We start from the raw sequence: 72,089 nt of genomic DNA, 5'->3' as shown, positions 1-72,089 counted from the left end.
TCACGTAGGTTGGAGGAGACCTCCAAGATCACATAGTCCAACCTCTGATATAACACTAACAGGTCCTCCACTAAGCCGTATCCCTAAGCTCTACACCTAAACATCTTTTAAAGACCTCCAGGGATGGTGACTTGACCACTCCCCTGGGCAGCCCGTTCCAATGCCTAACAACCCTTTTGGTGAAGAAGTTCTTCCTAATACCCAACCTAAACTTCCCCTGGTGCAACTTTATCCCATTCCCCCTCATCCTATCACCAGGCACATGTGAGAATAGACCAATCCCCACCTCGCTACAGCCTCCTTTAAGGTATCTGTAGAGTGCGATAAGGTCACCCCTGAGCTTCCTCTTCTCCAGACCGAACAATCCCATCTCCCTCAGCTGCTCCTTGTAAGACTTGTTCTCCAGATCCCTCACCAGCTTTGTTGCCCTTCCCTGGATTCACTGGAGCCCCTCAATATCCTTCTTGTAGCGAGGGGCCCAGAACTGAACACAGCACTTGGGGTGCAGCCTCACCAGAGCCAAGTACAGGGGGACAATCGCTTCCTTAGTCCTGCTGGCCACGCTGTTTCTTGTACGAGCCAGGATGCTGTTGGCCTTCTTGGCCACCTGAGCACACTGCTGGCTCATAGTCAGTCGACTAGCCACCAGTACTCCCAGGTCATTCTCTGCCAGGCAGCTTTCCAACCACTCAGATGGCTTTTCCAACCATCTTCAAACTTCCAGATCTAGAGGAACACTTTGGCTGCAGCCTAAAAGCCACGTGTATGTAAGCTGCTGCAAGCCAGCCAATCTTCTTCCCATGACCTGCCAGGAAACAGCAATGTAGGCAGGTAACCAAATTAAAGCCAAAACTTGCAGCCCAGTCCTTGACCTGAATAGTGAGTGAGGATCTGGATCCTGGCATTTATGCATGATAGCTTCTATGCAGCTGAAGCAAATACACCCTGGGTGCCCTGAGCTGGAGGACCACGACAGTGGGAATGATAAACTCCCAACCGACCCTGAACATGCATGGGATTTGCTGCTCCACCTGGATCTATACAAGTCCATGGGTCCAGATGGGATTCATCCCAGGGTGCTTAAGGAGCTGGCTGACGCCATCACGGGCCCTCTCTCAATTATTTTTCAATGATCTTGTGAATCTGGAGAGGTCCCAGTGGACTGGAAGCTGACAAATGTCATACCAATTTTCAAGAAGGGCAAGAAAATAGACCGTGGCAACTACAGGCCTGTCAGTCTCACATCAGCGCCTGGTAAAATTATGGAAAAGATGATCCTTGAAGTTCTTGAAACGCACCTGGGGGACAATGCAGTCATTGGTCCCAGCCAACATGGGTTCATGAGGGGTAGGTCCTGCCTAACAAATCTGAATTCCATTTATGATAAGATCACCCATCTAGTTGATCAAGGGAAACCAGCTGCCGTGATCTTTTTGGACTTGAGCAAAGCTTTTGACATGGTTTCCCGTGGGATCCTACTGGACAAAATGTCCAGCATACAACTTAACAAACACATCATACGGTGGGTGAGCAATTGGCTGACAGGCAGGGCTCAATGGCTTGTGGTAAATGGAGCCACATCAGGCTGGCGCATGGTCACTAGTGGGGTCCCTCAAGGCTCCATTTTAGGGCAAAGTCCCCTTCAATGTTTTTATAAATGATTTAGATGTAGGACTAGAAGGTGTTTTGAGCAAATTTGCTGATGGCACCAAACTTGGAGGAGTTGTAGACTCAGATGAGGGTGGAAAGGCCTTGCAGAGAGATCTGGGCAGATTGGAGAGCTGGGCGATCACCAACCGCATGAAGATTAACAAGAGCAAGTGCCGGGTCCTGCACCTGGGACGGGGCAACCCTGGCTATACGTACCGACTGGGTGACGAGATGCTGGAGAGCAGCCCCGCAGAGAGGGATCCGGGGGTGGTGGTTGACAGCAAGTTGAACATGAGCCAGCAGTGTGCCCTGGCAGCCAGGAGGGCCAACCATATCCTGGGGTGCATCAAGCACAGCATTGCTGGTCAATCGAGGGAAGTGATTGTCCCGCTCTACTCTGCGCTGGTGCGGCCTCACTTCGAGTACTGCATGAAGTTCTGGGCACCACAGTACAAGAAGGACATTAAACTGCTGGAGAGTGTCCAGAGGAGGGCGATGACGATGGTGAGGGGCCTAGAGGGGAAGCCGTATGAGGAGCGGCTGAGGTCACTGGGCCTCTTCAGCCTGGGGAAGGAGAGGCTGAGGGGGGACCTCATTGCAGCGTACAACTTCCTTGTGTGGGGGAGTGCAGAGGCAGGTGCTGACCTATTCTCCGTAATCACCAGTGATAGGACCCACGGGAACGGTGTTAAGCTGAGGCAGGGAAGGTTTAGACTGGATGTCAGCAAGAGGTTCTTCACCGAGAGGAGGGTGGTCGCACACTGGAACAGGCTCCCCAGGGAACTAGTCACTGCACCAAGCCTGTCTGAATTTAAGAAGCGATTGGACTGTGCACTTAGTCACGTGGTCTAAGCTTTTGGGTAGACCTGTGCGGTGCCAGGAGTTGGACTTGATGATCCTTATGGGTCTCGTCCAGCTCAGGATATTCTATGATTCTACAAATAGTGTAGTCAGACGTCATGGGGCTAGATTTAGAAAAGTTCTGCATAAAGAAGGGATCTCAGAGAAGAAAATGTAAATAACATTAATATCAAGAAAAGGAATTCTGATTGCTAAATTCTTTATCTGTCATGACTAGACAGATGAAAGTCTATGATGGCAAGTTTGCCTTTAAGGTCATTTTCTTTTTTATTAATTTCTTTTATTTATTTGTATTTATTTTTTTAACAGGCTCTGTACTAATTTTGCTCACAGAATGACTAACAGAAATATGACCCTTGTGCACCTTTTGTAGTTAATTCATCAGGTCAACTGTAACCACTAAGCCCCTTATCAGGTTATTTCTACTAGTGATAAGGAGCAATAGACCTTAAAACTTTGAAGCCAGGTAGACGAGCTTATTCCACAAGGTCTCTTGGCTCCACCCTTGTTAAGTGAAACCTGCCAGGTGTGGGTCATTTGACCTTTGCTATATAGGAAGCCTGAGGACTTGTGGGGAAATTGCCCTCCCAGGAGAGACTGAGGCTTGGGTAGCCTAGGGTGTTTTTCTTCTTGTGGCGAATCGGGCTCAGTGTTCCCTACTAGGCTGCACTAGGCTGCTTTTCCTTCGTGTTTTCTGCCCTCTCTGTGAAGTAGTTTTAGAGGCTCTATGAGCTAGTTACATTGGTGGTGCCTTCTTCAGAAAAACCCTGGTGATACTATTTCACTGTGAAGCACTTTGGAAGTGACTCGAGTTCAGAAGACAGCAGGTAAGTGTTCCTGGGTTCTGTGGTTGTTACTGTTGAGGAGTTTGAGTACTTCCTTCACCTTATCTGTTTTCTGTGAAATTACTTAGGTGGATTCTAAGCTCCCTTCCATAACTGGAGGAAAAAAAAGGCCTCAGAAGCCCAAGTGCACACAGGTCAGCCTGATGTTGAAGAAGGTTCTAAAGTATTTGGAAGACTGAAAAACAGGCTGTGTGAAAAAGGTGCCTTAATGTGAATGCAGATTTTGCCTTGTGGTAAGAAGAAAAAGGTTAGGATGGATACTGGTGGAAAGATTGCTACCTTGATGTCCTGGTTTCAGTTAGAACAGAATTTTCTTCCTAGTAGCTGGTAGAATGCTGTGTTTTGGCTTGAGATGAGAAGAGTGCTGATAACACCCTGATGTTTTAATTGTTGCAGAGCAGTGCTTATACCAAGCCAAGGACAACTCAGCCTTTTGCTCTGAACTGCCAACAGGCAGCCTGGGGGTGCAGTAAGAGCTGGGAGGGGACAGACCCAGGGAAGGTGACCCAAACTAACCAAAGGGGTATTCCATACCATCTGACGTCATGCTAAACGATATATAGGGGTGGCTAGCTGGGTGAGGGGGCCGGACTGCTCGGGGTTAGGCTGGGCATTGGTCAGCGGGTGGTGAGCAATTTCATTGTGCATCACTTGTTTGTACATACTATTATTAGTAGTACTATTATCACCATTGTATTATTATTGCTATTATTATTTTCCTGTCTTAAACTGTCTTTATCTCAACTCACGGGCTTCACTTTCCATTTCTCTCCCCCGGTCCCAGAGAGGGAGGGGGAGCGTGAATGAACGGCTGCGTGGTGTTTAGCTGCCGGCCGGGTTAAACCAAGGCATTTGACTAAGTGGAAATCATGAGAATGTGCTGTTGTTGATTTAAAAATAAATAAATACAGTTTTCAGAATATGCAGGTCAAAAGCAGTATGAAGAAAGTCTACCATCTTCCCTTCAGGCCTGGGTCTCAGCTGGGGACTGCTTCCTGAAGAGGTCCAGCAACTTGAGGAGAATTGATCTTCTTCCCAAGATCTACGAACCAGAGTCTCAGCTATTGGGGTAAGCGTCTTTGTGAGCAAGAGAGTTGTCGGGGCGCAGAGTCGTCGGGGCAGTAATCTTCCCTTTAGGACTGGGTCTCAGCTGCAGAGTACTTTCTGAACAGGTCCACCAACTTGAAGAGACTTGATCTTCCTCCCAAGCTCTATGAAACAGTGTCTCAGCTATCAGGGGTAACATCCTTCTGTGCAAGGAAGATGACAGAGTGTGTACACTTGCCGTGCAAAACCGGGACATAAGATGCAAGGAAAAAAAAGGGAGGGGGCACAATTCTTCTGCCGGGCACATTTTTATCTTGAAGTGGAGATTGTGCCCCTCGTGTGTTTTTAAAAGAATGGAATTTTTTGTTATGAGAAATCACTCAGGTAATCTGTATTGCCATGTTCGTTATGATCAACAAGTTTTCCATAGCATCCTCAAATTAATGCTAATTTGTTAGGGCAAGTTTTGCTAAGAAGTGCTGTAGCACAGTAAATGGTAAATAGATCAGTGCCAGAGCAGTTTGCTTTGTGAAGAGCCATTCTTTCTGGGGAGCAATGCAACCAATCAAAGAGCATTAGACATATCAGGATGGGGTAGGGGGAGGTCTTCCTTCCATGGTGGGGTTGGTTTGTACAACCACAGTGCCAGGCAGGCTGCAAAAAAGACTGCTGCAAGGCAGCTGCAGTCCCAGTGGTGATTGAACTCATTAGCTTAGCCTCCTCTTTACCGTGGTAGGCTTGAAGTACTGAATTGTCTTTCCTGTTTTCTCTCTTAAACATTGCTGCTGCTCTGTGTAGGTACCTTTTCACAGACAATTAAAAGACCAAAGAGAGGAGCAGGAGTGAGAGGGAAGACACCGGGTGTTAATTAGATTTTTTTTTTTTTTTTACAAGTAAATGAACCTGTCATGCAAAGGGAGTGTCTGAGCTTCAGAGTGAGCTGAGAAATATTCACAGTATCTGAAGCAATTGCAGAAGGAAGTTTAGACCATACTGAAATGTGTCTAAATGGAAAAAGTGTTTTGCTTCTTTTTGATAATTTAGTTTCCCAAGTGGGACTTTGGTGGCTAAGTCTTGTTCCCCAACCAATCACTCAAGATTTGAGGCACTGCATGTTTAAATAAACTAGAAATCTAGATTTGGGTGCATATGGCCTTTCATGTATGTATTGAATTTATTCCAACAACAGGACACCTATCCCTCGCCCTGGCACCATACTGAGGCAGTTGTTCCCTGCCACATCACTAAATCCCACCTCCAACACTCTTGGGGGCTCCTAATTCCCACTGTTTCTGGAGACTTGTGGCTTCTGCCTTGGCAGTAAGGCTTTTGTGCCAGTAAAAGGACAGCTCTGTGTTAGCAGCGACTGTGAACAGAGAGGCTGGAGCATTAGCAAGCAGAATTAGTGGGTTTGCCAGCAGCTATTTAGATTAGATTAAAGAAGGTGTTAGGAGAAATTAGCTGGGGATGGGCTTGGAGATAGTGATAGGGGTCAGTGGGGACATTAGGGAGCACACAGGGACAAGACTTTCTGTACTGTGGCATCCCCAGGCTCAGGGTAAGGTTTGCGTCAGGTGTCAGAGGGAGATGGGTGGGCATAGGGTAGACACACTCTGTCAGGTCTCCTATCCACTCCTGTCCTGACCCACAAATCCATCCCTAGAAATTGCCCGGTGTGATGCCTTCAGAGTGCTGTAGAAATTCACAGCTGTGTTGGGAAAACATGACAAAACTGAGCACTTCCCAGGTGGAACTGCCCTCCCCAGGTCAGACCATGAGCTGATTTCACAAAGTTGATATAGGTTTCTGAGGACATTGCAGTTTCTGATGGGACCTATGTGACCAGGAGAGCCTTACCTCCTGCAGCATCACTGCCTTCATCAGCCAACAGCAGCCCTTCACTATTAATAATGCCTGACACGTCATCTTCTCCCTCTTCATCCCTTGCACCATGCTGCTGGAGCCCATGGCCCAAACTGCCATGTCATGATTGCAATCCTGCTCCACCTCACACTTCAGCTGGAAAGGAGTGTCTTTGTGCTTCCATCTCTTGTCTGTAGGTGATGGAAATGAGCCTTGAGGGGATACAGCTGGCTTGTTTATCTCAATCCTTGTAGACAAATGACTGCTGAAAGTGCCCTCTGCTTTTTCTTTTTTTCCACGTGGTAATAAATACTTGCCTCTGCATCCTCCCTCCCCTTTCAAGCACTTTGCATCACCCCCAATAATTACAATAACCAGATCCACCACAGGGTGAAGCAGAAACACTGAGTTTGCAGTTTTCCCTTTCTCCCTGATGGCACCCATAGTGGTTTGGGAAGACTTTTTCAGACTTCATAAAGGTGGATGAGATATTTGGGCTCATACTTGCTCTGCATAATACACCCCTGTCTCACAATCCACCATTCCTAGAGGAACGGTGTAGCGTGGAGGATGTGAACATCATTAAAGGCGACTATGTAGACAGAGTTCGCCTCAAATCCAGAGGCTGGTGCCAGCAACAGTTGCTCCCCTGAGCCATTTCAGGCAGGAGAAGGATGGCAGGTGAATAAAGGTCTGTATGGAAGGGAAAGTCCCTGGAGAAGTAGTTTATATGGTCTGAAAAAAAATGACCAACAATAAGCTTTTGGGAAACGAGACTCAGATTGGAAGGTAAAATGATTTAAAAAAAAAAAAAAGTTTTTTAGGTTTTAGCTCTGATTAGTGTATATAACAAGTACAAATCCTAAAAGAACAAAGGTTACAACAAGGAATGTCAAGGATATGCTGTAAATCACAATTTTTTTCATTTTTTTATTTTTTTTCAAAAATACAGACGCTATCATGAATGTCAACAAGGCCGATGGGTCCCTTTATTCAAATACCTTCCCAAAACAGAGGGGGCACAGAGGTCAACAGCTTTGGACCATCATCAGCTCTGTATATCATACTATGATGGCACAGTATTCCCCACTACCATACATCTGACCTACGCATAAATTAATTTCATAGTGCTAAAAAGAAAAATCTCAACAACTCCAACTAAAAATGTAGGTATACAAAATAAACAAATTTCTACCTCTGGGTGGATAGTCTGCTTACACTGAAACAGTAGCAGTACTAATGAGAATAGCAGTTTGGAAGCAGGAGAAATGAGTATTTGGGAACACGAAGGTTAAATCTTCACAGAATCACAGGAGGGTTGAGGTTGGCAGGGACCTCTGGAGGCCACCTGGCTCCCCCAGAGCAGGATGCCCAGGACCATGTCCAGGTGGCTCTTGAATATCTCCAAGGAGGAGACTCCACAACTTCTCTGGGCAGCCTGTGCCACGGCTTAGTCACCCTCACGTTGTTTTGTGATGTTCAGAGGGAGCCTACTGGGCTCCAGTTGGAGCCCATTGCCTCCTGTCCTGGCGCTGGGAACCACCCTCATTGCACCCTTCCTTCAGGTGTTTATAGAGATTGATAAGATTCCCCCCTTTCAATCTTCAAAGAAACAGAATATATCAAAGTTTGAAGCCAAAGTATAATCTGTTGATTTCATATATTTTTAAAATTTCATTTTTATAAGGAAAATGCTTATTCTTATAATTTTATAATTTCTGTTACAATTTCTGCTTTATGGTTTGGTTTAGTTCCCTTCCTTCTTTGCCGTCGATTTTCTTGTTTATTTGTTGGTTAGCTGTTCGTGTGCCTGTTCTTACTGGGTTTTGCAGCCCCCTGCTGGAGAACCAAGCCCCCCCAGGCCCTCCCCAGGTCCCGGCATCCCGCGGTGGCAGCGCGGGGTCGCCAGGTGGCGGCATTGCACCGCCCGGGGAGCCCCACCGGGCCTCACAGTCCTTGCGGCCAAAAAAAACCCCGATGCATTAAATCTGGGTACATCGCCCGGCTTTATTAACCTGACGAGCACTTTACGAGGCTGTTTACCCGGTCCTTCTCTTCCCCTGTGCCTGGTTCCCGTGTGTTTATCACCGGAGGGATTCAGTGCATCTTCCCTGCAAAGAAATCATTAACCAGGTGTGGGTAAGTTTTTGTGAGAAGTTGGATTTTTCCTTTTCCAGAAGTAGAGGTGGTGTGTGCAGCACAAAAATACTCACAACTGAAAGTTAAAAGGCAGTTTGTTACCTTAATTGTGGGAATGTATTACTCTGTGGTGCATTATATGACTTTTCTCTCAGTAAGTCCACATAAATAAATGTGCAAAATAACTACTTTCTCCCTGCACAAGTGTTTCTTGCTTTTCTATTATGAACTCTGAAGTGGCTATAAAAGCTCCATTTCTGAATGGAAAAAAATATGCAAAAATCCACTATTTCTGGGAAATGGTTGGGATACTTCTGTTTCATCAGACCAGTCAGCAGTGTCCATAGAAACTGCTGCATGAAGCTAGATGAGAGATAAAGCATCAGTAGATAAAGCTGCACAGAATTCAGTGGGCTTCAGCCCTCTGCATTTCACCTGGTCTTTCTACACCCTGTCTTTAGAGGTATTTCAAGAAAAAAAGAAAAAAGAAAAAAAAAAAAAAAAAAAAGGAAAAAAGTGAAGCAAGCATTAAAATGTATCAAACTTGGCATATTTTGACAGATTCTGTCACTTTTTTTTTTTTTTTTTTTTTTTTTTTTCCAGTGCAAATTAGGTACATTTTTTTCAAAATAAATAAATAAATAAATAATGAAATACAATTAGTTAAAACCACTTGGCCCCAGCCCTTCCCGTTTGGAAAATGTTTCTAAAATTTTTCTCAGGGTCACTGTGGAACATCACTCTTCAACAGAGGCTTGTGAGGATTTCCATGCTAGAGCAACCCTAGCTGGGACATCGTTCTACAACCTCTTGTTCATGCAAATAGTAGATGATTTCCAGAGGACCCTTTTCAACTTCAGCTACTCTGTGATTTGGTGAGACAGCTTCTCCTCTCCTAACTGGCTGCCCCCTCATCATTGCTTTATTCTTCTCCTTCTGTATGGTGTTGCTTGTTCTCAGTGCCTACTAAAGCTGTGGGACTTGAATCGTTCAGCACTGTCATTTCTGGGACTGAGTCCAAAAATCTTCAAGTAAGCGAGTCCCAGACAGTTATTTCCCAGAAATGGTTCTGAAAACATCAGTCATTTGAACATGTCTCAAACTGCCATAGCAATGAGCCTGCTCAGTTGGACTGCCCCAAAATGCCCATAGGGCACAGCCAGTGTGTCTGTCCCCCACACAGAGGCTCACTTCCCCTCTAATTTAGGAACTAAAGACGTTATCTGTGAAACAATTAATAGTCTCAGCCTTCTCTGTCCATCTGTGCCTGATTTGAAGCTCATGGCCTGGGGACCCATCAGAGAGACCTGAAGGGCTGATGTCCAGCCATGGTGGCCACAACGTGACACCTCTCTGGGGAAGGGCAAAGCAGAGCAGGAAGGTGCAAACAACGAAACTGAGATTCAACATAAAGTGAGCTGCCCCAGCATTATGCTTAATAAACAGTAAATAGCCAGTGGAAGCCTTGTTTATGCAGTATTCCTCTCCTTAATGAAAGTTGTATGTGCTTGCTAGCTTGATACAGAGACATCAGAAAAGATTTATGCTTTCTTTTAAGAATGCTGTAGAATGCCCTTGGTATTCATATAATCAGTAGCCCACAAAACCTTACAGGGAATTTTTATCCCAGAGACCCATTTCCATCCCCACTGAGGGACCCAAGGGAACGAACGGCATGGAGCTGGAACAGGGAGGGTCAGGCTGGGGGTTAGGTAAAGGTTCTACACTCAGAGGGTGGTCGGGCACTGGGACAGGCTCCCCAGGGCAGTGGTCATAGCACTGAGCCTGCTGCAGTTCAAGGAACGTGTGGACAATGCTCTCAGACACAGGGTCTGATTTTTGGGTGGTCCTGTGTGGAGCCAGGAGTTGGACTTGGCGGTCCTATTGGGTTCCTTTCAAATCAGAGTATTCTAATATTCTATGGTTTAGTAGTATAACTGTGCTCAGTTTTGGGACACATGAAGAAAGACACATTCCAACCAAAAACAGTCTCTTAAAGTAGTTGGGAAAAAAAAAAAAAAAAAAAAAAGGAACCCCTTGAAGTGACTTTCAATTAAGCTTTTAAGAGAATTAGGATGCTCTTTGTGTGTAACAGCTAGACCATAAATTTGATTTCTAATTAAATGCTGGGGAGAGACTTCACATCACATGTCATTCTACCTGTAAATTTATTGATTTTGAGATTTGACCAAAGTTACTTGGAGATATGCTCTTTTCTCCTTCTGCATAGACGCAGCAACTGTGCAACTTCTGAGAAAACAAAGGAAAGCTGAAGGACTTGCCATTGCATTGCTATGCTACTGTAATCACAGAAAGTCACAGACTTCTTTTGTAGTTCTGGTCAGTTAATGGAAAGGTCAATATTCTACTGGAATTTCTCTCACACAGTGCTCTAAAGCCTGCTTATGGTCTCTGGATGAAGCCAAGTGCTTGTGCCACATTAGTCCTTAGAGGGTTAATTACATTCTTTTTTACCGGACCATTTTCAGCCACATCATACTTTAAGACAAACATGAGCAGATTTCATTATCTTGTTACAAAAGTTAAGGAGCAGATAATGCTTATTTCCTACTGGCAGTGTTATGGGGCAAAGCATTTTTAATAATTACACAGTTTTGCAGGTATGACTATTTCTCTGAACATTAGGCCTGAATAGCTGTTTTGTCTCTGTACTCTGTTACCCTTTATTACTTCCAGCTCTACAAAGATATATTCCATTTCTTCATCTAATTTAAATGAAAACTCTATTTCTGACTGCAAAAATAACCCTACCTTTCTTTTTTTTCTTCTGTTCTCTCCTCTATGACATTGGTTCAAGTGAAATGGTGTGGTACAGTTAAACATTTTTTCCACGACAACCCTTATGGTTTCCCAGATGTTAATACTCTATTGGGACAAAAACAACACAAATTACTTTCAGTCTATATAATTTGGTGACAGTAGTCACTGGGGAATTACCTGATGCTGTTTCTTGTGCTGCTCAGTTAAAGAAATGTGTCTCTTTGCTGTCACCCAAACCTTTGTAAGTTTTTTTCTGTGGGTCAAAGTGTTAAAGGCTTGGGACTGTCTGGTCAAACAAATGAGTACAGTGTGAAAAGGAGCACTGTGTGCAAGCATAGTACAGTCCCTGACCCCATCTCTCACAGCTCTTTAATTGCAAGGAAGTCATCACCTTACAACAGCATTGCAGAATGACTTGACCTGAAAACCCAGCCTGCAGTCTTCACCAAAGATAACTTGAAGATATCTTGCTAACAAATAAAACAAAGCATGGCTAGCACAAATTACTTCTCCTGTGCTGAGCAATACCCAAATGCACTGTGAACCCTACCCAATGTTTCTACCTAGAGAATTTATGCCATCCCATGCCTGCAGGGTCTAGGACACCAAGTATACAGTCAACATTTTATGCATCTGAATACTACACAGTCTACTACTCTGATTTGACCTTTCAGAAGGGTTCCGCTTACCATTTCACAATTTTTAAGCCAAATCTTTTCAAGCATCTATGGGTTATGATTCCCCAACTAAAGCACGGATAAAGTTTCAGGAGTCACTGTTCTTCCTTCTTGAAGCCAAGGAATTAAACTAGGCTATTCTTGTTTTCTTGTCTTCTGCAAGCATTAGAGCACAGATGGTTGTTAATGTTTAATTGTACAATTGTACCTTAATCTTTTGTTCATGGATAGTATTTACCCATCCTATATGAGGGTAAGAGATGCTTGAGGCAATTAAGATTTGGAAACTGTCATCTATTTTTGTGTTTAAACAATTCAGTTGGAACCAGAAGCACCTAGAAACAGACCTGTTTCTCAGAGATGATGCAAGCTTTGTGCAATTCCAGAGAAGCTGTAGGCAATCATTACCTTCAGGAAAACCTCAGCTGGCACTTGGACATACTTTGTCCAAAGTACAGCTCAAAAAAAAGTCTATGTGTTGGTTATACTTGAGAGAGGTACTGCAGGCTAAAACCTGCTACTCTTGCAGGTATTTTTCCTACCTAACAGTCTTTGTCAGTTTTTTTTTTTTTTTTTTTTTTTTTTCCTTTTATATTTTAATATGAATATAAACCAAGATTTCCAAAATTATAACTGATTCTGAGTGGTTAATTTGCTATCTCTCCAAGATTATCAGAGGGTGGCTGGTCAAGCTTTTGCAACTCTCAGACCACATTAAAATGTCACAAGTTAGACAAAATAAATGCTCTTAAAATGTCCACTGATAAATGACATTACTGGCAGTGCCATAAATGAGATGAAGAAATTCTATTATCAGGCACATTAGGAGGTGGCATCAAAAGAAATGTTCAAATTAAGACTTTCTTAAATGCATGGTTAGAGAGCTTTCTTGTCAAAAGAAATGTGAATATGAAGTTTCTTAACAGAAAAATATATATGGGCAAAACTGTGCAAGCTTGAGTGGTGGTTTTACCCTTCTAGGCAGCTGAACTCCACCACAGCCACTATCTCACTCCCCATCCTCAAAGGAAAAGGGAGAGAAAATGCAATGGAAAGGGCTCAAGGGTTCAGCTGAGGACAGGAAGATCACTCAACAATTATTGTCATGGACAAAACAGACTCAGCATAGGGAGATTAATATAATATATTGCCTATCACTGGCAGACCAGAACAGTGTGAAACTAAAGGCAAAGTAAAAACACCTTCCCCTCATCCAACCCCTTCTATCTCATCCCCCCCGAGCTGTGCAGGGGTACAGGGAATTGGGGCTGTGGTCAGTCCCTAATGCCCTAGGTCTCCGACACTCCTTCATGGTCATGCTGCCCCTGCTCCACGTGGGGTCCCTCCCAGTGGATGCCGTCCTTCCCAAACTGAGTCTGCGGGGGCTGCCCACAGGCAGCAGCTCTCCAAGCGCTGCTTCCACACAGCTCCATACCACAGGGTCCACCCCCCAGGAGCAAACTGCTCCAGCACGGGTCTCCCATGGGTGGCAACTCCCCCCAGACCTCCTGCTCCTCTCCACGGGCTGCAGCTCCGGCCCGGGGCCTGCTCCTGCGGGGGCTCTCCATGGGCCGCAGCCTCCTCCAGGCCACATCCACCTGCTCCACCGGGGGCTCCTCCACCCATGGGGGGACTGCAGCGTGGAGATCTGCTCCATGTGGGACCCATGGGCTGCAGGGGGACAGCCTGCTCCACCAGGGACCTCTCCACAAGCTGCAGGGGAACTGCTGCTGCCTGCCTGGGGTACCTCCTACTGCAATGACCTGGGGTTCTGCAGGGCTGGTTCTCACTCCTCTCTCCCAGCTCCTGTTGCACAGTTTTTTCCCTTTCTTCCGTCTGCTCTCCCAGAGGCCTTACCAGCTTTGCTCACTGGCTCGGCTCTGGCCGGCAGTGTGTCCATTTTGGAGCTGGCTGAAACTCGTCCTTATCTAACATGGGGTAGCAGCTGGGTTCTTCTAATAAAGGCCACCTCTGCAGCTTCCTACTGCCAAAGCCTTGTCATGTAAACACAATACAGCTTGTAATACCCCAAAATACACAACTGGAAGGAAGAGAGACCTTTGAATCATCTCTGTCCAAATGTGTTGGGGTTTGGGTCTCATTTCAAGGGAAGACAGAGCATATTTAATTTCATTATTATTATTACTATTATTATTATTATTATTATTATTAATGTTAAGTCCCATAGCTGTTGAATCTCTTGTCTATTTTCATACAGCTTTGGCAAACATCTAGTGATTATAGAGAAATTAAGCTCTTGTAGAATCTGTGAAATGGATTGTTGCATAGACCATTCACGTGCCCCAGCTCAGGGAAAAATGGCAATCAGAGCTTATGCATTAATAGACACTGGGAGATTCGCTTAGGAGAGATACTTCTCCAGAAACCATTATTCAGGGAAAATGCTTAGTTTTTCAATATATCAACCATAAGGCTCCAATTCTGAAGAAAATTAGCATTAGTCTTGTGCTTTCAGAATTAATTTTTGTTTCTGGTTTTAAAGTACCTCTATTGTTTCAGATTTTTTTCCTCCAACAATAAGTCCCTAGTCAACTTCTGGAAAGTTCCTCTGCTGGCCTGTTTCTAGGGGATGATATTTTTTTTTTTAGGCGTAAAGCAGCAACTTCAGTGGCCCTTTATGAAAGTCACAAAAATGCAGGTTCCGGGTCTTTAAAATACACTGGGTAGATGAAACAGACTGTTAAAATGTCTCTTGTTGTTTCTGGAGGGACTCAGCTTCTACTAGAAATAGTATTATTGACTTCATTACTATGAACTTCAACTCTTTCCTATCCTGATATTTACCACTGACTTGGGAACATAATTCTCATTAACTGCAGAGCAGTCTCATTTTTCCTTATCACTGAAGGCTCTATTTTCCTACTTGCTTTTACCTATCCTGTTTCTAGGGTTTCCAAGCGGAAAAAAAATAAAAAATCTTTCACTTGTCCTCAGTATGAGTCATAGATCAGGATTAGAAAAGAGGAATATTCACAAGGGATAGCCCAATGGTGTTAAAAACATATGAATATTTTAAAGTTTTTTGGGGGAAACATTTTCAGCTGCAAGATTTATATTTTTTTTATCTCCAGAACACATTAAAAATGGATATTCAGAATTGTGATAAATATGCGAAAGGAAAATAATGATTTGAAATATCCTATGATATTTCAATATGTAATGCCAAAGAGCAGAAAAGGTGTGTTGATGTGGAAAATTCTTAATTAATATTTGAGTAAGTATTCACTGTCTGCTTCCCTTCCCCCTTCACTTACTGTACAAGACTTTAATACAATCTCATATTCTCTGTGCTAAAAATCCACATAGGGAAGTGGCCTGTGATAGGGATAGAGTGACACCTGTGATAAGGATAGGGTGATAGGGTGTGGCCTGTCTGATCAACATTTTCTCATTATAAATTGTGATGGACGCTATTGGTCTATCTACCAACAGAATACTTTCCTGTGACTTGAAATGAATATTAATTAATCTATTATTCCTCTGTAAGGAATAGAAAAATAGAAAAAGGAAGCAGCTTCTCAGTCTCTCTAATTGAGCATTGTAATTGTCATCAGTACCCCTAAATATCAAATGCATTATTTCAACTGTGGAACAATTCCCCTAAAAAGCAATAGAACATAATTCCCAAATAACAAAATTAATTAATTTTATAATAAGAGAACATGCAAGCATCTTCTCTGTGTGTCAAGTAATGCAGAAGTCCTATTTTAACAGTGGTGAAATGGTGCACCGAACACCACTGAAACTGGATTTCTCCCTTTGGCTTTCTATGCTAAAAAGGATCTAATTTCTAATTTAAAATGACAACAGTAGATGAAGCACAAAAGTGGGGGATTCGTGGTAGGCTGAAGGACACATACGATGTCATTCCGTTGCTTTGTTTCTTTTTTTTTCCTTTCTTTTTCCTTTGTAAAATAAATAAAACCCTGGCCAGTGATCACTATTGTTACCTGCTGCTGGTAACAGCCTTTTGCTACCTCTCTTCCAGCTTCACAGCCCACACTAAGGTTTCCATGACAGACAATTGCGGGTCACAAAAACAAAACCAAGGGCATGAGCAACACCCTGGGGCTGTTGGAGCAGGCTGGCGGAGACGGGATGTGTGGGAGGCAGCTGTTGGAGGCAGGAGGTAGCTATGCCTCTTCTCTCACTTCTGGGCCACTTGAGCACTCGGCAGGAATCATAGGCAGTTGCAATTGCAAATACCTTCATCTGTGAGGATAGCTCAAGTGCTCTTTAAAAAAAAAAAAAAAAAGACACTCAAGAATTACAGGAGAGCTTCTTCTCTTTGCAAGACAGTCAAATTTTGAACTGACTTCCCCTGTAAACTGAGGAGAACCTAAAGAGAATGATTATTTAGTGGAAGCCTGTAGTCACATGCTGTTTGTTTGTAAACCTATTGGTATGGTCTCCTAAAACCATATCATTTCATCCTTGAGGAGTCCATACTTGTATTTTCCTTCCCTTTTTGAAGAGAGGGAAATAGTGGGATTTATATTGGCATTTAGCTGGTACTTCAAGAAATTGGTGCTTATTAGTACCATTACAAAGGTGGAAAACTATGGGAAAACTATGTTTAACCACAGACTCTGAGCAGCATAGCTTTGCTTTCTCAGACAACCTGCTCAGTGAGTAGTGAAGCTGAAGAGTTCACATCTGATCGCACACATCTTTTTTCCCAAAGGATATCCCATTCTTTATCATGCTTCTGTTGGGAGTTCCTCAGATTTATGCAAGGCCATGGGAGTAGGTCTGACTGTGGTACCGTGCTTTGCCATCTGTTTCATAAGCCTTCCTTTTTCTGATGAGCTAAGTGAAAGATTTTCAGATGAAAGCCACCTGGGGGAGGGATAGCTACAGGGACCACAAGAAACGCAGGCTCAAGCCATGGGTAGCTGTTAGAAATATTACTACATCTACACCTTACTCACTTCCACAAATGGATAGGAGTAAGTTTTTCAGTTTGGAGGCCAGACATAGGCTGCTGGGCAAGCCCTGCTCTGTTCAATGTGTTGGCAGAAGGATGCTGTTCCTCAGAAGGGTCAGGATATCAGCATATACTGAAGCAATGCCTGCAGCAGGTGGTAGGAAATGCCTGAGCATCTGAAATACTTTCTTTCTCCTAGACCCAACACACTTTCCTGATCATCATGCACAATGCAAATCTCCTCCTCATCTTGGGCACCAGAATCATTCTCCTGAGAGTAGAAGGCAAGCTCACATTCTCTTTGAGAGTACCCTCAGTGACCACAGGTTATATAAAAATTGTGGGCTAGAAATCTTGCTCCACAAAAATGAAACCTGGGTTTAGGCTCTTCTCTCTTGAAATTCAGATATCCCCATCCCACACACAGCCCTACACCCACCATGGCCTAAAAGAAGCTAGACCTGCTCCTTATGAGCTGGACACCATCCAGATAGCAGCCTGAGAACCACAACATAGCATGATGTGGGAGTGCACAGCTGGTTTGGGCATTCACCTGTGCAAGGTGAAGCCCTGCAGTTTTCAGGTTGGGTCTTCACCAGGCTAGGCTTTCAGCCTGCTCCTATACTTTGTATTGAGCAGTCTTTGGGATCAGCAAGATGAGGAGCAGGGCCAGGGAATGGCCCTGCACAAGCACCTCAACATCAGCTTATAGATTTATGTGCCTTCAGAGTTTTTCTGCTTAGAAAAACTCTGCTCATGGGAGAGGCAATTTCTCTGCTTTTCTCTTTTTTCTCTCCTACCTATAGTATTTCCATCTGTTTCTCTTTTTGGAGGAAACTATACTATCATTTGAATTAGCTGAAGTGCAATAGAGGAACAAAGAACTCAGCTGAGCGCATTTTTCTTTGCTGTGTCCAGAATAATCTGTTCATTCAAGGAGAAGAATAGACAAAGATCATCTGCATTGCTGATTTGGAGAAGCAGCCTGCTCACATCTCACAGGCTGAAGAGATTCTTGGGGTGCATTTCTTCAGACAGAGGCTGCCTTATCCTGCTGTCAAAGCACTGGCAGCTCTAGATTATCTGCAAATTTTGAAGATATCCAGGCAGTGTTACTGATATAAAGTATTGACAGCTTGCATGACCCCTATAAAAACACCATAAAAACATGCACAGCAAAAGTGAGAAGAGGGAAATTAAAATTTCACGTGTGAAGAGTTCAGGGGATGGTGTTTATTCACAGTTTAACTGTAGGGGTCTAATTAAGGACCAGTTGATGTGAGCGCTGTGCTTAGAGAAGCTGTACCACTTGAAAACTTCAACTATCACCATATGCAGCCTCAAAATAATTTAAATGTTGAGTTAATAGTAATTTTTTAATTATTATTATTCATTATTTGGGCTGAACAAAACTGAAGGGAGGACTGCAGTAGACAATCCATGAGCCAGCTATGACAACCAGATTGTCAGACTATGAAAGTTCTTGGAATATCAGCAGTGTCTTTACTGCCTTGTTTACAGTGTTATTTTCATCTTAGAAAATGGTTCAGAAAATGCCAAGTCTGTAAGGGCAGCCTGGTTTCAGAGACCTTTAGGGACCGTTGAAGACCGCAACTTTGGTTAAAGTTGTTTTAAGCAGACATGCCAACCAAACCAGACCCTGCTGCTGCTTCCCACTCCATAAGAGCATCCATCCTGCATACCTGGCTCCTCCTGGGGCAGAGCAGGTTGAATCAGGCTCTGCAGGAGCCAGCAGCAGTTTTTCTCTATGCATTTCATTGGTGCAGCAATTAGCTCATTTTACACAGCTCTCAAATAAACCAGACTGCAGTCATGTTGAAAAAAATAATATGTCTGTGTCTGAAACCTGACTGCAATCCAATTTCTTTAAAGGTTGCATGACACAGATATCCCAGAAACAGCTCTGCAGCAGCAACAGAGATTGATTCCACTTCCCCTCTTTTGCCAGGGAATAGCCTTAGCAAAACTTTCAAATTGATGGTAATTCACTAGTTTCAAAGGGCAGACAAAATAAATCTTTAATAAAGAGATTTGCCCCAAGAAGGAACTGCCAGTTTAAGAAGCTTAGAGCTCCAAATCATCGGACTGTGTTCTCTGTGTAATTTAATACTGGAGGATCTTGGCTAACTTCATTAAGAGGATGACAGTGAAATTGAGATAAATCATCCCATGGTTAGGAGAGAGACCAGTATAGAAAAAAAAATATATATACAGCAGGTCAAGTAGGTTATATTATTGCACAGATAACTTTCTTCCACACTAGTGTTCAAGTGAGTTTCATTGACACAGACTATACATTTGGCACCAGACCCCATGCTGTTGTAAAGTCAGGTATGTTGCATAATTCACGTAAACACATCTGTAGTTGCTGGACCTTTAATAGGTTTAGTTTTTTATTGTTTTCAGTCCACTGAGTGAATTTTGTTCTTCTTTATTTTTTTTTTTTTGTAGTCATTTTTACTTCTTAACCAAGTAATATATAAGAAATGTCTTTACAAATCATGTAACTGTAATAATCTTAGATTTTTAACTTCAAACACCTGATTCTGATAATTTAAAATACTTATTTCTTACTGTATGGAAAGATTCCCACTCTCTACAATCTTTTGATACAGTCATGCTAAGCAAATACTAAAACTTAAAAATGTCTCAAAATGACTAGAAAAAAAAAGCACTGCTAAGAAAGATATCCCCACTGTCCATACAGAGCTGTAATTCTATCTTATAACTGCTGTTGTGGTTTTGTTTTGTTTTTCTTTTTCTTTTTTTTTTCCCCTGCATAGAATATCAACCATTTATATAAAGACTTTTCTCCAGAAAGCTGAGTCACTGGTTTTATTAAACACATTCAGCATAAAACGTGCATTTAAATCATTTAAATAATGCTTTTTCTTACATTTTGACAAAATTTGTCCTGCATAACATTCAGTTCTTCCAACTGAGCAAGATTTTAAATTCAGAATCCTTATTTCAGGCTTTGTCTTCACAGCTTTTCAATGCCAGCCCTCTGTAGCGCCTCTCTTGCTTGTGCCTGCTGCTTTTCAGAGGCAGGATGCTGGACACTGCAGGAATAGCTGCTCTGCTTTAACCATTCTCTTATCTCCACTTTTGTCCATCATTAGTTGTGCACATACAGATCATTTTCACTCCATTTTGGAGGTAGCAGCCCAGGATGGATAAGTATGGGCTGTGACACCTGTTTTGGCTGAGCTCTGGATGTATTAATTTCCTGAAACAAAGAGCATGAACAGTCCATACTTTGGCATAAAATATTATAATGTAAGATTGAATGAAACCCAAGAGCCTTGGCTGGAACAGGTAATTTCTTTTTAATGATTTTATTCCATTTGCATTGAGTTATAATACATTTCCTTAGTACACAGCACAGGAAAATATTCTTCTTATAACTGATTGATTTAAAAAGGTTCTGCTCTACATCAGCCAAGAGGGACGACACAGGCCTGAAGTGACAGACAACCTAGTCTTGAAATAAGAGCATTAGGAAGCATTAACTCTTGCAAAAACTGACCTGTCGCATCATCTGCTTGAAGAGACTTAAACAGGGACTTATAACCTAAATTACAGAGTGGATGATCACTGTTTATGTCTGATTCCTTGCTACATCATTTTGAGAGATGAAGGATGCTCCCTATAAAGTTAGGGCAGTTATAGGAGCTGTGCAATGCTTACTCGCTGCCACCAGCCGTGATGTGTCACCCAACTCTACACTGTGGGCATGTGTCATGGCAGCTGAAGTCCTCCCTGGGCTGAGAGCTGGGCTTTGCATCCTCTGGGCAGATTGAGGAGGTGGCTGGTGTGTGTTGGGGGGGAGATACTGCTCCTTCAGACTGAGTTCCTGTCTTCATGTAAATACCAAGGGAAAAGGAAAAAGCAAGCAAGCAAAGCTGATCTTCTCAGCATCCTCCTCATGGTCTCTAACCATTTTCAGCTCAAATTTCCATATATCTCATTGTATTTATGTATTTAGTAACCCTCAACAGAATTCTTCCCAATGCCTGTTCTCCACCTTAAATCTACTAAATTTTTTATCCTACAGCCTAAGGAAACTTCTAGTGTTCAGTAGGAGCTGAACTCGGATCTCTCACAGAGTCCCTTTTACCACTCTTGTGCTTATTGTAAAGTATCCTTTATTCAAATGACAGACCCTTAAATTCCATGTTCACATTTCATATGAAAGAGGAGTGACTAAATCAGTCAAATTTCACAGAATTACAGAATGGCTGAGGTTGGAAGGGCCCTCTGGATGTCACCTGTTCCAATTCCCTGCTCCAGCATGGCTTCCCAGAGCAGGGTGCCCAGCACCACTTCCAGGTGGCTTTTGAAAATGTCTGGGGAGGGAGACTCCACAATCTCTCTGGGCAACCTGTGCCAGTGCTCCATCACCTGCACAGTGCAATGTGTACAGCAACACTAAGCAATCACAGAATTATAAACAAACAAACAAACAAATAAATAAATAACCACGAATGTTGTTGAGAAGGTTGCTGAGAAGGTTTCTAGCCCTTTTACAATCATAGGGCAGGAGCAGTTATAATTATTTTAGTCTTGATAGTTATTTCTCTTATCTGTTCTCCAGGAATGTAGACTTATGCCTCCCAGCAGCCTTTTCCATTCTGGCACAGAAAATTTGCTCATTTTCTATTTTTTAATCTCTTGCTCATTTTTTTTTCCCAGTTTATATCTACTACTTCTCTTCAGAAGCAAATGTTCTTCTCTTTTCTTTTGCAAAAAACCTTTATTGTATTTGAGTTAACTGTTGGTTAAACTTCACATTCAGAATAGAAAGCAAGCCTGACAATCTCAAATCCTTTAAGAAAACCTATGATAAATTTCAAAAGTTCTCATTTTGTACTGATCGAATTAAAAGTATTCAAATAGAAATGATTAACACAATTCCGTATTTAAGAGTTGCCTTTTGCATTATATTTTCCCAAACTGCCTCTGTTTTAGCACTTATTCCTTGAAAATAACTACACAAGGAAGAAAATTTCTGGAAACTTGGCCTTGCAAACAGGCTTTGCCACATACTGATTCCAATTGTTTTATTAAAAATGTTCAACAAACAAGGCCCTCTGGAGAAGTCTAGATGTTTTCAAGAGGACACCACCACCAGGGCTACCCAAAGTTCCCATGCAGAGCTACCATGCTATGCAAATATCCATGCACAGCTCAGGGGGGTTCTGCAGTGTGGCACAGCAAGTTGCAAAGCTGCCTCCACAGACAGGGAAACAGCAGTGCTCTGTGATGGAGAGGGAAACTTGCCAGTTCTGAGATTAGAACAATGTTAGAAATAAATGGAAAGTTTTCCCCCTAAAAAGAGAGATATTGACCTCTTCTGAACTGTTTGACTGCAGCCACTAATGAAACAGCCTTGCTTTCTAACATCTGCAGTTGTTAGCTGCATATTCTTAGATAAAACTTCTTGTATTGCCAGCATCTGTCTGTGTAGGAAGAAATTGAAGACTTTAGGAAAGACATGTTTTTCCCCTGATGCCTCAGTTAATGGAAATATCAAATACTGCAAAGTTGTTGTTGTTGTTGTTGTTGTTTTTGCTGTTTTTGTTTGTTTGTTTGTTTGTTTAATTTCCTTAAGATTTACTGCTCATTAGCAGGGATAGGAGCATTCTCCATTAGCAGGGAAGGGGAATTAGGAATATTTACAAATACAGAGATCAACTACTATGATAGGACTTAAACTTTGGCAAAAAGCCACGGTGATAGCTAATTATACAGGAAAGCATTACAATTGGGAAAATATGTTGTATATAGTACATCACTTGAATTTTCAATCATGTTTCAAGTGTTTTGGACTGAAAGGGATATTTCATCTGAATATGCAGAAGAGCTGAAATGTGTCTTCACCAAGCAGTTAATTTTGTATTTGCAGTTGAAAGGATCTTAAAGTATTTTCTGTGTTCTGGAGCTTTCTATCTGTGCATCAGGTGAAGACTGCATAGCTACAACTTGCTTTTTACAAATGAAAAGGACTGATAGAAAACTGGAGGGAACAAATATTTCATACCAACATTTCTTTTACAGTTACATTACCTTGCGTTTGGCCTTGTTGAACCTCATGAGGTTCACACAGGCTCACCTCTCAAGCCTGTCCAGCTCCCTCTGGATGGCATCCCTGTCCTCCAGTGTGTCAACTGCATCACACAGTTTGGCGTCATTGGCAAACTTGCCAAGGGTTCATTCAATTTCACTGTGTGTCACAAACAGAGATGTTAAACAGCACCGGTCCCAACACTAACCCCAGAGGAACACCACTCATTACTGATCTCCACCTGGACACTGAGCTATTGACCACAACTATTCAAGAGTGACCATCCAACTAATTCCTCACCCATCAAGTGGTCTGTCCATCAAATCTGTGTCTCCCAAATTTAGAGACAATGATATCATGAGAGAGACAAGGGTATCATGTGGGATATAAATAATATTGTATAATATGATGTAATGTAATGTAATATAATATGATACAATGTAATACATTGTAATGTAATATAATATTATATAATGTAATATAATATAATGTAATGTAATATAATTAATGTAATTAATATAATGTAATGTAATTAAAATAGTATAAAGCATTCTTTGAAGACAAAGGGCATCAAAGAGTGAGTGACAGTTTCTCTGGTCATAAATACTACTTTCATCTAAAAAACATAGTGGCAAATGAGAAGGAAAGGAATGAAATTTCATTTGTTTGTGTACCTTAGTACTCAAGCACCTGTATTCAGCATTTGATTTCAGATACCTTTGCTGAATATTCTTTGTCTTACAATATAATAAGCATTACAAAAGGTATAAAACTTCACAAAATTTGGGTATAGCATGTTCATATAAAGAATATTGTGTAGCAAGAGTCAGTGAAGAGATGCCCATATTTTATGCCCTATTAGTAACTGGACACAAATACTATCACCAAATCTTTGTTTTCTAATTTTCCTAAAAATGGTGAAATTTATTATTTCCATTCATTCACCAAATGCACTAAAAGAAGAATATTTTCTTCTTGTAAAATGGAATAGATAGCACAAATCTGTCAAATATTGCTGTCTAAGTCTGAAATAGAAAGTATTCCTGTAATTTCTGTAAAGAATTTAAAATCTTAAACAAACAAACAAAAAAACAAACTCCAAAATCCCAGCTGTACTGAAATGTATTAAAATGGAGACAGACACATTACAAATTATAACATAGACCTTGTAATAATTGAGATATACATCAGAGAATAAAGGAGTATGTAGTTCAGATATGCTGAGGGAAGTAATTTTTTCTTAAAATGCTCCTCAAAAGAAAGCATTCCCCAAGATTTTTCCCATGATGGAAGGGGGAAGGGGTGTCCCATCCTGAGACCCTACTGTCAGGTTTCATTGCATGGGCCAGCAGATACAGAAGCTGTTGAGAGGCACAAACACAGGCAGATAATGTGAGCATGAAAACCTTTCTTTCTTGGGAAGTCAGGCAAAAAACTTCCATCGCTGACCTCAGATGTCCCAATAAATGGGTAACTCAAGTTCAGCCGAGCTCATTCTACATAGCTGCGTATGGTGTGTTGCCAAGATATAGACTCTCATTTATATAATGTGTAAGCAGGAGCAGCAGCAGCTTTGAAGCCAATGTTAGAAGTGTAATTGGGTGAAATCCAGGCTTCTTTTAAGATGATGAGAATTCTGGCAGGAGATTTTAGGAGTGAGGGCTCCACTCATTAACTGCAAGCCAGTTCAGCAGTAGGGGAAACATGACTAAGATTTCTCAGGTCCTAGAAAAAAATAATTTCTACACATTATTCAAAGTATTGATTCATATACATAGCTTTTCCAAAATAACAATAACAATAGTAATAATTGTAAATAATAGAGGACACACTACAGGTTTCATAACGGGAATGAGCTAGAACCAGCTCCACCAGATGCCATTCTCAGAGAAACATTGTGTGCCTTTGACATAATTAAAACATAAGCATGCACAATTTCTAAACTTCAGACTGTGGCATTTTTTCTTGATTTCCAGTGATTGGTATAGAGTGATGCATAATGGCTCACTTGGCAGACTGCCTTTTTGCAAAGGGACAGGTAGATCTTGTCTGTAAAAAGAGATAACATAAAAATCCTTTATCCCACATGCTAGAAAGTAATGACTCCTTATCATTGATTTATCAATAGAAGGTGGATTTGACAATACATGTGAAAATAGAAGTGGCTCACATGAGGATTTAGGACCACTGTGGATGAGAGAGTAGGATCATAAGAAGTTCATTTATAAGTACACAAGCAAGGCGCTTGTTGAGAGTAAAGTCTGAATATTTATTAACTACTCCTGCTTTAATATGCTCCAGATTTCCTTGGAAATCTTAATTTTCTGAAGTTACTAATGGTTTCTGAACCTATGAATGTACCAAATACACACACAAAGTGAGATGCTCCTTCATCCCTCCATCTTCTGTAGCTGCAGCCAGAACAATTCTTGTTTCCAGATAAATTAATGGTTTCTCCTTAACAGCAAATTAAAGACTTTTATTTATTTATTTTTTAAAGACAAAACATGGTATCAATTTGTTTGCCACCCTCACACATAGACATGAAATTCTAATCAGCAAAACAGAATCAGGAACAGTTTGTAAGGCTTTTGGTATAGTCTTGCAAACACTCTGAAAACAATGCTGATTGTCTTACACTTCTGTTGAACTGGGCTTTGTGTCGTGTAACACCACATGGCTTTTGCTACTGTGCACAGGCACTATATTTAATCTATGACAGGGTGTGCACTCCCATTTTTTTTTTCTTTTTACTTTTTTTTTTTTTTTTGTGGATAAAGAAACTAGCAGGCAAGAACCAAGTAAGGAAGATTTGTCTGGTTTAGGCCAAGTTTCCTTTGGTAAGTAATTTTTTTCATCAAATGAGAATGCTGCTTCATTTCACCCAGAATGATGTGCTTTGCAAAAGTACCTTAAGTGGTCTATGTTACAGAGGATAAAGTGATCTAGGAAAAATCTGTAGGAAAAATTTGCAGGAAACTTGCTTCCTCAGACCAGTCCTGTAGCTCTAGCACCATCCCAGAGTTTGGACTGATGTTTTCAGGGGCTTTAGTGCCCACTTGTGGCCTTTTCCTTGTCCCTTTCTGTCTTGGTGGTCTTCTGAGATCATCCTGTACTTTGGTCAGGAAGGTCATGTACCAGAAGAGACTGAATGCCAGGACTGGAAGCTGGCAGACTTTTTAGCTATGTTCTTGCACTGCTAGTGAAAAAATGTTGCTTGTCAATGGCCCTTGATACTAGATATTGTTCTCCTCTTGTCTGTGCTTTTGGAATTTCAGTCCAAGATGGAATAAAAATGACAGTACAAGAGACACGGTATGGTCCAATGCTCAAATGACAGTCACAAAACAAAAAGGAGTTGGCTGCAAATTCTCGTAAGTGTCTACAAACATACACAAAATCCTTAGGATGATGCATTGTTCCTCCAGAGACACATACATACTGAAAGAAGTAGAGTTTGCCCATCTGCAGAGCGTTTGGCATCTCCGTGAATGATGACGTATTCATTTTCACCAACAATCTGAAAATTCACGTGTGGAAACATTTTTTGCTTCTGTACAGATGGGTACTTGGGTGAAATGAACAGATCACAAAATAATAAGGAACAGGTCGATTATGAGCAGAACTCATTTTTTATCTGCTGTCAAGCCTCAGCAGTGGAGGGAACACAGTCATATGTGTGCCCTAATGAAATGTGACAGGCATTTAGAGACCAAAGGCTGACATTTACTGACAGCATCGCCATCTGCACACTGAAAGCTGCTAGCATCCGGACATCATAATCTGTTAAGGACTGTTTATTATTGTACCTCCAAATTGCAGGTCACACAGATCCTGGGGTTTTATGGCATTAGCTCTGTATGCAGCCCTGTTACCTCAGCAAGGATCATAATTCTCAATCTCTCAATGTGCTCCCTAGCTGCATGTTTAACTTTCCAAATAATCAAGATACTTGCATCCTAATAGGCTAAGATACAGATATTTGAAAAGGGACAGAAAGAAAGAAAGAAAAAAATAAAATCAACAAAATAAGCTCACAAGCCTCCTAGCCTGCCAGCAGGCAAAATAGATGTTAACCTAATTCTTACCAAGGCAGATGGAGTTATATAATCTGATTTCTAAGAGTAAGGGTTTTCTCAAGGAAAGATTTAGCATATGTAGTATATAGATGTTTTGACAGCTTCAGAGTTGTAACATGGCAGTAGTTTCTACAAATCTATCTCTACACACAATGCAGGTACAGACGAAACTGTTTAAAGAATTAAACAAGTGGTAAAGATAGGGTTTGGGCTTGTTTTTTGTTGTTGTTGTTTTTCTCCTTCTTTTTTTTTTTTTTTTTTTTTTTTTTTTGCCTATACCAAGGAACAATGTCACCTGAGATGTGTTGGACAACAGAGATTTAAACAGGGACTAGGGGACTGACCCAATGTTTAATTCTTAGGCCTTTTTTTTTTTTTTTTTTTTTTTTTTTTTCAGAGCAAAGAAGAAGATGACCTTGGGAGACAATAGTACAGGTTAGCTGGAATAAAATAGAGCAGGGGAAAATCAATGGAGGTTAACTTAATCTTCAACGTTTCCTTCCATTGCAAGGAAGAGGAGAAAAGGCTGAAGCCACATATCAAGTTCTAGAAGCAGGTGTGCCGATTTTTGCCTGGAATAAAATGTTTTTTCATCATATGAGGTACCCTGAGGAATGGTCCTGAATTCCAAACTGGCTTGCTAGAGTACTGTGTTTGCTCTCCTGCCTGGCAGTGAACAAGGAGCACCCAGGGACTTCTCTTTTTTTCATTGAAAAGCAAACAAACAAACAAACAAAACACCACCACAACACAACACAACAAGAGACTTGTTTAACTGCTCCGGGTGGTGGAGGAACATTTCTGGCCAGGTAGAGGTCCAGTGCTTTCTGCAGAGTTTTACTCCTTGGAGATTGGCTACAGCCTTGTTTGTTCTCATCCAGCCAGCTCCTCTGAGCACAGTGATGAGCAAGCTGACACCTGACCCGGGCACTGAACTTTGAAGCCAGCTGTAGCAAACAGTGAAGAATTTGGTACCTTCTAAGCTGAAACAGAGTTCTCAACTAGGTGGCATCCTAGTGTCTCAAGTGATGAGGAAATATGGGAATTTGGAGCATCTTGTTCTTTCACACAATTATGAGAGGGGAAAATGGTGTGGGACTTATTTATTTAAATTAGAGAGTGATTCAGGGATGTGCTGGGTCCCCTCAGGTACCCCTCTTTATTTCTTTTTTTTTTTTTTTTTTTTTTTTTTTGGATCTGCTCACGTGACTTTTGTCTGGAGGTGAATACATGAAAATAAAGAAATGTATGAGGTCAAGAGAAGAGCTGCAAAAGTACCTCAGCACTGAGAAGGCCAATTTGTTCCCTGCATTCAGTTATCTAAACCAAAAAGTACAATGAGACTCCCTGTTCCTGCCTATAGATCCAGAAAGCCTAATGCTCACTTATGTGGTCCATGGGAAATCTGAAGTCGGATAGACGTAGTCAACTGTCACAAGTCAGGGCAAACTGTGCCCCAGGAACAGTTTTTGCCTTGAAAGTAAGTATTAAAGATCACTGTTTTATGGGTAATTCATCAGCAAGAGAATGTAAGGAAGCACTGGCTAACAGAGTTGTCCTCTTTGGAAATAAACACATACAGTGAGCTGTAGGAAAGGGTCAATATGTTATCAATGAGACAAGTAAGATTTATTATATTCACTTTCCTTGTTCTGGAAGCAGATGGCTAACACAGTTCATCATGATGAACTGATAGCTTTTCAGAATGAGCTGTCCCATGCGTAAAAAAAAAAAAAAAAAAAAAAAAAAGAGAGAGAGAGAGAGAGAGAAAACAGTATTAGAGAGAGAGAGAAAACAGCATTAGTAGAAGATATGTTTACTAAGCAAATACATGGCAAAGGCATATGGCAACTGGAGACTAGGGCTTAATGTTCTGGGATGCAATTGTACACGTAAATGCACGTGTGCAAAGCATGGCAGCTATTCAATCCCAAGGGCTGTAGCAAATATATCATTCTACCAAAGGATGCAATTCAAAATCTTCAGTAGATGTAAGGAAGTAGCATTAAAGTTTTCACAGCAATGCAGCAATGCTCATTCTACCTCAGATCACAAAGCATGCGATTAGTCTTCACTAACAGTTGTTTCTGAATGAGTTTCAGCTCTGAAAGCACACAGAGATCATTTTCCTTAAAGCCAACAGGAACATCTTACTTAGGTGTTTTATAATCAAATTAAACGGGTTCCTCCTCTAGTCCATGAAGGATGAAAACAAAATGAAACAAAATAAAACAAAAACAAAACAAAACAAACAAAACAAAAAAACAAAAACCACAAAACCAACTTCCCTCTAGGACATCATTTATTGCTACACCATGATGGAACACCAAATTCCACAAAGTTCAAACTAATCAAACCCAAACTACTTAAAGTGAGCTATTGTTGTTTTAATGGTAAAATTAGGAAGCTCATACACAAAATCCAAGTAGTAGGCCACTAGAGGAAAGGCTATTGAAAAGACAAGCTGCTTATGTTAATTAAACAAAGAAAATCTGCCTGGCAGACAAGAATAAATTTGAAGCAAATGCATTTAAAACACTCATCTATTTCTTGGTGTTTGCCAGAGAACTCAGGCATAGCTAAAACGTGTACTCATCCATCCCTTCTTAAGGATTAAGGAAGTTGCTGTCAAATTGACTAACTCTGGTGGAGATGCATTTGTCTTTAAAAGCAGAAGCCAATACACATTGATGTCCAGCAGGTTTTGTGGAAGTATCTACAGAAATAGATAAGAGACCTTGCTTCTGTTTCTTTTGAAAGGCAGGATACAGTGCAACCTACTAGGCCTCAGAGCCTTTAGCCTTTAGCCTTTAGGCCTCAGAACCTTTGTTCTATAAAACCTAAAACAAGGCAAAAGTTTTTGTCAGTGCTTATCTTATGGGGCCCTGAGGAGCCAGCCATGAAAAATCAATCTATGGAAACCAGGCTACGTCACTACTGCTGCTCACTCTTTAGTGAGTGTCTGGTGATTGTGAGGAGATCATTATCAACAGCTCAGTTATCTCCTTCACTGCCACATACTCTTTTAACAAATTGATCCAACAATTTGTTGCAGGAACCAATGGAGAGAAGTTAGGCTATATCAATATCCAGGTCTTCGTGGATTTTTTTTTATTTTTTTTTGTTTCAGACCCAAGAAGGCAATCAAGAGAATGGAGTGAATCCCATATACTTTCAAAAAATGTATTCTACTTCCCCTTTTCTTTTTCCCAAAAACATTTAAAACTTTTTCGTATAAGCCTTTTGTAATGACACATCAACACCTGCATTTGACATTTGCACACATGTAAAGGGTAACTGCAGCATATTTCGATGTAGCCACATCAAGAATAGCTACATTTATATTTTTATAATCTTATTGTAGACACACTACATTCTGTGATGTTAAAAGCATTGCCAAAAAATCAGACATGACACCAGTGGGGACTTTAATTAAGATTTTTAGATGCATCATTTGCTATTGAATAGATATTCAAGAACTTCCAGCTTTTAAGTATAATGTTATTACACAATGCTATTATTTCTCTGAAAAGACAAAATGAAGATGTCATTTTCTAAGTTACACTGTTTTGTGGGGTGTTTTTTTTTTTTTTTTTTTTTTTTTTTTTTTTTTTAGTTTAGTTTAGTTTTGTTTTCTTCACCTTTTAGAGCAGGGATTTCCAATGTAAGTGCCCAGAGCTGACAAATTTATTAACAGAGGCAGTTAGTAATCTCTTACAACATCCTGATGTGTCCATATGAATTTCCATTGAGGTGTTGCTGCTTTGTGGACAGTGTATGATTACATTACAAAGAACAGCCCAAGTACAGTGATAAAACTATAATAACCAACCTAAATGAAAATATGGCAAGCACAGTGCAGGATAGCCACAGACACCTGATTCTACTTCATTAAAAGAGATGCAATAGTTGTACTTTCACATTTGTATATCTTTCTACTTGACATGTGCTAAAATGTGAATTTATTTTAAATATGTTTAGATGCCATTTTGATTGTCTTGCACTTTTAAGATATGAATTATTGTAGTGAATAATGTTTTCAGTACTACAAACTTCATGAGCACACTGGTTGCTTCATAAAATATTTTATAGTGAATCTGAAAAGGAATTCTTCCTTTCTTTTGATAAGAGAAACAAGAGACATGTAAGATGTTAAAGTTTCTTTATTTGTAATCAGACCTGCGTCACATCTGTAATAATTTTTAGTCTGTATTTTTTCCAGAAAATATAATCTATCAGTGAAGATACCAAAAATACCCGCTTTTACCATTTAGTGAGCATGTAAGAAGTCAAGGGTTAAGTATTCTTTTGTGCAGTTCTCTCACATGCAGTACAGATCTCAACTACATATACTGGATGCAAGTGGTGTGCAGAACATCCTTTGCCAATAGGTGATACTAAATGCATGCCTTAATTTAGGGATATATATAATAGATAGGAGATGCATTATTTGGGTCTCAGGGAAAACTACACTATTTATGTAAGGGTATTTGTTTTTCCTTGATAGGAGAACATAGTAAACCTCCTCAAGGCTCTGCAAGGCTTTATACCATTCTTCTCTCCCCAAGATATTAGACTTCTGACAGCACTGAAATGATGTACTGGTTGAGTAACAATGTGTCTAAAAGGACTAAAACAGTAAAGAGATATTGAAGAATAGCATAGGAAGGGAGGAATAGGCTTATAAGAAGCAGTGGCAAAAGCCAGGATTCACTGGCTTTTGAAGTTCCTCTTCTAACATGATGATTTAAAGAAAATATACTGACACAAAAAATAATTTCCAGATTACTGTATTATTACTAAAAATATAATTACCAGGAAGAAATAAAAAGACTTGCCTTTCAAATTTCTGAGGAAAAAAAAAAAAAGACTAATTTCAAATAAATGCTGATTTTGCTGTCCTTCCTTCCCATATCATTCTAGGTGAGTCTTTGGAAAAAGTCATTTTACACCAGTCTCTCCAACAGTCTTCTTTCACTGGGCTTGCCTACTTATCAGCCTGAGTTGAAACTTGGCTCATGATCATGATCAGTTTTCTTAGGATCTCAGCAAGCAAAGATGCAGTGAGTGGTTAGAAAAGAGCTATCTCTCAAGTAAAGGCCAGTAAATGAAAAATCTATTGGCAAAAAATTATTATTATGACAAACATACACATGTCCCAAGACCCAAATATTTCCGCATGTCAAAGCTTGCTTGGCTGGGAAAATTCACCCAGCATCTATAGAAGTGAACTGTGTATTTGCAATCCAATTCAGTTTTCAGGATTAGAGGATTTAGAACAACTTTAATCATGTTGAATTTTTCTTTGCATTTTTAAGTGAAAGAAGATTGAGCTAGATCATTATCTGGTATGAGTCAGTGCTGGAAAAAAAAAAAAAAAAAAAAAAAAAAAAAAAAAGGAACCAAGCAGAGCTCAGAGGCTTAATACTACAGTATGTGGCTATTCATGACTATGCCCTTGGCCATCAGAAAGAATCCTGAAACTGTTTAACAGAAGCAGTAGGACACACTAAGTAATAGCCAATTACTTAAACCAAAAAGTCTCTTTGAGAATCATCTTGCTGAGTAGAAAAGCAATTATGAAAGTTTATATCATTCTTTGCAGATCCTGTGCATCTGCTTCTCTGTATTTCTAGGTATATTACCACAAGAATTTGGATGCAGCAAAGCTACAAACCATTTCTAGAATGAAATATATTGTTACTCATTTCAGATGTGTAATAGTGCAATCATCATTACAGTAAGGGAGCATAAAGTGAAAGCTACATTTATTTAATGTGTATTTTCAGAAATATCATGGATTTCTTCAGCTATATAGAGTAGTTAAAGGATATGTTCTGTATTACCAGCTTAAAGCAGTGCTACTTAAGGTCAATCTATGCGACAATTGCAAATATCTGAAGTCACTTTATGCCCAGCAGGTGAGAAATATCTATCATGACAAAATTCAGACACAGTATATTTCCATCCTTCAAGATACTAATAAATTCAAAAACCTTTTTTAAAGCCACTCCAGTATTCATTGTCTGTAAATCAAGCCACAGCAAACTTTCAAAACTGAAGAAGGAGCTAGCAAACTCCATATCAGTACATCAGTTTCTCTTCTTTCATTATCAAGAAAATTAAAAGCTGTAGTTGAGGCACAAGTGATTTTTATGTAGAAGTTCAGAAGTATTTCAAATAAGTAGACCAAAACTTCAGTACTTACTTTAACTTCTCAAAAAAAAAAAAAAAAAAAAAAAAAAAGGCATAAATCGCAGATCTATGATCACAGTCATAGATCATAGTCACTGCAAAGTTGCACTGGATTTCTTTTTTTTTCCAGTATGAAAAAAAAAAAAAAAAAAAAAAAAGTTGGTTCATGGAACTTACCAAATCAACTTTATACTGCCATTTCTCATAGTCCATGGTTAATCAAAACAAATAACAGTCATGTTTCAAGGCAGCCTGAAAGCATTCTACTACACTCAACAATAAACTACTTCTTCAGCGGCGACAGCTTCAGTGAACCCAGTAACTCCGAGAAGAGTCTGGCCAGCTGACCTGGCAGCAACACTGCGTGCAGAACTTATATGAAAGTGCACTGACAACAAGCTTTCAAAAATAAGTCCATACCATAAGAGCTTGTGCTTGAAACTACTTTTATAGCTAAGATTATTGTTTCTGTTAAGAGGCACTGCATAAATATGGAATTAGTCATCTAATGCACTTAATATTTCTCAGCCGAGGACTATTGCAGTTTTACTCTATGTTTAGGTGTTGATTATACTTTGGTTTGTTTTACAACAGTAACATTGCACTAGCAATACAGCTGATACTAAAGAGAAGGCTGAAAACATTGAAGGATCAAAATAAACAAGCTGCTCCTTTACTTCTTTTCATGCTTCTTGGTTAATTTCCCTCTTTCTAGCTGGAGGCTCATACTGCTGTTTGTTCGCTTCTCCTTTTGTTGGCTTTCCTGGGAAACTTGCTGTACTGCTTGGAGGATAGCGGTCTGCACAATTTGCTTGCTGGCATTCTGCAGCTTAACTTCGTCTTGCTCTGGACCCGGTTTCTCACCTGCAGGAACCAAACAACAAACAGACAAACTGAATCAAGCATTTATGACCACTCTGTGAACACCTGAGGGATAAAAAAAGAGAAGGAAAAAACAAAACAAAACAAAAAACAAACAAACAAACAACAACAACAACAACAAAAAAAAAACAAACAGGGTGCTTGGGAACAGCTTATGACATAGGGAACCTGCTAATGCAGAAAATGACATAGTAGGTTGGAAAGTTTCTACTGCATGTTCAGCACTACTGGACTGAATGAAGAGGCAGAATTTGAGTCATAAAGTGCAGCTACACAGTTCCCCACCCTAAGAACAGCTGTGGTTTCACAGTGGAAACTAGTACAGCTCCATTTTGCATCATCAGAGGGAGTTTTTTGTTGTTGTTGTTTTCACATCCAGCTCTGAATCACATCCTTTTTGACTTCAGCTGCATTTCTGCATAGGGAATTTGACTTCATTTTACAGATCTGATGTAAAATGAAAAGCCATGAAAAGCTAAATTTTTCTGTTAATGTTTCTATTTACTTTTACTTAAAATTAAAAGCCCTCACCCAACAAATTCCACTTGGTGAGGGAACAACAACAACAAAAATCAATAGAAACCTAACAAATATACTTTTCTTATGTGATTTTTTTTTCCACAATGCTAAAATCTGGAGAAAAACAAAGTAATGCAGCATGACAGATGACATATGGTAATGAAGAGAAGTATATTATGATAAGAGGTTTCTCTTTTGGAATTATTTTGACTCCTAGCAGCAATGATAATTCTGAGGGACGATAAAGAATTTTGTAAAATGGTCAAAGTTTATCTTGATGTACAAAAATAATAATTCCGAATTAAAGTGAGGTACACCCACTAAAAAGCTGTATTTAGGAAAAGGTACGCTTGATAATTGAAATGCTTAGAGTAGGTGTTTATTTGCATCACTCACTTGATTTGATTTAATTTTTTTTTTCAGATATTCATCTCAATTCTTTCTTAATCAACTGTACTGTAGTCAAGTATTTCATTAAGTGGGAACTGTATTTTACTGTCTGTTTTGAAACCATATATTAAAAACTCTATCCTGAGAGAAGTAAAACAGAGTGAATTGAAGGTCAGATGCTTTTATGAGAGGGCCACATTTGGAGCTGTGACATATTCCTGATGTTCCTTAAGAAATGCTTGGAAGAAAATTTAAGATAGAATCAAAAAGTAGAGTAAAATCACTTGATTATCTTACAGAAGACACTATAAAGACATATGAGCCTAAACCAACCACTACCAAACTTTATTATGTAAGAAAGAAATAATTCAGTATCTCCAATACCTCTTCTAAGTGGTTTTAAAAATATATTTATTTCTATCAATTATGTACATATTATAAAAGTTCTGGCTAAAAGGAAAATGCAAATGTGTTTTAATTCTGTTGAAATGAAATACATGAAGAATAACTCACAGCTGTACCGAGATGACTAACTCTGACTACAGTTCAGAGGTTAAGACCATAAAAATTTAGAAAACACATTTTAATCTGGAAATGCTAACTGAATGGAATCACTTGAATTCTTGGCTCAGTCAGCTTCCCTGATTCACTTTGTTCCACCCATAAGCACTTGAAACAGTGTTTTTTGGATGCAGTTCATTTATTTAACAGTAATGTATAGATATTCCTTTTTTTTTTAATCGAATATTAACTCACATTTTTATTACAGAATGAATCAGTCTTCTTGCTGGCTGAAAAATATCCAACTCAGCTGGTGTTCAGAAGATAATATATTAGCAGAAGTATGAATAAACATGAATTTCTAAACACATGTGGTATTGTAAATACAAGTGAGTATGTTGCAATTGGCTATGAGGTAATATGGAATGTGAAAAATTTGCCAACACACATAACCATAAAAAATCAGAATTTGTGGTTAAAATCATACTGTTGTTAAGCATGTAGCTGTTGAAAATTACCTGATTTTATTTCTTTGGGGGTGCTTCATGATTTATTTTGTTCTTGCCACATAATCTACAAATTCTAACTTTTATATATATATGTGTGTATATATTAACCGAGTTTTTCAGTTGTTTGTCATAGAGTAAATCCTGCCTTTAGGTACTACTCAGCTAAGTGAGACCTCTATTACATCTACTTGTTACAATATTCTGGTCTGTGCTGGGAAAACAAAACAAGCAGAGAGAACCCAGAACCTCTGATCTATTTCTACCTTAATTCTGACATCTTAGGTATACACAAATGAAACAAAGCAGCATAAGCACTTAACAATTTTTCATGCATACAACATATTTGAGATTACAGTAACCCAAGTAACAACAGCTAATTGGCTTTGGTTATGAAGAAAGCTAAAGATGTTGGCCTGGGGTGATGTAAACAATGGGGCCATTGGCAGCTTATGCTGACCAACTAAACTAGAAAGCAACAATCAATGAAAATAAGGTTATAAGAAAAGAACCCAGGAAACTATAGACCTGTTAGTCTAGCCTCAGTAGTTAGAAAAACTATGGTGAAAAGCATTTAAAGAACAAAGCTACTATCAGGCATAGTCAACATGTTCACATAGGGAAAGTCCTACCTTAGTAATTTGATCTAGCAGGTCTAGGGAAGTGATTGTCCCCCTGTACTCCGCTCTGGTGAGGCCGCACCTCAAGTACTGTGTTCAGTCTTGGGCCTCTCACTACAAGAAGGACATCAAGGTGCTCAAGAGAGTCCAGAGAAGGGCGACACAGCTGGTGAGGGGTCTGGAGAACAAGTCTTACGAAGAGCGGCTGAGAGAGCTGGGCTTGTTCAGCCTGGAGAAAAGGAGGCTCAGGGGCGACCTTATTGTTCTCTATAGGTACATTAAAGGAGGCTGCAGCGAGGTGGGAGTTGGTCTATTCTCCCATGTGCCTGGCAACAGGATGAGAGGGAATGGGCTAAAGTTGTGCCGGGGGAGATTTAGGTTGGATATTAGGAAGAACTTCTTTACTGAAAGGGTTGTTAGGCATTGGAATGGGCTGCCCAGGGAAGTGGTTGAGTCACCATTCCTGGAGGTCTTTAAAAGGCATTTACATCTAGAGCTTAGTGATATGGTTTATTGGGGGACTGGTTAGTGTTAGGTCAGAGGTTGGATTAGGTAATCTTGGAGGTCTCTTCCAACCTAGATGATTCTGTGATTCTGTGTGATCTATAAGGTCATCCACCTAGTGCATGAAGGGAAGGTTGTGGATGTAGCCTTTCTGGACTTCAATAAGTCCTTTGACCCTGTTCCTCACAACATCTTTCTGGAAAAACTGTCCAGCTCTGACATGAACAGGTATATGCTATGCTGGGTGATGAACTGGCTGAATAACAGAGCTCAAAGGGTTGTAGTAAATGGGGTTACATCTGTCTGGTGGCCAGTCACTGGTGATGTTTCCCAGGGCTCAAGTCTAGGACCAGTCCTGTTCAACATTTTTATCAATGATCTGGATGCAGGAGTGGAGTGCATCCTCAACAAGTTTGCTGATGACACTAAACTGGGAGGTACTGTTGACTCACTGGAGGGATGAGAGGCAATGCAGAGGGATCTAGAGAGACTGGAGCATTGGGCAATCATAAATGGCATGAAATTCAACAAAGGAAAACGCCAAGTTCTGTACCTGAGATGGATTAATGCTATATACAGGTACAGACTGGAAGACAAGCATCTGGGGAACATGTCAGCAGAAAGGGACCTGGCCGTGCTGGTGGCAGCAGGCTCAAGCTTTCAGTCAGAGTGTCATCTTCAGGCTGAAGAGAGTCAAAATTTACTATACTTTAATGTTTATTTTCAAAGTGTCACAGCCATGAGAGCACCTTCCACTCCATTTATGATACTGAGTTATTTTGTTATTTTGCCCTAACTGTTGGCTAAAAAATCTTTTGCATTCCATTATGTCCTAAAAATATGAGGTTTTGAAATTGCTAAAAAGAACTTGATTCAAGAAGGGAATCTCCCTCACTTTTTCCTTTTTTTTTTTTTTTGTTTTTTTGTTTTTTTTTTTTCTCTCTCTCTTTAGATAACACTTGGTATCATAAAGTCTGAAAACAGGAAAATCTAGCAATCATTCACCTGAGAAGTGTGGATTTGGTTGCCTTCTCGTTTCCAGCAGGTGAAGGGAGGTGATCCTTTCCCTCTACCCAGTTCTGGTGAGGCCATCTCTGGAGTACTGTATCCAGTTCTGGGCTCCCCAGCATAGGAAAGACATGGAGCTTCTGGAGAGAAGGTCACAACAAAAGGTCACAGAGATGATGATGTTCCTGGAACATCTCTCCTATGAGGAGAGGCTGAGAGAGCTGGGACTCTTCAACCTGGAGAAGAGAAGGCTCTGAGGGGACCTCTGGGGGGATCTGGGGGGATATACAAATACCTGAAGGGAGGGTGCAACAGAGACAAAACCAGGCTCTTGCCAGTGATGCCCAGTGTCAGGACAAGAGGCAATGGGCACAAAGTGAAGCACCAGATATTCTCTCTGAACATCAAGCAACAATTCTGTGCTGTGCAGGTGACCAAGCACTGGCACAGGTTGCCCAGAGAGGCTGTGGAGTTTCATCCTTGGAGATCTTCAAAAGTTGCCTGGACGTGGTCCTGAGCAACCTGCTCTGGGTGGTCCTGTCTGAGGCAGGGGATTGGACCAGATGAATTCCAGAGGTCCCTTCCAACCTCAATCATTCTGTGATTTTGTGACTCCAGCTGGCAAGGCTGACATAAAACACAACTTTTCCATTTCCTGAAGGAGTACACAGCAGTGTCTAGAAGGGTATAATGATCAACTCTTCTTCCAACTATTAATTTCACGGAAAGCAGTCAGCACAAAGCTGTTTTCTGAGAAGCTCATTTATTTGTTGATATTCTGCATCTACTCTGAACGAGAAGAGAAGGATTGGCTAAGAAAAGCAGAGATGACTAATGCAAGGATCCCAAAGGGACTGAGCTGGAAGATATCTATCAAACCGCTCTAACTTACTGAGATACAGACTGTTGTGGACATGAACAAAGGTGGAATTCTGAGTGCCTATAGAATTAATCAGGCATTTTAAGGACCAAATACTTTAAATTAGGTAAAACACGGGCATCTCCACTGTTATTTAAGCATTTGGTGTTTAGCTAATCAAACCAAGAATGACTAGGGTGATAAGACACAACTAATTTTTATTTATGGTTTTTGTTTGATTGTTTGTTTTGAAGAATAACTTTACATTTAATAAAAACTCCATGACAAAAGTTCTGTTGAAGTACTTGCTGGTAAAAACTTGCAGGACAGCATGAACAACATTCTCCCTGAAAGTTATCCTTGTCTTACAGCTACTTTTTCCTCTTGATGTCAGAAAATCTTTTCTACCTATTCTCTGCCTTTAAATGCTCACTTCAGTTATACAGGAACCTGGTACACCAATTCTGTAAACAGAGAACTGAAAACTCCAGGTTCAGTGATGCTTAGTACTTGAAGACAAGGTAGCAATTTTATCATTAAGAAGTGACAAAGTCTCTTTAGTGTGTTTACATCTCTTTGCCTTTCACTTTGTGAATTTTATCCCAACTGACTTAGCAAATTAAAAGTAATTTGCAAACTCTAGCCTGGTTCTGCAACCTAAAATATGGTTTGAGAGATTCACAAAACCTCAAAGTCCTGTACTGCCTTCAGAAATCAGTCACATATTCCTCTTTCTGTATATTAGTGCTGTATATTAGTACCTTGAAATTCCCTTGGCCAACTTCAAACTTCATGAAGGCCAAAATAAAAATAAAAATTGGAAAAAAGAATAATAACATTTGAAGTAGGTTCCAAATTTTCCTTTAAATTCCTAGAAGTAATATTAGTTTTAGCTCAAGAACATATTGTGTGGGAGATCTTATATTACCTGTTAAATCTCTGGACTATTGAATATGCCTAAGAAAAGTATACATGAGAATTAGTAACTACAGAGAAAAAAACATTTAGCACAGATTAAGTCCTGGACGAGAACTTCAGTCTGGTTGCACATAGACCCCCTTCTCATTTACACACTTCACTTTCCTGAAAGCAAGATGAGTCACTTCCATTCCAGTCTGCAGTCAAATCAGTCTCCTGTGCTTTCTTTTATTCCGTGTGTCTTTTCCCTTTCAGCTTGCTCCTTGTTAATTTTAATAAGGCTTATAAACACTCCTACCTAATAATAGTCAGCAGCAGGTCATTTGTTTGAATCAGCAGTTCATTAAGTTTTCTACCATACCTTTTCAGAGTATTGTTGGGGAAACTATCATGAAGGTAAGTTACCACAGGCATGACCTTGCTCTCACAAATATGCAAGCCAATCTCAAATCCAATGACACTAGCAACGAACTATGGGGAACAAGACAGCTTTCAGTTGGTGAATAGTCAGTAATTTAGAAGGAAACAGAAGCAGTGTTTCTCACATGGAAAGAGGGCAGGAGCAAAATGATGAATGAGCTTTGATAGGAAAGAACTTCAGACTTTTGGAGAACATGGACTACAAATAATTCATCCCATACTTTTTTATAAGACATTAGTCGCACACAGGCATGCATGACCCTAAATGAACATCCAACCTCTGTTATCTCAGCAAATTTCTACTGTCCCTCAATTATCCTTTTTACTTCTTCAGCAAGCTTACTGCATTTCCCAGGAGAAAAATAATGTCTTTAATTTCAATTCTGCTTTCCTCAAAGCATGTGGTCTTTATGCAATTCATTATGTCTTCCTGCAGGTTAGGTCTCATTGGATTTTCAGACACAGTACAAACACTGTATCTGAAAAGAACTGCTTAACTCATATATCAGGTTCCACAAATCCCAAGGGCCATGCATCATAGGTTAAAAGTTTACATTCTGCTCCACAGGAATAACAAATGCAGTTTAATTCCAGCAAGTGAATTCCTCTAAAGCTGTTCTTCTGGGGGAGGGGATTTTTTTTTTTTTTTTAACAGAAAAACCCATATTCCTTTAAGCAAACATTTGAGCAATTTAGAACTCACAATTACCCAAAATATATTTCCACTAACTACAATTTTAATTTATCCAAAATTTCTGAAGGTGGAAGAGTCACCAAGCAAATATGCTTTCTCAATTTTTACATGAGATTATGCAGGTACATCCTTTAACCAGAAACTTTATTGCTTGTTTTATGAATGCATTGCTTGCTATTCCTATTGGAATATTTTACCATTATGCTATTTTCTGCAGCACTACAACATTAGAATTAACTTATTTTCCATGATTAATAAAAATAAATAACAATACAACAAAATATTACTATCTGATAAGCCTGTTTTAATTCTATTTAAAATTATTACTCTAAATTTTATAAGTAAACTGACAGTACTGGTGACATTTTAAATGGGAATGAAAGTATAGATAAGCAAGACTGTGATGATAAGGCTTCATCACAAAGCCCAGCATATATTTGTAGGAAAACTCGCAGTATATTAATTAATTTGCATTTATAAACTATAGTACTTTCAAACAATTTGAGAACCTGGAAAGTTTGCAATGACATAATTGAATGTATATGTGGTAGTAATTAACAGTAACATTCTTTGCATCAATATTGATAATCTTCTGCTGCAAGAAACAAATCCAGTTCTTCAACATCCTTAATCTCCCATTGGGATTAGGCATTGACATACATATCTCTCCATCTTTCCAGTCACAGCATGGAAATTCCAAATGAACATCTTCTGGAGAACGTTCTGTAACCTATGAATCAAAATGGTTAAAAATCTCCTTATTTTTAGTTGCTTTATAGGTTGATGCTAGGATCTCAGCACTGCAAGCTTAATTTGAAGATGATATATAAAAGATCAGGCTGCAAATTATCCATCGTCAGAAAATGTTGATGAGTCATGTTAATTACATCCATGATGAATGAACATGGCAGTCAGCCGGGGCTGTACACTTTCAAACGTGTACAAAACTAACTTTATACATGAGTGTCACTAAGCTATTTACAGGATTAGAGACTTAATTTTAAATGACATCAATAACAATGCCAGATCAGAGATCTCATGAAAAGGTTCTAGAATGAAGCTTTAAACTGAGGAGAGGGAGAGGAAGAGGGAGAGAATCCTGAATCCTTCACTGTATTATCATTCTGTCCAGTATAGTTCCTCGTGTCCAAAACTGGAAGCTTGTGAGGTCCTGAATCACAGCTATTATGTTGCTCTGATTCCTTGAGGAAGGAGGAAGTAAACTAAAGGTATCAGAAACACTAAAAGTACTTTCAGGTAGGACTGCCATGTTTTCCCTTTTACCTAACCTTCACTAGAAAAGTCACAGTTAAGTTATATTTTCTACCTTAACCTCATTCCTTAGCTACTGCTGTGCAGCCATCATGGAAGAGGAACTCTGCATCAGGAAGAGGCCTGGCACAGGCCTAAACATCTAAGCATCTATTCTCAATGCGTTTTATCAGATTTATTGTCATACTTCAATGTATATATTTTCTAGGTATTTTCATGAATAGTAATGATTTAATTGTTTAAGGACTAAGTCTTCTCAGCTTTAAAGACTGGATGTAGTTTAAAGTAGTAGTTACTGAATATTCTGCCATACATGAACTTATGAGTGTGATATTCTGATTTTGGTCCCAGAATTAAAAAAAAAAAAAAAAAAAAAAAAAAAAAAAAAAAAAGATATATATTTATATATTTATTTTTTTTATATTTTATATAAAATCCAGATCTAATACTATAGGATAACACTAACCAGTGTAGATTTTTTTGTTATTGTTTACTCCTAAGGTGGAGTTTAATTTATTAAAATAACTTACTTCCTAGAGAACATCAGGGACCAGCTGCTTCAAACTTAATGAAAAACTTAAATTCTCTTCATCTGCACAATTTTGCTATTTATTTAGGGAACATACTTCAAATATGTAAGTAAGAAATATCTGCGCATCAAATGCTGTGCTTGTCCTAGTGCAGAAGTCCAATGGCACAGATACAGTTGGCTTACATGCCGTTAAACTTCCTCTGCCTTTTATTTTCTACTGCTTAGGTGCTCAGAAGTTCCTATCCAAGAAAAAAAACATCTGGCACAGAAAGCGAGATAACATTTAGGTCTTCTGAATCTAAACTAAAAACATTAGTGGTAGGCTCACACTAATTGCCACTGAAATACATAGCTTTTCTAGGTGTTAGAAGGCTTTTGCTATTCACCACTGTGTAGAATAGGGGAAAGGAGAGCTTTCAAATGCCCCATGCTCCTCTACAGTTCATTTTGCTAGCTGTTCATATTTCTGCAGTGCCTTGCATGCTTTGGTCGTCAGCTATGTAGAACTTAATTAAAATTCGTAATGTCTAAATGGGATTAAAATATATATATAAATATATATGTATAAAGGAAAAGGTTATGTAACTTGTCATAAGCCAGCAAGTCATTGATAACATTCTGTTAGGCTTTGAAAAAGTTTCAATTTACATCAGAATATTCAGAGCCTAATTTCAGGAATTGGCTAGTTAAACCTCAGCTGAAGAAGAGCCCTTCTTTATCTTTTTAAATAAATAAATAAATAAATAAATAAGAAAAACAAACAAACAAACCACTAAATCTGCACAAACACAAGAATATAGGAAAAGAGCCCTGTTTATTTTAGAATGTGAGCAGAGTTTGAAAGCTGTACATTAAGGCTATTAATAATTGATGCTGGGTTTATAAGTATGTGTGTGTGTGTATGTATGCGTATATGCAAAGTCACAAGAGAAAACGAATCAGATTATGTATATTTAGAATGCACCTTCAAAAAGTAAAAAACAGGTTTTTCATGGCTGTAATCTTGACAAAGTCCTTCTTTACAAGTGTTTAAAGAAACAGGATGCCATGGAATGCTGTATTCCCTTCTTGGATCTAATTCTAACTTCCCAGAGAAATATTTTCCACTCTATTAAGCAGACTTACTTCCATACAGAAGGTAATGTTAATCTGTGATTATTTATCAGAATTAGTAATGGATATGCACCCTCTCCATACTTACAAATAGTGAGTGGATTCACTAATCAAAGTAAGAAATTGCAATGCCATTATATCAAATATGTGTATTGCAAAGTGAAGCAAATGTAAGCTATCCACAAGAGATTACATTTGTCTTACCATTAGAGAAAAATCTGCACAGAATGTGGCTCAACTTACTTCTTCAGGCAGCAAATTTCTGACTCTCTTGAAGAAGGAATACAGCATCTTCTGACAACATGACTACAGGCATTTGTAGGGTTGGATGACAGCAGCACAAAGCTCACCTGCCTTGACTTCCCTGGTGAGGCATTCTAAATGATCCTGAAGCATTTTACAGCTACATGTATTCAGGTCAGCTTTTCATTTCTGTTAACATCAGTAAAGATTCTGCTCCAATTGCAATCCCTTAAATAATAATACATCTTTTTCTATAGGATCTTGCAAACTATTACTGAAAGAACATAACAGCAAATGGGTAACCAGTACTCAGATAATTTCAGAAAGCCTATAAAGGAATTATTAATACATTGCAAGAAAGTAAATTTTGCTTAACTTTGTATTTGCAAACATAATGCAATAGAGTGTGCCCTTAATAAAATCCTTAACAGACAAGATTGAAAGTATAGGAATAAATCTGTCTTTCACTGTATTTTACTTTGTCTATCTAATTTCTATTATCATGTTAAGGCTTACAAGGTTAGAATCATATTATTTATGTCTATAACTACAACAGAACAATTCATATAGAAGAATAACTATTTGGAGGGAATACACTTAGCAGGTCAATGTAACTCATTCCCTTTGTGCACTCATTATTTGACTTTCCTGATCAATATATGGAGAATATATATAGTCGTAGTAAGGATGTTAATAATGATTGTACAACTTATTAACACCAACCCCCAACAATGAACTATTTCTTTGATATAAGTCACTACACAAACACTGTGAAGACTGAATTCTTTTCACAGCAAATCTGAATAGGATTCAACCCAGTGATCTGGAAGTGAAGGGTGCCATCCCCAATTGCTTAAGCCTTCATTTCTGTTACAAATGATTTGAAAAAGTAAATACTGTGCCAGTTTTTAACACTGTGTTCATCACTTTAAAGTAATATTAGTTCTAGTACTGTTGACTACTTTATAAGCTTAGTAGTTTCATCACATCTGTGAATATCTACAAACTAACATTTTTTCATCTCGCTAATGAGACCTGCTGGTGGAATTTCACATCAGGGGAAAGATCAATGCAACACTAGGGAGAGGCAAACGCACTGAATATTTTTTTCCTCAGTGAAAAAGAACAAGAAAGTTCCTCCTATATGATTTCTCCCTACCAGGTGACAAACATTTTGAAGTATGGTTGAGAGGTCTTAGCTACAAATACATTCAGATTGTTTTATTATATATGTATATATATATATATATTTTTTTTTTTTTTTGGTTGAACTGGCCTGCATACTTACTATCAACTTTACTACCAGCCATCACAAATTCTGGACAAGAAAACAGTTATATCAAACTGCATGAGCTATGAAAAATAGTCTTAACTGTAGCCTCCACTTTATGTCTGTAACATGGACTTTGCCAACACTAAGCTAATGAGAAAGAATCCTATGTATATACACTTTAATCTTATATCAAAGTGGGTTTCATTTGTTTTTCTACACAGAACTTAGACCATTAGCAGAATGCAGCACAACAGGGACAAGGACCGTGCCCTGCTGTCCTACAGTTGTTCTCATCAATGAAAGAAACTTCATAAGTGACCGTACTAGAGTACCACACTTGGCACAAGCACTGGAGATATTCCACAACAGTTTATCTTCAGAAAAGTAAAGTTATTGGTAGGAATTTTTCCATTCATTATGTCCCTCATTAGTATCTGTGCATTATGGATGGAGGTCTCCACAGTATCTGTAATGTTATATCAAAAAAAAATATCAAGAAATTTCATGTCTTCACATCCCGCAACACAACAGGTTGTAGCTTTCCCAGATTTTCCACTTGAGAAGATCAGGACTATTCGGACAAGTAAGCACATCTGTTTCAGTGTGCAGCTGCTACATCTTCAATTGCAGTTTAATGAGATTCTTAAAATGTTTGGTACAGGATGCGCTTCTGATCTCCAGTGTCATTATGCAAGTCTGTTATACTGTCCCTAGCTTAAAAATACTACAAACAGCTGTGCAGCTGAAAAACTATTTGAAAAGCTGTTGGAGTTGCTGTTGTAAGAGAAAGGTGCTGAACAGTGAATATTCTGACTTCTCTAATGTCTAACTACCTTTAAACTCTAAGCATTTTAACAGATCTTTTTTACACAATAATATTAGTAAAAAATATATATATATATATTATATATATATATATTTCTATTGCCTCCTTTTGAGATTGGAGGGTCATGGGTAAAGCCAGTGAGTTTCTAGTTAGGGAAAAAATATCCAATAAGAAAAAAATCTTCAAATTACACTGAAAAATAACACAAATCATCTGAAAGGTTGAATCACACAATTCAAAATAGATATAAGCTTTAAGCTTTAAAGGATGAGAGTGTTCAGACAATGAAACAAACTACCAGTGTAAATGTTGCAACCTTTCTTTACATATTCAGATCAAAACCAACTCTTCTAAAAAAAATAAACACATATATATTATTTACTAAAGAATAAAACTTAATTCAACATATACTAAAATAATAACTTAAATGATATCCTAATGAGAGAGTTGCTTACGAAACCCATTAGGATACATACATCCTTAAAAAATTTCTAACTTTATTTCCCAGCTAGTTTTGAAAATGCAGGCCATCTTTGTGCTACATCAATGCAGATACACAGAGGACCGAGGTTTAAGGCGTAAGTGTTTGAATGATTCATGTGCAAAATTGTGTTAGGGAAAAAAAAAAAAGAAAAAAAAAAAAGTTTATTTTATTTTACACATGAAAAGTTTTGGGGGCTGCAAATTAGCACAGAATATGCCAAAAACTATTTTGGAGAAAAGGAACCAAAAGAATTGCCAAAGAAAGTAGTACGATATTAATTAGGAACAACTTCAAATTATTGTTGAATCATGAAGATTAAGTTAAAAACAAAAATATGATTATTATTGATAGATTATTGATATTGAAAGCAATCACTATTTTCTAAACTAATGATAGGGCTTGCTTGCTGCATTCTAAAATAATCTTTTCATAATTTTTGCTGATACTTTAGAACAAATAAATATTTTAATAATTCTTCATTGATTACCTTATAATGATAGATATTTAAGCTGTGGAATCATTTACAAATATCAATCTTTTATAAGATAATTTGACAGTTTTTGTTGTTGTTTGGGTTTGTTGTCATTGTTTTAAGTCTGGAATCCATTGTTTTCTGAAGTCTCCTAATAAAACCTGTCACTTCAGCCATGAATTCTCTTTTCTTTATAGCCTAATCCAAAAACTTGAAATTGCGTGTTTCTCTACTGCAGTCCCATGCATTCCTCCTTCCTTACATTTGACGAACAGAAACATTTTCTTGTCTGCTTCTCAGGCAGCCTAAAGAAGTTCAATTCAGGAAAGGTAAACAAGCTAAATTTTGCAATGTAGTAGTTGGTCCACATTTCCATTAAGTAGATCATCCCTTATTGTTAGGGTAGTATTATAAACAGTGTCATCATGCGAGAATCCTCTAGATAGAATGAATTCCCAGACATCTCATAGAGTTGGCACTGTGTTTCATAGACACCAGTCTGTCATTAGTCAACCTTCACAACAAAGTACAATGAAGCCCCAGTCAGGTTAAACCATATAAGCAAAAAATGTGCTTTTCTCAGTTCCTTTTTTCTTTTTTTTATTTTTATTTTTTTTTTGTTTTTGGCAGCTTGTACAGACATTTATGTCAAGACACAAATTAAAATTTGGTGTGAAGAAAGACCACATATGGAGACTAGCTTTTTGCATAGCTGTAAACAGCAGCACACTGTTGAGAATAAGCCATAATAAGCCAGAATGTCCACTTCACTTTTATTTTGTAAAACAAATATCGGCCTTTGTATAACAATTTTGACATATCTGGCTTGATAATATCCAAGCGTGTTTTTTTTAAAAAAAGTTGCTTTTTAATAGTAATCCATAGACAGTTGTTTTCAGTTTAAAATAAATAAATAATAAAAAGTATATTTAAACTTGGTAGGTTTCTTCTAATTAACATTTCTTCTAATTAACATTTTTTAAACATAACGTTAAATCAGTGCTCTGAAATAATTCATAACTTTATGTCTTCATGTTATTGATATTAAAAGTCTTACCTTTGTCTTCAGCTAAACAAGTTATATTATTTTTTTCCTGGAAGAATATTTTTAGTTGGTTTTATTTGTTTGTGTGTGAGTGCATGCACATGCCTTTGTTTTTTCCCCTTCTGGAAGCATGTTTATCATTCTAAGCCTGAAAGTTGTAAAGTATAACCCTTTATATGTAGACAAATATTCTTCTCCCTCCCTCCCTCCCTTCTTCCCTCCCTCCCTCTACCGCCAAAAACATATAAATGAAACTGAAAATCAGGTGGTCATTTATCATGAGATTAAATCAGAAAGTTGAGCCAAGAAAATGAAGTTCAGCTTCTTAGTAAGTGTATAGAATTCCTATGTCATGTAGCCTTAATTATGGCTACTATGAAGATACTAAAGATGTACAAACCCTTGATTTAAATAAACATATACATCTTATACATCCACAGAAGAGATAATGCCAGGGCAGGAGGGCTGATTTGCAGTGAAGAAAAGCAAACAAAAACAAAAACAAAACAAAAAAAAAAGCAGGCCTTACTGAATACAGAAAAAAGTGTCAAAGCATTCTGTTTTATCGTCTTTTTTACAAATTTAGTTACCCTATGCATATTATGACATTTGCAAGGAAACCAAGGGCTTTTTTTTTTTTTTTTTTTTTTTTTTTAATATATAAAAGTAGACTGAAAAAGAATCATTATACACAACAGGTTTCTTTTTATTTTTTTTTCTTTTCTTTATGGATTAGAGTCCTGAACAGAACAATGTATGTAGTTATTAATGAGATTTGTGTTTTGTTCATTGTCAGTCTTTTGGGAAAAATAAAGCATGTGTTTTCATTATTTTAGAGGTAATCTCATCCTGCAGTACTCTGGTCCCATGGAACATTTCAAAAATGAGTACTGTTAATGGTGACACACTGACAGATAAAAGGAGTTCAGAAAAGAACCCCCTAAGAAAGTGTACTACAAAAGAACAGTGGCTGGTTCTATTGAGATAAACAATTTGATCCCAATTTCAGGACAGACTGTGTTGGAAAGTATAAAATTAGCATGCAACCAGGCAGTCTGAGAGACGAAATGAACTTCTGATTGTTCAAAACGGATATTAATCTCTTGAAAGGTTAGAGTTTCAGTTGTTGAGTTAGAAAAGTGAAACCCCAGGACTGCTCTTGTAATGAGGGTGTAAAGATTTTGAATTTTTATCCCTTCTCAGACTGGACATAGAATTCCAAAGACAAACAAAACTTCTGTAAGCTTTGCAAAACAAAGGTTTTAACAGCTCTTTGTTGTCAAGTTGCTGCCTTCACTTTACCTTTTCTATTGACCCATTATTTTTACTGACAGTTATATAATTTTAAAGAAGTCAATTACAAGTTACTTCACTACAGAAAATGTTATGCATGACTTTAATATCTTGGAGCTCCTGGGCCTTTCTGAACAACAAATTGCCCATTTCCAAGCAGAATATACTAAGTCCAATGCAGCTTCTGTGCAGCTTCTCAATGGTCTACTATATCTATACTACACACCAGAGATCCTGCACCATTATAGAGTGAGGACTCAAATGAAATCCTGCTGAAGTAGGAACACAGTAAAAAACAAACAAACAAACAAAAAGCCTGAACAAACTTTCTGTTCTCTTGCATTCAAATACTTTGAGGAGAGGGTGGGGGGTGGGAGACCGGAATTTTGTAAAATAGCTCCATCAGCTTTGAAGCTTGTCTTATTCACAGCTGCCAGCGTGGGTGTTAGGTGGACCCACTGCTCAGGCACTGCGAGGCAACATTTCCCTTCCTGCCCTTTCCTTTGTGCAGTCTGGTGTGCACAGCACCGTGTGCACTTGCACAGGTAACGCTCCTGTCCCTGACGGGAACCACAGGGGTGACCCTCACAACCTCTGTCTGCACAGCTGAGTGCCTCCCTTTGAGATTGCCTGCCTCTGCCCGGCAGCAGAACTAGTTCGCCCGCTGCCCCTTCCCCTGCACCCCCCAGCTAGTCTCTCCGGCACGGTCGGGGCCTTCCCACTGTTTTCCGCGGCATGGGCACGGGAAACGGCTGCCCTTACCTGGAGCAAACACCATGGTGCTGCCACCCCGCACCGTCAGCACCTCGGACAGCGGCCGCGCCGCTCAGCACCGCGGACAGCGGCCGCGCCGTTTCAGCACCGCGGACAGCTCCCGGCCCCGCACGGTTCAGCACCACGGACAGCTCCCCGGCCCCGCACCGCTCAGCACCGCGGACAGCTCCCGGCCCCGCACGCCGGCGGAGGCGGCTGCGGGCCGCGGTCCCTCCCTCCACAATGCGGCGGGGCGGGGAGGGGGCCAGGGCGCCTCCGCCGCCCGCACGGACGGACACACGCACACACACACACGCACACACACACACACGGACGCACACTCAGAGCAACACCGCTGCCACAACTCGCTGCCCCGCAGCGACAGAAGCGGGGAGGGCGAGGAAGGTAATAGAGGTCTGCCCAGCAGGGAGATCGGCTAATTGCTCCTAATTACCTCTCGGCACCAGCCCCGCTGCCTGACATTTCGGGGCACGCTGCTTTCACCACAAGCTAGCAGCCTTGCTAATACGCTCCAGCGACACTGGACTTTGTCACAGCACTGTAGCTCTCAAAGATTTAAATGCTGAGGAATTTATACCCTGATTTCGCAGGCCTGATAACACAGCTGTAGTGACAGAAGCACTTCGAATTAAGAGGGAACATTAATGTTCCAAAATATAAAACACAATTTATTATTTAATTTACTTAATTAATTATTATTTAATAAACACAATTTATTAAGGTAAATAAATAAATGAATGAATAAATGAACTAAGTAAACAGGAGGGCAAACAGTGTGAAATGATAAAACTTAAAAAAAAAAGAACAACTTTTGTGTTTCACACTTAACTTGCTTTTATTTGTAAAACCAATGCTCAGGTTTCATGGGGTCCCAGAACTTCCACAACTGAAGCAGGAAGCACTGACAACAGTCAGATGGGACACAATTTACAGTAAATAACTGTTCTGTTTAACCCTACACCTGCAAGAGGTAGTTTGAAAAACATTGATTAACCAGTGCAGATTAGCAAAAAATAGATTAAAAACACATTTTTAGTTGGAAAATTGGCATGTAAATTTTTGCGATATGCAATGCATTTTCCAGACACACGTTTATAATCTACAGATTTCTACAAACCTATTTCATTATTTTCATAATCAAGCATTTTATACACACACAGCTTTCCATATAAATCTCAAATAATTTAGGTATCCAAATAAGTACTTCTTCTTAAAATATAGATACAGAAAAGCCCTGAGTCACTTAAATAATTCTGCCTATATACCCCAGCAAGAACTCAAGAATGGCATCACTTGCAAAGTCAAACTAATCACATGGTGACAGTTTTATATATTTATTTATTTATGGAACACCATATATGATCATGTCTGAGAAGGCCTTCAAGACTTATCTTTACATACTATTTCTGGATATTCACAAGATCTTCCCCCTATCAGCCTCAGCTTCTTTATTGCCATTTCTTCCTCTCTTCTGCCTTATATTTCAAAGATTTAATTTCACTTCTCTCAGACAGCAACTAACTCAAACATTATAACTCTGACTGTTTAGAAATATTGTTGTTTAAGAATGCTACCTGTAAATATCTTTTTTGCATCTATTGTTGGTTTGTATCTACCTAAAATCTGAGAAATAATAGCATAACTATGAACATGAACTTAGAATAATTTCTAGTACACATAGCCCAAATACAGGAGGAAAATATCAGCTCTCTTATGAGAAAGATAAAAGGTATCCTACAATCTTTAAAAAACCAGGACTTTGAAAGACTGTAGGAAAATTCATACTGGTATTTTCTATGATGTATCTGTTACATGGCCTCTGTATACTTCATTCGTGTCTTCAGTGGAGGGTCAGCCTTCATAGAAAAAAATGTTAACCGCTTTTCTCAAAAAACAAACAAACAAAAACACATCAAATCTGTAAGTTCTATTACACACATCCCCAAAGGAAATTAGGTTTATGTTTCTCAGAGAGTAAGCTTTGAAATGGTGGTGCAGTTTCCAAAAAGATATTAAAAACAGTAAGTTATGTTTCAGTGATCAAAAAGTTTGTAACCTACCTGTAAAATTCTATGAGGGTATCGTTGACTTTGTAATAGAACCTACAACATTTTGGTGAAAGAATAAAGATCATTAGCCATAATATTCTGCACACATCTTACTTTAACTGATATCTGCATTTAATCTAATGAATTACGGAGAACAGGCATGCTTTATTTTAGAATCTTCAATTTTTCTTGCTCAATTTAAAAGCTAGCAGCAATTAATGTTTTCTGACTGAAGCAAAAATGCTATACTGGGCTTCTGAAGAACATGTTTTCAAATTCCAGATTTGGTCACAGGTTCATCAGCACAAAAATCATTGAAATAATTGTGCAGGATATAGTTCTGTTGTAAATTATCACCTCAGATGCAATACTGATGGAGGCAAAATTTTCCTCCAATTTATAAAATCTTTGAAGGGATAGCAGTAAGCAAAATGTACAGCTAATACAACATAATAATGAAAACAAGTAGTGCACTAATAATTATGCTCATTCAACTTCAGATCAGTGGAAAACATCAGTTAAGCCCAGTAACTCAAAAAAGCCCATGAGAGTAAAGCATAGTGCTAAAAATGAGGTATATTCTTAAAATACAATACATGACCTTGTTCTTTTAACGACTTTAGAAAACAGAAAATATGAAAACACAGAGAAAAACATCTGTATGTATTTTTACCATTAATTATATAGTCCCCCTTCCTTGTGTATCGTTTATCTTACTGGTTGAGTGAGGAACTAGTAGTCTCTGTATAACATCAGAAGACTTAAAAATTTTCAAGTATATGTCTTCAAATATTTTTAAAGAAGCTTCAACTTACTTAAAGTGTACTGCATTAAGAATGTTAACGTTTTAAAATCGATAGTTACAAAAATCAGTTGACTGATGTCCCTTTAAAATTACCCACATATCTGATGTAAACCTATTATTCTAATGGGGCTGAACACAATTATGTTGGCACAGATTCATCAGCTTAGTAAACATTTTTTAAGGATTTTTTTTTTACCTTAAGATGTTCAAAGTTTCAACATTTTGTTAACAAAAATGTACAGCTAACATTTTACAGGTAGGTATCTGAGTGTTTCTGGAGGAATCAGTTGGAAGTAATCACCTAAATATAAATGCAAACATTTTATAAGAAATTATTATAAAAATAAAGAGATAATCAGGAAGATTTCATATGTATGTATCAAATGCTAGTAAGTTTTATATTTTATAAAAAGCTGTCTCCCCAGCTTTGAGAACAAGCTAACCCTTAGCCACTTTATATTTCCTCTTACACTTCAAAATTTATAATCAAACCTTGCTCTTTCAGAGGGAAGATTAATCTGATCAGTAAACCACCTGTACTACCTTGATGTCTTTTGCTAGACTGAGTAGTATCATAAATGTCTTCAAAAAAGTAGTTACAGACACTATCTTATGGTTAAACTTAAGAAAGATCTCTACAAGCCAAGGTGCAATACATTACAACTGAAACTGCAAGGAGGTTGTTCAGAGGAAATAATTATGAGTGAGTGTCAGCAAGAAGCATCTAAAATTACTTAGATGAATATTTGAAGTGTCAAATGACAATTTGTATAGAGGGGATCATAATATTCAGTGTCCTAGATTTAAACTAGAACAATTAATGCCTCTGTGATTAATATGCCTCTACCAAACAGATGCAGGGAATAAACAGAGTAGGGAAATGAGAAAAATCTAAACAGGTAGAAGTACCATTCTCCTGAAAAAGGGAATAAATTAAAAGCCAGTTACCTTTCCGTGAGTATTCCAGAAGAACAGCAATGCACAGACTTCCAGCGGCCAAAGACATGAGACCTTGAAAGCCAGCAACAAGAACATGCAACATTTTCAGGAACAGGAGAAAGTGAACACAAAGACAAATGTGGCCATTAGAGTTTCAATGCATTTGTCTATTCATTTTTCTTAATTAATTTGATAAACTACATATTAGTCTAGGCTCAAGATTTACAAACATGGATATGTTTTAGAGTCAAACAGCAGTACAGTTTAACCTTTTTTTTTTTTTTTCCTTCTTAATTTAAATATCACAGAAATGAGTCCATACTGGGACTTCTCACAACAAGTAAAGGATCCCAAAAGCCCCATATCCTTCCAGGGATTCTCTGTAGCTTCCCTAGATTCTCCATCTAGGAAATCTGTGATACACAGCTGCCATCACAACATCTGAATGCCTCACATTAGCAGGTGCTAATGATTTCATCTTCCAACAGTCACATCAGAAATATCTTTATGTTACAAATGGGAGTGAAAATTACAGAGAAGTTGAACCCAAAACAAAAACCAACCAATAAGAAATAAAGACCTAGATAAATTTAGAAGGTCTAAATATGAGACTGAATGATTCATCTAAAGCATTACCACACACGCAACAGTGGAAAAATCAATGAAGCCAAAGTAAGCAGCTGCTCCCACCTGCCACACCTTTGTAGACAACCAGCCCCTCCACTGAGACAGATGAATGAATCACTGTCCAAAAACAAGAGCCTTTAGATCACAATGAAATTATGCTATACAGCAAGGAATTTAGTCCAGTCAAGTCCTAGGCTAATGGATCTAGCAGAGACACTGTGAAACACAGGAAAAGACTTTAAAGGATCTCACATAAAACTCATGATAGGAACAAGGCCATACCATTCTGCACCAAAGACTTATAGGATAGGTTGGGAGTATGCCATAGAAAAATTCTCATCTTCAAACGTTTTCTGTTCTACCAGTATAACATGTATAAGAATTAATACTTTTGCATTTATCCCTCTCTTTTGTATTAAGGGTGTTTAAGACTATGATCATACCACAGCTTATTGGTGTCTGTAACTTGCCTTAAGTCATAAAATCAGGCATATGCTCAAGTCTTTAAAGAACCTAAAAGAAGATATGCAAAGAAGCATTTATGACTCCTGGAAAAGAGCTAAAGTGATAAAAAGGCAGGTTTAAAATAAAAGAAAAAAATCCAAACTTGCTATAATATAGTATTTCATTAAAGACTTTGATAAATTCAAGTATAATATTTTAGTAAATGCAAACAACCTAAATATTAAACAACAGGCTTAATTTATCACTCAGAGAACAAATACATTTTATGTATATATAAAAATAACTATTTTAAGTTGCTACTAAAGGGCTTAGGTTAGTTGAGAAGGGCAAACTATTGAATTACTAAAGATCTGAAACATAACATACAAACATTAAATATATAACACTGTTTCCTAACTTGTTCTGTAGAAACAGAAAGATGGGATTTTAGCCATCATGCATAGCTAAAAATTAAACTGTATAATTATTTGGCCTAATTGCTTAAATTACATTTGTAAACATCAAAAGAAAAGATATCTTTCGTTTGCAATACCTTATAATAACAGTAGAGTGTCAAAAGTCTAAAGTTAGCAGGATTCACACAGAAAAGACCATGCCCAATTAAAAAACATCTATAGGAGGACATCACTGCTCTAGTAGAATTTATCACATCCATCAGATCTGGACTACCCTCGGACTGCATTTAATCAGTCCTTATAACGATGGGCAACTTACAGTCATATAACTGGATAAAAAAAAGTTAATGACTGAATTGGAAGATTAACCTTATGTTTCATATTGAAAGTATTTACTAACTCTGTTAAAATTGGTAATTGTTAACTTTAATTATAACATTTCTGTTTTACCAGACATGTATTTACAATGGAAGCTATGACATTTTTAAATAAGAATTTCTGATTTATTTGTTTCAATTTTTGCAGACTGAAAAACAAACTCTAGCACGAGTAAACATACTTGTCATGCACTTCAAAAACTTTAGATTTTAATCATTTCCATGCATATTGGTCGAATACCTGTTAGTCCAATAAGTAAGCTTAGTCATATTCAGACCTCTTATTAATCTGACATATAAAAGCAAGTGAAGCAAGCGTATAGCTGATCCTACATATGAAGTAGATGAATCAAACTCTTTTCCGTTATTTGATTTAAGATCGGATTCAAGAACAAAGATTAATTCTAGAAACAAAGTTAGAATATATTTGTTTTTTTAAAAATCAAGTCTCCCTTTAATGGAAACATTTAATGAGGTCTTAACTGCTTTTCAGGGGTATAAGGTTTCATGTAAAGTACTAAAAAGTTTAAGACTGAAACCTCACACCACTGCTACAAAGTTTAAGTCTCAAAATCCTGGTTTAAACTCTATTTTATATTTTAAGAGCAAAAATATAGTAGATGTGATTGCTATAATCTTACTGGAAAACTTGAAAACTTTTCTGGATGGATAGGTAAAATCCTACTGGGTAAAATAAAATCAATAACAGCTGTAATATAAAATAAGGTATCCTGTAAAAAGAAAATATTTAAGTGCTGGCATTACAGATGGAAAAAAAAAAAAAAAAAAAAAAAAAAAAAACTTGTTAAAAGTAAAGCACAGAAAATTATAAGAAATATCAGAGAACAGAATTCATTTCCAGGGAAGAACTTTTCACTGAAAGAAGGCAACTCTAGAACAAGAAAGCCTTCTGCAGCATTTGCTACGCAGCCTAAGAATTAAATTTAAAACTCCTTAACCCAAATTTGAGAACCAATTTTATATATAAACGTATCTACACTCTTTATAGTCAGGTCTTCAAATGGATCCATACTTACCTATACCTGGAAGAAAATAAAAATCACTCATTAAAAAATCTTCATATTTAGCAGAAAAGCCTAAACTAGAAAGACAGAAAAAAAGTTCTTAACAAGAAATCAGCTGATATCACCTGATAAAACACAGAATCCGTGTATCTCTGTAGATTTGATTTATATTATTTGCAAAAGCTAAAGACTGTTTGATAATTTTTACAAAGTAAGAGTGATCTAAAATAGACTTAGAGAATATTGTCTACTTCTAAAATCTGTAAACATAAATCAATGTTGCAAAAATATATATTTTCATCCTCTTAGGCTTACAGTTTTATCTTTCAGTGAGTTAAATATTTATTGTCTTTTTAATTATTATTTTCTCTTTAATCTGAGTAATTTGCCAGAATTCAAGGCTTTGTAGGATTACTAGGTGAGAGGGAAGAAGGACTCAGAGTAATCTAAATAGTAACAAAACAGAAAACAAAATCAAAAAAGTACACCCCCCCCAAATCCCCTCCCCCCCCCAAAAAAAAAAAAATAAAAAAAAAAATCAGAAAACAAACAAAATGAAAGAAATGAAGCACACACGTTTCTCTCTTCAAAATCCCCCAAGTTTATCAGTAGTAGCTTTTGCACAGGAGTTATGTCTGATCCTTTCTGTTGTCTGGTTGCCTCTCACAAACACTTTGCTACAAATGCTGTATTTTAGCAGCTTGTGTTGAATGTCGTACCAAAATTGGATAAATCCTGCTCCATTCTGCCTTCTAACTAGCTACATGCTCCTGCCACTTACCTTGAATCAAATCTAATGTATTGGTTCAACAAGGTAGGCCAGCTTAAATCTAACTCACTGAAGCACTGAATTGCTCTGTTATAGAAACTCACTCAATTGGTTTACCCTAAAGCCCCAAAAGCCATTAAACAGGGCAAACGAGGGAGGAAATGGGTGCAAAAGGCACTAGTTGGAGAGGAAAGGAGAGAATGGGATTAACCCTCTTAGCAACAATTTGCAGTTTTACTACGTCAAATGAAACACAAAGGTGCTGTCTTAGGAGGCAGTCACGCCATGGCCAAAGTCTGTGCAACTTTGGGCTGCTTCTCCACTGACCCTAGCACTGAGGTAGTCATGTATGTGGTGTTGCACTTCAGGGGGCTAACAAGCTTAAGAACAGCCTCAAAACAGCTATTAGTTTTCAGGTGCTTCGCCTCTCTACAGAGAAGTTCACAGAGATATTCCACAAGTGCTGCTGCAGAACCAACGGTAAACTGTGGCAACCATAACTCAGGTTGACTGAAATTACCATGGATCTGAAACCTTGATCTTCTTTAATATTTTCCCTTATCTTGCAAACAAGGAAACATCTCATGATTTACCTCTGCCCTGGACATGAAGCCTATAGCTTCATTTGTTACCTCTCTCTTTGTTATCACTTAAGACAAATAACTAGGCTTGAGTTAAAAAGAACACTAGGCCTGTTCCTATGCCTTAAGAACACTGAATATAGACTGCCTTTGGATTCAAGGGGAGAGTCAGTAGCTTGTTAAAAAAAAAAAAAAAAAAAGAGTATCCAGCATATTAACTAATAAGCACGATATTAGTTCCATGAAAGTTCTAGGCATAGTAAATGCTACCCAGAAGTACTGCGTAGCTTTGCTTGAAACTATGTCCTGAAAAGTCTTCAAAAGGGAAGAATTCAGCAAGAAAAAAAAGAATATAACTTCGGAATGGGAATTGTCCAGACAAGATAAGAGGGTGGCTATGTAAGATAGAGTGAGCTGTCACTCATTTCACTACAGTTGAAATAAGAAGGTCTTGCTCCTTCTTGCTTACCCTCATCCCTTTTCCCTTCCAAATACCTTCACCACTTATCATACACTGACACAGCAATTCACCAGACACCTCTAGGAGCTGGAAAGGAAGGGAGAAGGAACAAGACTCTCCCTTTCAACAGAATTAAGCTTTACCAAACAAAGCCTGCTTTGCTATCCTTTTAGACCACTGTCTTCTCAAAAAACAAGGTTTACAATAGGAAAAAAGAAAAATCAAAATCAATGCTTAAGTTTTTAAACAAACATAGAGAAATATCCCATTGCAAACTATCTTTCCATGCAGCAGAAGCCACTTTCTATTCACTTTATCTCTTTGCAAGGTAAACAGATCAAAGTCTATCAGCGTCTGAGAGAAGCATTCCTTAATGCCCTAGGCAGAACTCAAGAAAATTTTAATTATTTTGTAACAGGAAATGGGGGAATGATAACAGGCTTATGGATTCCCCAGTAAAAATGAATAAATAAACAAAAAAATGAAAACAAAAATGCACCAGGACAAAATGCTTAGATAAAGACAGTCGGTACCACTAGATACTTCTACTGTAATAGATCTCTATCAAAAGATTCTTCATGGCTTGCACACACAGGAAAAATAATCCATACACAGATTCTAAATGTTGCAGTTAAGGTAATGAAAACAAAATGACAAAGTGTCATCTTAGGTGACTGACTTCTTAGGCAGGGGAAAACGTTCTTAAATACAATCAACTCTACTCTGTATACAGTAAATACAAATTTGAATTTAATTTATATTACAGCTGAATAAATTCAAGTTTGAGAACATTTTTTTTCAAAGTATATACTTATTTTTACCCCAACTCTTCTCCCTAACTTTGTCCATGCAACCTTAAACACTACAGAAACATATTCACAAGCTTTGACTGTTTGCAAAATAGAACCAACTAGTATCTTCATAAGACATACACACAGTCCTGAAAAGTCTACTTTGTAAACTGCAATGATTCTGACAAGTACAAAATAGCAATATATCTGCATATAATTGATAATTTCCCTTGAAGAGAAACTCCTGTCTGCAGTTTCACAGTATCTTGTATATTTCCATTTCCAATTTCTAGAGAAGGAAAAAAATGTTTGTTTGTTTGTTTGTTTGTTTTTTGTTTGTTTTGTTTTTTTGTCTGAGTACCTCCTCTTGCCTGAGCACACTGCAATGCCACTAAAAGGGTTTGTTCTTATAAGCACTGCCTGTGGTATCTGTGACCCTGAAAAAAAAAAAAAATCTTTATTAGGGAAGAATGAAAAGCTAAGTATTTTTGTCTTTAAAAATATTCTAAAAATTGAGCTTCCCTGCAGCTAACTTGCTTGCACACGCAGATTACTCAAATGTATAAATAGTCTGTTGGGAGGAGGTAAGAAATCTACAAAAGTAAGCAGTGTGCTTTTTTCTTTTTTTTTTTTCTTTTTTTTTTTTTGTTGTTGTTAAACAGAATGATTTTGCATAACAAAATATATTTTTTTTTTCTAAAATGGAAGAATTTAAATTATAATTCTTCATAATTCTTATAATTTTATGATTCCATGAAGACCATCTATATTCAAGGCACTTTCAATTAATTTCTTTTACTTCTACATTAAAATACAGCTTTAAATCTAAATGTATGCATAGCATGTAACGTGGTTACTATCATATATATATTTATACAGAATGGCTCAACATTATGAAAAAGAAAATACATTTGGAATTTTTCAGTAAGAATTTAAACTTCTTGTTATCGTCACTTGCAGTCTTGTATTCTTTCAAGTGCTACAGACTTTTAAATATAGATATGTATCTTAGATACATATACATCATATGTAAATACATATATAGATATATAGGTTATCCTAGAAGGAATCTGGTATACAAGTACACAGCATTTGTGCTGTTGGCCAAGCCTTTTGATATCCATAAACAAAAAAAGTTAGGCTTGGAAAAACTTTGTTCAATCTACATGTTTTTCAAATTTACCTATATAAAATTAGATACTTAGCTAGAGATTATTGGAGATCAGAAATACTTCAGAAGTCTATTTCTATCTTAAAGAGCTCTCAACACGACAGCGCTCTTTTGTTCATATTGGAATTGTTGAAATCCATGAACTTTCAGCATTTTATAAATATCTAAAGGAGTAGGGCCTGCAAATAAGAAAATATAAAAGGATAGTGGAGAGAAATATTAAAAAAAAAAAAACAACAGCAACATATCAATATTATATAAATCACCATTTTTAGCTATTCTATTATTTCAGATTCCTTTTATTACATTTAAGAATCATTCCTGAGAAGAGATGTCTCGACTCTCATGACACATATTTAACAAAATTTATTCATGGAAGTCCTCCGTCTGTTCTAAAATGAATGCTATTATAATTGTTTTAGATCTATATAAAGACAAATGACAGACCAACTGCTGTAATGGAATTTTTAATGATACTTTTCTGGCTAACCGGGCATGCTACTGTGAACTGTGGACTAACTGAACAAGATGAAAATTCTCTAAAACTGTCTTTACATTCTAGGTAGAATTATACTATTCTGTACTGCTTTGTAAATGCTTTAAGAAAAATCATATGAGGCTAGTGGTAGATGTACTTTATTTCAGCTATACACTGCTTCTGTATGACAGAGGGGTGTCTGAACTGATAAAAGACTTAAGAAAAGATAATCTCTCTCTAAAAATACATTCTAAGCTTAGATATTATCTGACTTTTTATTCTATATCTTACCCAACTCTATTAATTTAAATAATCCTACTCACTGGAATTATGAAGGTAGCCCTAAAACTACATCTAAATTGAAAAATTGGGACCAGATCTCCAAAGCAACCTGCAGATCGAGTAGCTAAATAGCAAAATTTTGAGGAGTATTTAGCATTTTCAGCTTACGTGAACATATGGAAGCTGAACTCTTCAAAATTTTGCTACTCAGGTCAGCATGAGGCATTTTCTTTCACATGACGACCTCTAAATCTCTCATCTCTCACCCAACGCTGTTTTTCAAAGAATAAATCAGAAAATGATAACACAAGTACTAAACTGTGAAGTGCTTCATTTTCTAATGTTTGTTAAAATACTGGTAATGAGGGTGTGTAAAACAGGGGTTAGGGAGTGCAGAAGGGCTGGAAGGTATTCTTTCATATGGTCTCTGTTCCTTTTCATCTTTAGAAAACACCTGTTTTTAAGAGCACAGTTAAAAATCACAGAATAGCAAAGTTCATATTTGAAGTATTTCTTTTCACTGTACATTATTTAGTCTTTTAAATCACAAAGAATCTTAATTAAACTGTTTACTTCCTTAGCGTTTGGATCTTTTTGCAACTCAGGAGACTTTGGGTTAGCATCTCGACTGGTGTCAATCACACAGACCCATTCGGGTCACCAGAAATCAACTGACATGTTGTTGCATTAGACATATATGTATATAAATATATAAGTATATATACATAAAAGCCGTGAACGTGCAAATGGGTATTTATATACTTAAAACATGGAGAGTTCCCTTGAAGCTACTTGGCCACGTCACCATACCATGGATAGACTTTCAGCATAAGCCAGAATTTTTGCTATCCTCTGTATATGAAAGACATTACTGACTTGGGTTTCAAAGCAGTAGATGGAGAAGTGTATATTTAGAACTAATTCAATGCATGCTGGTTTTGCTACTTAATTTAAATATATATATCTAATATTTAATGCAATTGTGGCCACCGATGTTTCTATAGCATTCTGTCATTCTTGCACGCACTCTAGTTAGCTAAGCTGTCCCTGTGTCTGCAAACCTTGTTAGGAATATTAGGCTAGTCTGGTCCCAGTAAGTCAAAAAATTCCAAATAACTGGACAGGATCTCATCTACTTTCCTGTAAGTTCTGAAAGAAATCATCATCCTTGTAAAAGCAGAAGTAAAACTTTGCCCACTCCTCAATCAGTCCAGCTCATAGCTATTTATCATGCTGGCAAACATTCTGTGGCTTGGAGCTGATATACATCTGTTCCTGTACACAGCGTCTTATGGTTCAGACAGAAGCTGGGAGCAGTAGTGCAGTTACTGCTGCCACTGTATTTATGCACATGCAGTTGTATTTACCTGAACTTCACGCTCAGATCTCCATAGTACATAAGCTACAATCCCTTCAGAAGGTAAACACATAACAGGAGTAATTTAAAATACATTGCCAATAGCATAGAGATGAGGTTACTTCCTAAGACCTCTTCCGGAACTTTAAGCTGAAATTATTTTTTTAATTATTGAATTATTGTTCAAAAAAAAAAAAAAAAAAGAGGAGAGGAGGAAGGAAGGGAGGGGAAGGGAGACTTAAGCATTCATGAACAATATTGTTGTTGTTGGACTCTGGAAAACACAGTGGCATTCTGACTCCTTTGCAGCTAAAAACTAGTAAGAGGCTTACGCTCCTTTTGAAACCTATGACATGGGAGTAACTCCATTGTCTTTACTTAAGTTGTTCCTATGGCACAGAGTGCTAAGGCCAAGTCCCATGTAAAGTGTTTATGCCATGCCCAAGGCACATGTGACAACATTTGTTCCTGCCTCAGAATACTACTGTATAAGAGTATATAAAATATCAATGTCTCAATTTTAAAATGCTACAAGCATCTTGCAACCCTTAGAGCTATAACCTTATATAACTCTTACAGGTGTAAGCTTAAAGGATAGCGAAACCTACTCTGATGTAAAGTCTAGTTATTACACTTCTGATTGTCTTTCCATGCATTCCTGCTTTCTCATAAGTTTCAAATTCACGACCTGATTGCTTGTGCACGTCAGACAGAGGGCGATGTTTTCTTCTGTAAGCCTTGAGCTCTCTTACCATTCAAGTGTTCATTTATTACTTCCCTAGCATTCCGAAAAAAACAAACCACCAAAGTTAAAGAGGCTCTTCAGAGGTTGTTTAGCTTACCCTGCAGCTTCAAGGCGGAATTAACTATATTTAAACCATTCCTAAAATGTTTGTCTAATCCATTCTCGAACACCACCGGTACCAGAGATTGGAGCACCTCCCCAGGCATTCTGTTCTAATAATTCATTATTCTACCCCTTAGAAATATTTTGTAATGTCTAATGTAAATGCATTTTAAGCTCATTACCTCTTGCACTCTTTGTAAGAGACCTAGAGATTTTTTTTTTTTTCCACCTTGTATGCTTCTGAAGTCTTTTCACAGCAGATTTGTTTTATGCACAGTTAACCACCCCAATTTTATCATCTAAGAAAAAAAAATGAACAAAAGATAAGAAAACATAGCAAGACTACTATTCTTAGAAAGAAAAAAGTAGATCCCATTCTGGACCTACTATCTTTATCTGTGATCATATACAATAAAACATTTTAACAATGGTCATTTATCATGTTCCTCAAGAGAACCAATAAAATGCAATGAATACACATCCTCTGATGTTGCACAGATACAAAATGTATAGTTTGTTTACAAACTAATATTACTGAATGTAAAATGAAGCAACATTTTAAAAAAATATATTGGTAAAAGTCCAAAGTTTACATTTTCTAAAATATTAAATTCGTGTTTTATTTACAGACCAGCTTTCAAATGATTATTGGCATTTTAAGATAATTGCTTAACCTGATGGGTACATGTATAAAATGAAACTGTAAAACAAACAAACAAACAAAAACAATAAGAAAAGTTTCATATAACAGTTCCAAAAACGCTATTTTCCATTTCTATTTAGAAATGCAAGATGTGATTTGCCACGCAGTAACTTACCAGAACCTGGTCTAACACTTCAATATGATATAGGTTTTGCAAACGACCAATGTTATCCAACCACGTGCCCAAGAGTGCATTTTTTGCCCATTCCAACTTCAAATGAAGTGTTGACAACAGTTGTAATATTTACAAATTTAAAATAAAGGCTCAAAATCCCTTTGGATCACATTATCACTGTTATTGTGTCTTCTCCTGTTGACTACACATAGCAGACTGCAATCCAAAGACTACGTATTTTGCTGACTCTGTGAGTTAACAGTTAAATTAGCAGCATCTACCTCAGCTTGTCTGGAAAAAAAAATAAAAAACAAAACAAAACAGGCAACTCTAAGTAACAGACTAATAGTGAACACTGATTCTGAACCAGTTATGACTGAAATCACCCACTGAAGTCTCCCTCTCGCTGAGAGGTGGCGTGCCAGAGGGTGGAAGCTTTGAACCTTAGCAGGACCTATTAGCTGGTGTGACAAGTCAAGATATAAAAACCCACAGTCTGAACACTGCTGGCGGGTATGCGATAGCCCATGGCTGTGCTCTGAAACTCTGGAGGTCTGGCAGTGAATTCCAGTCACTCACCAGTGCAGCTAATTCTCCTGTGCTGCCAGAAACACTCCTTTGCCTTAACTGTGCTAGGTTAGGTGAAGTGAAAGCTGCATAATAATAACTACAGCCTCAGGCTGTATTAGCTTTAACTCATTTCTACGGGCCTGAGTAAGGAAAGAATCTCCTTCTCCATGATGCATCTTTTTTTCCTTCGTGGCTCCATCCCATCTCCTGGGGCCTGCATAAGATTTCTAAAATGAACATAGAAACAATTGAGTCAGACTCTTTTTTTCCCCCAGAGAAGGGACTAGTGAGTGCAATGACCTTTCTTCTTTGCCAGCCTGGACCACTGTGAATAATGCCATTTTTTCAGGAAAGCAAGTACTTACTAGTCCATAAAACTTGCCACCTCAATTAACATGAGAGGATATTTGAGGGAGTGGAATAAGAAGCAATTTCGATTTGATCGCCGCCCTCCAGTACACTCTATGGTACCAACCTCTAGCACCTACGTTGGGTGAAAAAAGGAGGAATTACAGAACCTAGGGAATTAACAGTTGTTTCTCCAAAACTGTAGGTATAGCACCTTCAAAACTATGAAAAACAAGTACTTCCTTCCCATGTTTGGTATGTTCTGAGATCTCAGCACTTTAAAACATAACTCACTGATTTTGATGTCTATACCATACGTAGTATCCCATACTGGATGAAGCAAAACATCAGCCAGTGACGATCCCTGTTTTATAGAGAACTTGATCATACTCTTAAATTAAATCAGGTATTAGTGCATTGTACTGCTAACGTCAACAAAACTATTTTATATTCTAAGAATACCCATCTCTGAAATATTTTAAAATACCTAACCAAGCAATGCTTTGTGTTCCTATGTAGCATTCAATTCTTCTAAAAATAGTTGCTTTTTTTTTCTTTTTGGAAAAGATAATTATCAGTCTAAATGTATACCAACAATAGATTTTGTTCAATTTCTTATATTATTTCTGATAAATTTTCTGTGTTTTTTTTCTTTTTTTTTTTTTTTTTTTTAACTACAGGCTATAGTTTCTAATTGCTGCTCTGCTTCAGCAGCCATAGCTGCTGCCTGTAATTGTTCTGTTTCACTCTGGATGGAATTGGCTGTAGTAACTTGTTTTCTTTCACTGTGCATATTGTTCTCATGCCTTTTTAGATCAGATGCTTTAGCAAACGCTTTAGTGCAGGAACTGCAGACAAAAGGTTTCTCTCCTCGGTGTCTTCTTTCATGGTCTTTGAGGTGGGACTTGTGCTTGAAAGCTTTATCACACATATGGCATGCAAATGGCCTCTCATTACTGTGAACTCTTTCATGCTTTTTTAGATCTGGTGCCCGAATAAAAGACTTTCCACATACCTCGCAACTGTAAGGCTTGTAACCTGTGTGTATTTTCAGATGCTCTTTCAAATGAGCTTGTGTGGTAAAGCCCTTTGTACACATTTCACAAACAAATGGTCTATCAGCAGTGTGTAGCTTTTCATGTTTTCTCAGTCGTGCTTCATCAGAAAAGGTCTTACCACAAGCCTGACATACAATGTGTTCCCTGTGACCATAAAGCAAATATTCAAATTTCATATCCCCAGCTGCTGTCGTCCAGCCTGGTGTCTGTTCATCTTTCACCTCACTTATGCCATCATTAAATGTCAAAGCCTGAGGGGTTTGGGATCCTAAGTCTTTTGATTCGGTTGTTTCCATGGGCTCTACCTCTTGGCCATAGCAGTTTACTTTTCGAACTTCTTCACTTCCCAGTTCTTTCAGAATCGCCTCCTGAACTCTCAGGGTAGTGGTGGGTGATTTTCCATCTTCCTGACTGGGGGGAGTTCCTTCCACTGTCACATCAGATGGACTGTCGTCGTGATCTCCAATTTCTTCCACCTCATCGTCTTGGGTATCATTAGGTTCCCCAATAGGACGGTTTATTTTTAGGCAGTACTTGTTCTTGGACTGGGTGTTTTCTTCGGGACTAGATACATCACGCTTTTGCGTGCAGAGTTTATCTAGAAAGCGAATACCAAGAATCTGGCCCGAAGACATCATCAAATTTACATCCTCTTTCTTAACAGAAATCTTTGCAGTGTACATGTAATTGAGAACCTCCTCAAAAATATCAGAACGAAGAAAATCTATTTCTATTACTGATGAACTATCGACTTCTAGTTTTTTGAAAAGCTTTTTGAAGTAGGTACTGCAGGCAGCAAGCACACACCTATGTGCTCTGAACTTAACATCTTCAACCACGATAGCTATGTCACAAAATTCTCCTTCCAAACGTTGTTCGTTTAATGTTTTCAGGAACACAGTTTTGTGATCATCGTCATTGTACTTAATGGTTTCAGACATACTGATGAAAAACTCCTGTAAAATAACAAGAACAAGCTTTGTAACAAAGTAGTCTAAACCATAAAATCCCAACAGCTGATGCTATTTACACTCCAAAAGAATTGCCAGGTAAATTTTTTAGTTTAACAGGACCAGGAAAAGCCTTTCAGAGTATAAAAACATTACTCTTAAGCCTCTTTTAAGTTTTTGAATATATAAAAAATATTGTAAATACATATAAATAACTGCAAATATAAAAATCTCTCCCTAGATTACACACTTTGTAGGACACATAGATACTTGTAGAGGATATTTTTTGCATTAGATATTAATTATTCAAATACTGATTCAGTCATCCACAATGGGAAACTTTCCCTGTGAAGTTGCAATTCCTTGAAAACGTGTGATCCAACTGCAGCAGAAGTCATTCACTAAATCTTCATTCTGAAAATTGAGGAAAAACTCTAAATGTGTCAGCATATCCAACTAAAACGCGAAACATCAAATATAAGCCTTACCATGAACAATGCAGGAAATTTTCTGAATAAATGTTTATTAAGTATTTGACAGATGATTAACCCTTACAATGGGCCACCTTCAGCCTGAAAGACAGAAAGATAGTAGTATTTTAAGAAATGATAAAATATATTACATAAGTTATTTTAAATTAGCGTGTTAAAACACAGCATTTGCCATTATTTACAATGATTCTGTAAATACTATTAAAATGCCCTATCCTACCAATGACTTTGTAAATTAATTTGATAGCGCTGTCGTCCAAAAACCACACATTTGCTTTCATCTGGCTTCAGCACTTCCCTGACTCTGCTTTCTTGTTACTCACTTACTTTGGACTAGCGCTGAAAGACAGAAAAACTTCTACAGGAATCAACACAGCTGACCTATTAAGCCATCAAAAAGACTGAATGGCTGAATTCTGCTGAATTAGTGAGCAGACCAAGACCAGTGGAGAGAGCGGTAAGCAGACAGCAGCTCGAAGGACAGCACCTTGGGCTGCAGATGGATGCACTGAGAGACCACGAGATGGATGCAGTGAGACCAAGGACACCAGATCTCCAAAGAAACGATGGAGATACTTGAAAGGCAGAGGGATGGTGAAAGACACAGAGTTTATGTTACTCAATCCCCATTTCCCAGAGGGGGACACTTGTGGCAGAGACAGGAAACGCACTGGAGAGGAGGGCAATCCAACAGTTGGTTCGAACACCTCCCTCCATCACCTCATGTGCATCTGCAGGATGCTCAGCTCCTAAACTCCTGCTTATCCTTATTTTTCTTTGACCAAATATGAAAGGGATGCAGCTGCCACTCTGTAACACAGCATGGAAGCAGCCAGCACCCTGCAAGTGCGTTTGCAGGTCTGGCATTGCAGCAGGTGGACTTAAGCAATAATAAAAAAAAAAAAAAAAAAAAGGAAAAGGTAAAAAAAAAAAAAAAAAGTAGGAAAACCAACATTATTTTCGTTGCCGTGTATAACCAGATGTTGTGATAGCCGAAAAGGAAGCGTACTTTTTTTTTTTTTTTTTTGTATTTGATACTTGATCTTGATATTTGAAGCTGTGTGTGTGTGTGTGTGTGTTCCTGGGCTGCCTGGCTCTGTCCTGTAACCCTGCCCCGATGGGGACAGGACTGTCCCAGCGGGACCCCACGACTCCTACGAGACCCCCACGGGACCTGCGGGGCGCCTGCTGCCGGCTCCGGGCAGCGATCGCGCCCCCCTCCCTTAGTCCCAGGCCACCGCGCACCACCACAGCGGGCGGAGCGCGGGAGCGGCGCCGCGCACCCGCCGCCGAGGACGCGACGCGGCGCGGGCGGGCTCCCGACGGGGCCCGTCCCTCGCAGCAACCCGCGGCAGGAAGGCGCCGCCCGCGCTCCCGGCCTCTCCCCCCCCACCCTCCCTGCGCACACGGCGGCGGCGGCGGCGCCGCCTCACGGGGCTGCGCAGCGCCCCCCTCCCTCCCCTCCCTCCCTCCTTTCCCGCCTCCGCCGCCAGGCCGCGCGCCCCTTTGTTGCAGCGCCGCCCGCGCGCACCCGGCGGCGGCGGCGCCCGCGTCCCCCGCGCGGCGCTGCCGTTGGGAGAGGGGGGGGGGGGGGGGGTTGGGCTCGCGCTTACCTGCCGCCCGCCCGCGCGCGCGCACGGAGCCCGCCGCCGCCACCGCCGCCGCCGCTTTCCCGGGGAGCTGCTCGCTGCCGCCGCCGCGGGACGGGGAGCGGGGATGGGGGGAGCAGGGATAAAGGGAAAGGGGACGGGGAGAAGGGAGGGGAAGGGGGAGAGGGGGGGGGGTGATTTGGGGAAGGGGGCCGGGGGGGGGGGGGTCTGCGCGCGCGTCTGTGCGGCCGCCACCGCCGCCCTCCTGCACGAGCACTCAGTGCGCGCGCGCGCGCCGGGGGCGGCGGGAGGTGGTGGTGGTTGGGGTGGTGTTGGGGGGGGGGGGGGGGGGGGAACGGAACGTGCATGCGCGGTGCGAGCAGGGTGCGCCTCAGCCGGGGAGCGTGGAGAGGAGCATAGAGACTGTGTGTGTGTAAAGGGGGGGGGTGGCGCGCGCACCAACGGGCGCCGGGCACCCGCCCGCGTGTGCGAGCCCGGCCCCCCCCCCCCCCCCCCCCCCCCCCCCCCCCCCCCCCCCCCCCCCCCCCCCCCCCCCCCCCCCCCAGGTCTCCCTCCTCCCCGAGCGGGCGGGGCGCGAGGAGCGGCCGCGTGAGGCACGGGCACGAAGGCGGCGCGCGGGGGCGGGGCCGGGGCTGGTGCCGCGCGCCGGCCGGCAGGCGGCGGCGGGCGGGAAGGGGCGCTCGCGCCCGGCGGCGGCAGCGGCAGCGGGAGCGGGAGCGTGAGGCGGGGCCGCGGCTCCTCGCGGCCCCTGTGGGCGGGAGCGCTGAGGGGAGCGTGCCCCGGCCGGCCGCGCGCCGCGCGCTCCTGGCGGCGGCGCGCCTCAGCGCTCCTAACGGCCCCAGGGCAGCGCTGAGGCAGCCGGCGCGGCCGCCGGGGAGAGGAGAGCTGGGGCCGCACCTGTCACCGCCCGCCTCCCTTACATTTTGTTTCGTTTTATTTTATTTCGTTTTATTTAGTTAGTTTTATTTTATTTCGTTTTATTTCGTTTTATTTTATTTCGTTTTATTTATTTATTTTTATTTTATTTTTATTTTATTTCGTTTTATTTAGTTAGTTTTATTTTATTTATTTTTATTTTATTTTATTTTATTTATTTTTATTTTATTTATTTTATTTATTTTTAATTTTATTTTTTAATTTTATTATTTTATTTCATTTCATTTTATTTTATTTTTTTATCACCAGGCTGTAGCCCGATGGCACGGCGTCCATCCCGTGGAAACAACCCGTGGATAAATAAAGCTTTAAAAGTTGCAACTCTTGCCCCTTCCTGAGTCATCTCCCGTAATGTTCCTATATCAGACAAATACATTTAGCGAATTGCTCGCCAGCTTATATTTTTATATTTTTAAACTTATATTTTTAAAATTATTCATTATAAAACGTATTTTATCTACCCGGTTTTAGGTACTATGAAAGCAAATTTGTATTTTGACTGTGCAGCCGGGACTGCCAGGCCTGGTTTTGTAGGTGCCTGGCACTGAGGCAGCAGAACCAACTGTATTAAACCCAGCCAGAAGCGTTTCTGACTCCCCTACAAGAACTCCCTCCAGCATGGAAGGAGCTCCCCACACACAGCTTCAGGACGTGCTGTGTGTTGTTGTGACGGTGCCTTGGGCACTCTGGTGGTGCCCTCCTTAGTCCTGAGTAACCTAACTGCTGAGTTTACTGACTGCACAGCACGGCTGAGGCTGGCCGGGCCCTCTGGAGGCCCCCTGCCCCAGTCCCCTGCCCCAGCGGGGCCACCCAGAGCAGGGTGCCCAGCACCACGGCCAGGCGGCTTCTGAAGGTCTCCATGAGGAGACCCCACGGCCTCTCTGGGCAGCTTGTGCCAGTGCTCGGCCACCCGCACAGCACACAAGAGCGGCCTGGGGCTCAGAGCCTGTGCCCACTGCTCCTTGTCCCGTCACTGGATGCCACTGAAAAGAGCCTGGTTCCTTCTTTGTGCCTTCCCTTCAGATGTTTATACATATTGCTGAAAGTCCCTCTAAGCACCCTCTTCTCTGTGCTAAATAGTCCCAGCTCCCCTAGCCTTTCCTCATAGGAGAGAGCTGTGCTTCCACAGTCATCTTAGCGGCCCATCGCTGGACTCTTGTGGTAGCTCCACGTGTCTCTTCCACTGGGGAGCCCAGAACTGGGCACAGAAATCCAGGTTTGGTCTCACCAGTCCCGAGTAGAGGGGGTAGGGTCACCTCCCTGCTGGTGACACAATGCGGCCCAGGATACCACTAGCCTTAATTTACTGCAAGGGCACATAGCTGGCTCATGGCCAACATGGTGTCCACCAGGACCCCCCTGCTGACCAGCAAATTGTGCCTCATGCTCTGTGTTTCTGCTACACCTGCACAGTGCCCAGCACAATGTGAATGTGCTCAATATCCAGGGGCAGGTTCCACTGTAGTGCACATGGTCCTAATTAAACCACTAGCGGAGGACAGCACGGTTACCACAGTGAAAGTACGGCCCTTGGTTTCATCTCTCCGCTGTCTGTGTAATCTACTTTTGA

General features: G+C 39.3%; 2 protein-coding genes across 6 annotated transcripts; both read right to left on the bottom strand.

The window, feature by feature from the left end:
* Positions 1 to 33,337: 33,337 nt before the first annotated feature.
* AKAIN1 (A-kinase anchor inhibitor 1) lies at positions 33,338 to 50,540 on the bottom strand. The gene is made up of 2 exons (XM_032182117.1): positions 50,310 to 50,540; positions 33,338 to 34,037 (listed from the first exon to the last, which is right to left on the bottom strand). Exons 1-2 carry the CDS (start codon positions 50,323 to 50,325, stop codon positions 33,847 to 33,849), a joined length of 207 nt encoding a protein of 68 aa, XP_032038008.1. The 5' UTR covers positions 50,326 to 50,540; the 3' UTR covers positions 33,338 to 33,846.
* Positions 50,541 to 51,155: 615 nt separating this feature from the next.
* ZBTB14 (zinc finger and BTB domain containing 14) lies at positions 51,156 to 69,610 on the bottom strand. 5 transcript variants are annotated; one of them, XM_032182113.1, is made up of 7 exons: positions 69,587 to 69,610; positions 67,971 to 68,054; positions 66,490 to 67,488; positions 54,123 to 54,185; positions 53,371 to 53,475; positions 52,382 to 52,423; positions 51,156 to 52,177 (listed from the first exon to the last, which is right to left on the bottom strand). In XM_032182113.1, exons 2-5 carry the CDS (start codon positions 67,971 to 67,973, stop codon positions 53,458 to 53,460), a joined length of 1,083 nt encoding a protein of 360 aa, XP_032038004.1. In that variant the 5' UTR covers positions 67,974 to 68,054; positions 69,587 to 69,610; the 3' UTR covers positions 51,156 to 52,177; positions 52,382 to 52,423; positions 53,371 to 53,457. The 5 variants fall into 5 exon arrangements, with proteins under 5 accessions (XP_032038004.1, XP_032038007.1, XP_032038005.1 ...); XM_032182116.1 differs by lacking the exons at positions 51,156 to 52,177; positions 52,382 to 52,423; positions 53,371 to 53,475 and adding an exon at positions 63,921 to 64,037 and having other exon boundaries at positions 53,897 to 54,185; positions 69,587 to 69,609; XM_032182114.1 differs by lacking the exons at positions 51,156 to 52,177; positions 52,382 to 52,423; positions 53,371 to 53,475 and having other exon boundaries at positions 53,899 to 54,185.
* Between the last annotated feature and the right edge of the window lie 2,479 nt (positions 69,611 to 72,089).

The sequence above is a fragment of the Aythya fuligula genome, chromosome 2 (genome assembly GCF_009819795.1).
Source record: "Aythya fuligula isolate bAytFul2 chromosome 2, bAytFul2.pri, whole genome shotgun sequence".
In the NCBI taxonomy this organism is placed as follows: domain Eukaryota; kingdom Metazoa; phylum Chordata; class Aves; order Anseriformes; family Anatidae; genus Aythya; species Aythya fuligula.
The sequence above is the reverse complement of the archived record's forward strand: the minus strand, read 5'-3'. Positions and strand labels throughout refer to the sequence as shown.